This window comes from Electrona antarctica, assembly GCF_951216825.1.
Source record: "Electrona antarctica genome assembly, chromosome: 11".
Classification (NCBI taxonomy): Eukaryota; Metazoa; Chordata; class Actinopteri; order Myctophiformes; family Myctophidae; genus Electrona; species Electrona antarctica.
Genome location: NC_136792.1, coordinates 37,845,318 through 37,917,406, shown reverse-complemented (window position 1 = coordinate 37,917,406; position 72,089 = coordinate 37,845,318).

The following is a 72,089-nucleotide window of genomic DNA, read 5'->3' as shown; positions in this document are numbered from 1 at the left end:
GAATACACGCACGCACGCACGCACGCACGCACACACACACACACACACACACATATCATGTGGGTTTGAATGCATAATGAATACAAAAATATTTTTACCTGCTTGAGGAATTAATATCAAAGTTAAAGAGTCACATATTATGCAAAATAGGACCCTTACAGTCTTGTTAGTTTATCTTGTTAACTAGGCACCATTGGAGTGGTACAGACTCTGCCCCTGAGCTTGTAGATTTTCATCTAAGATATTTAACGTAGAGCAAAAACTGAAAAGCCACTAGTATAGAGCTCTCAGTATGAAGTGTAAGTGGTAAATGACTGCTTCCATAAGCACCCGTTCACCTTCCACTGTCCAGAACAGTAAGTGCAAAGTGTTTTACTTTTCTGAGGCCACGACCTATGAGACAGAGTATGTAATTAGAACATATCTGGGGTAATTAGAGTAGGCTAAAGAGGTACTGGGCTGATACATTAATTGAGGCTGAATCACAGACAGTGCAGAAACCGTGTCATCAAAGCTCAGGGAAGCACAAGATGATACTCAGTGCACACATCAGTGCTTTAGGCAGCAGCTGTAAGAGTTTTAATGAGGGTGTACGTGTAATTATATTCTCTCATGTGTCTAGCAGTTGAAGATGGATGGATGGATAGATGGATGTGTCTAATAATCACATGTTAATATGGGACACAAACTCTTCAATGTTGATAGAAGTTGAGGTATCCATCCAAATAATTCTCCCTGGCCCGTCTGTCTCATTAGAAGCACTGTCATGGAAAGGACATCCAAGTAAAGTCACTATGAATATGTAGCCCATCTACTGTAGAGAGCCTTATAGTCTTATGATTGTACCTAGTCAAGCAGGCAAATTGGATGTGGTTAGAAGATTGTTGTATGATGTTATCACAAGAATAAAGATTAATAGATTATTGCTACAGAATAAAACAAAAAATGTGGCAACCATGAACAATTCTGATTCTGAAGAGGCCCAAGGAGAACTAAGGATTGACACAAAATCAAATCCATCCATCCATCCATAGTCATAGTATACTGTATAGGCTACACTACAGTATGCTGTCAAAGAGGATACAGAAAACAACAGGTCCTTGAGTGCAGAGGCAAAGGACTGTACAAGATGAAGAATTTACCTTATGCATCTTGCCATTAAGTTAATGGCAGGGTGGTAACTAGCCACAATTGACAGCCCATTCATCCAAACGGAAAAGTCTGATTATGTTAAACAACATCCAACTCACCAACGAAAAGCTTGAATTATCCTCTTTCTATCTGCAGTGTTTGTTTCATAAAAATCCACCAAGACATGTTAAGAGCTACTTTCTGTCAAGAAATTAATTGCAGGTGATTATTTTGATTATCACTCAACTGCCCTGTACCACCTGTTTTGAATTTGCACATAATGCAGGACGCAGCAGGACGTGGCTTTACTGAAAGCGAGCGCTTCCGAACTCCAGCTCAAACTAATTTGGACCCTCAACTGTCTGCTAAAGCAGCTAACTCCACCACCTCTCCCCCCCTCATGCAAGTAATTGACAATATATGAAGTCACAATACCAATTGTGTCTGTCTTTCTTCTGTCTGTGAAATCTCGAATCTGCCCTGCCCTTTCTTTGTTCCACTTTTTCCACTTTTCATTCTTTAGCTGGCAGTGCATGGGAGACAGCCACAAAGTCACTGTGAAAACTCAGACACACCAATACACCACTGTTCTCATTATTTCTGAAAATGTCTTACGGTCTCTGACATTCATAGCCTAACTGCCCACGCCACCACTGTCACTCTGACTTAAAGCCCTGGTGCTCCTGAGGGTCATGCCATTATATTGGCTACATTATGGTTTAAGATGATTCATTATTGTCTTATACTCTCTCTCCCACACACACACACACACACACACACACACACACTCTCGCTTTCTCTCTCTGAATTGTCTGTAGGATGCACACTCCTATAATCTCTCCCCTAATCATCACTCCTCTCTTTTAATCCCAGAATTTTCTTTCTCTCTTCATCCCAGAGTTTCCTTCCAATACCAGTTCTCTCCTCTCCTCTCCTCTGCAAATGCTACTTTATCTTATGTTTCTATTACTCCTAGACTTCCCCTCCACTTTAACTTCTTGCCATTTCTCTCTCTCTCTTCAGTGCATCATCATTTTTCTTATCTCCAGCCTTGGGTTCATCCTTTCGCCTGCTTCTCTTTGGAGACTCATTTGAGGCTCGAAATTGGAGTCTTCTTTGAAGTCTGGGCAAGTATGGATAACAAACAAGAGACAGAGGAGAGATGACATGTAGTACCTCAAGCTGGATTAAAACTGGGGCAAGCTGGGAGAAGGGTAAGAGTACCTGTCAGTTAGCACATATTCAAAAATGTGTTTGCTAGACATAGATGTGGTGCAAACTTCACTTGGCCTACATTCAAATAAGTAAAACATTTCATTTTATGTAGGTAAGAGATATGCTTGACGCCCCTTGGAACACTTGAATTGCAGATGTTGCTGGATGACTGAATGATGGTCATGATGCTTGGCACTGTTATTTTCACATGCTGGTCTTGCTGTAGGACTACTGTCACTTTCAATCACAAAATTACCCCAAACCTGTTATCTAGTGGTTCTCAACCTTTTCAGGCTGTGAACACCCAAAACAATCATATTTGAACAGGGGACCCAACCGCCCTGATAAACAATTGGAATGTAGGAGTTGAGGCAGTACATTTTGTTTGACTTGGTTCTAGATATATATTGTGAAAATAGCAGCTCTACAAGCTCACAATGCCTTGCGTTGTGTCTCTTGTGAAACATGAGCTTGTAGATTGCCTATTTTCAATGTATTAATTGCTGGATGAATGGATGATGGATGACGCTTGGCACCATTCGTTTATCGTTTCACATGCTGCTGGTATTGCTATCAGACTACTGTCACTTTCGATCACTAAATTACCACAAACCTGTCTATCTACAGCAGTGGTTTATAGTTTGTTAATTACTTTTGATGCAGTAGGCATGGTCTTTTTCTTTTCGGCCTTTATTTTTTAGGTATTAAAAAGGTCTTAAAGTCCTTAAATTCGTTGTCATCTGCGGATCCCCCTGGGGGTCCCGACACACAGGTTGAGAACCACTGCCCACAATGTATTACATTGCCCATGTATACATTCCAGTCATATGCTAGATTTAATCTAGATTAAATACTCCATTATATCATATGGCTCTGAGTCTGCATCAATATATGACATGAGCCATGATGTCACAAGTTTTGCGGATTCACCGTTTTGCCTGAGACGGGAGGAAACAGCGTACTCAAGGATTTCCACTCTGGAAGGTGTTTTTACTTTGTTGCGTTTCCCTGGTAGGCCTCAGACGAGGCCTACAAGGCCACACTTCATTTCAGCGACTTATAAGGAATATCTATGTTCACAGTGAAAGGGAAGACTGCCCATAAGAACCACACGCCCCTGTCACTCGTTTTTTTAATACATTGCCCAGTCTGGTGTATTGTTATGTATGTCTTGTTTGTCATGTCTATAAAAAATCACACCCGTGTGAACTGAGTGGTGTAAATGAATGATTTCACTGTCTGACGTAATGAAATCATGTCTGACGTAATGAAATCACACCCGGGTGAACAGGGTGAACATAGCAACCATGCTCATTTTTTCTGCACAGACTAACAAAGCCAGTTGTAGGAGTGGTTTACACCACTCAATAATGAAATCACACCCGGGTGAACAGGGTGAACATAGCAACCATGCTCATTTTTTCTGCACAGACTAACAAAGCCAGTTGTAGGAGTGGTTTACACCACTCAACAAAGCCAGTTGTAGGAGTGGTTTACACCACTCAACAAAGGGAAACATGTACAGTATGGGGTGTGGGGGGGGACTCTAGCCTGGGCAGGGCAGCATTCCATTTCAGGTTTAACTTTCATCATGTTGTAGTTATGTTTCCGTTCTCACGCTTCTGAAGAAATGGTTCCTATCGTGGTTTTGTGACCATGTCATAGCAGCTGTATTTCTTATAGTCCCCTCTGAGTGCACGAACAGCACACCACAGACAATTTCCTGTTTCGATACATACTGTACATACAGAACATGTTCCAGTGAAATACACAACTAAAACATCTGTGGAGGTTTGTCATTCTTCTTCTTCTTCTTCTTCTTCTTCTTCAACAAAAATACTTAATACAACAAAAAGTAATAGTAAAAATCACACCCTTGTGAACTGAGTGGTGTAAGGTCTTATATAGCCTGTCTGACGTAATGAAATCATGTCTGACGTAATGAAATCACACCCGGGTGAACAGGGTGAACATAGCAACCATGCTAATTTTTCTGCACTAACAAAGCCAGTTGTAGGAGTGGTTTACACCACTCAAAAAGAACCACACGACCACTCTTTCTGTTTGGGAAACCCAGCCAATGGCTTTATTAGAGTGTAAACATGTACAGTAGGTAGTGGTATATACCACTACATACACCACTACCTCTTATACTCCCATTCTCTGTGTGACTCCCTCTACTCCCCCTCTCTCTAGCACACACATGTAAGTATTCCTCCTTCTATAAGCATCTATCTCTCCCTTTCTCTCTGCCTCCCTTTCTATCCGTCTCTGCTTGTTCTCTGGTACAAGCAGCTCTAGCATCCCATCTCTTGCCCCCAAGGCCCAAGCCCACTCATTTCACTGTCATTTGTTTTCCTAGAGGTGTGTGTATGTGTGCTTTGCAAGACAGAAAGAGAGAGAGAGAAGGAAATTGGCCTGGAGTGGCTGAATCTGATTTAATTTAGATGAAGTGTGTCATGCAGGATGTTGGTCAGGGGTCTGACTGAGACCATTTACTGTTAATATCATTGTCAGGCCACGTAGTGACACTGAAGCCTGGTGTTAATATTACAAGCTTTCTGAAATTGGAGAACCACTCCCCTACAACCACCAGCACATTACTTTTCCACTATTACTTTTGTTGAGAGGAAATGGACAAAATGTAAGGGCGGGAAGTGTTATATAATATAATATAAGTGACAAATAAAACTGGGTAGATTAGTAAAAACATGAAATGGACATGTGATTTCAATCCAAAATATTGATTCAGCTTCTCACCTCGGCTGTTGCTTCAGAGCACCTCTGGTCAAAAATGAAAATGTAATTCCCACCGCAATATCCATTTAAACACGGACAAACAGTCACTATTTTTTTAATGCAACTGTGCACACTTGCTCTTATTGATATAATTGTTTGTGTTCTAGATCTAGACAGTGTCATAGCATGTGCGAGAGTCTTTCATTGACAATTTTATGACACTATGGGCACGTTCGGAAATACCGCACCGGAGCGCAGTCGCCTATTAGTTTGCATTGCACAGTGCGGTCAGTGCGCTATTTCTGAACGCGCCCTATGTAAATAGAATAGTTTATTTTTTATTTTTTACATATACATTGAATTTGGCAAAATATACAAAACTGAAATAGATGATGTGTCAAAATGTGTAAAGGTAATTGGTAACAATTAACCTTTTGGTGTTGATAATATTGTTTCCATTAATGGGAAGGAAAGACATGAACACTTTATTCACTTTGCTTTTCCTTTTGGGGTATACAGACTAGAGCAAGTACTTACTGGTGGACGTGCTGTACCCCAAATGGAAAAGTATATGTTCAAACTATACCACAGCCAGTAAGCCCAGTACACTGCAGAGGTCTTAGCCGGGGAGCCACAGGCCCAAAAGATCAACAGTTAAGGATTAACCTGTGATGTCATGCCGTACTTTTTATTTGTGTTTTCTCTATTCACTTCATTAAGGTCCACAGAATGAGATCATGGAATCATGAAAACCCCCTAGTTTGATATGTCACAATTGTCACATGCTACTTAAAGCATGATGAAATTTGGGAAATGTTGCGTTATATTGGTTGTTTACACTTTACAGTATGGTGTGGTATACAAAAATGGCCAACTCCCCGGCTATCTGTCACTTACAACCCACCATGTTGGAAGAGAGACAGAAACAGAAACAGAAAGAGAGGATTGTAACAGTAACACCTCTTCTTCCGTGACAGTGATTGATGGTCCCCATGCAGGAGACTAGGGTTCACATCATGGTTCTGTGACTGACATGTCCTCTACTGCCATGTGAGCACCAACTACATGTCCTATATTGTATGTGTGAATAGAAGGAGATTCAGTTCATTGAGCATCATTAGCCCATACAAATTTAAATTACTTTCCAACATTGCAGTTACAAGGACATCGTTCATCATGAGTAGTGACGAATTTTCCCTGCTACAAGACAGATGAGGGTTGAATTATTAGAAAGAACATGTAATTAGCGTAGCAACGATTTACTGTTTATCTTAGTATGGATGGAGATGCACAGTAACACATGATTGATTAATATTCTGTATCTTACAACTTGTAATTGAACCATTTTCAGATGCTATCCCATTTACTTCTGTTCACTGTGCTTTTGGCAAGAGAAACTGTCCAAAAATGATATTGTGTGTGCTCAAAAGCAAGCAAAGTTGAACACGATTAAATGAGAGGCTAAAAGTGTGATAGGAAGCGAATTAACTTTCAGACTTTAATACTGCATTCATAATCATGATGTGGAATCAGAACATCTTTGTTTGCCAAGTACTCTACCTGTAGTGTCTGCTGAAACATATCTACAATTAAATAATGACATACTGTGTACGTATTGTACCTGTTGGTAGATGCTGTTTGAAACTGATGCAGTGTGCATGGGACATATTGTGCAAAACACTGCAATGTTCCACAATTGCGATGCAAGAGCGTGTGCTAGTCAACACCACCAACTTGGGACTCCTGAATCGCTGGCCTCCACACCCTCCTGTCTAACATCAACATCAGGGTCTTGAGCTCTGCAGTGTTGTTAGCTCCACTGTCGCATCGCAGTGTATCTTTCGACACATCTATGCATTCAATATTCTATAGTCTTCTATTGTGTATTTTACTCTGCTTGTAAAACACATTATCTACCTAATAGAAGGTGTTAACGCTGCTTAAGATAGTTGTAAAACACTCTTTACTCTACTTAAGACAGTAGTTGTAAAACACATTATCTATCTATAGTGTGTTCACTCTGCTGAAGGCAGCAGTTTTATAGTAATGGGATAGAGTAGACTCTCACTTATTCTCCTTGACTGGTCCTTTTTATTTCCAATTTTCCCTTTTCTGGTTGGAGAGGGAGAGAGAGAGAGAGAGAGAGAGAGAGAGAGAGAGAGAGAGAGAGAGAGAGGAGAGAGAGAGAGAGAGAGAGAGAGAGAGAGAGAGAGAGAGAGAGAGAGAGAGAGAGAGAGAGAGAGAGAGAGAGAGAGAGAGAGAGAGAGAGAGAGAGAGAGAGAGAGAGAGAGAGAGAACAATGTCAGGAATTTGGCCTCTGTGATGTTCTGATGCTACCTACAGCAAAAGCGTTCGCGGCCCACCCATCTGACCACTTAGCACTGCAGCCTTTCGGCTGCCATGTTAAGTGATCAGATGGGTGGGTGCATTTTCAGAAACATGTTTATTTTAATGATCAATCAATAGATTGTGTTCTTGCTTGGATCAATGGAACTATAACACATTATTCATATATTCAAGATATTTTTTATTTATGCAAATTGTAAACATGTCATACAAGTTTTCTCTCTACTATTTCTGATATATATCCAATTTTATATGTACGTTATATTATCATTAACATGTTTTGCCAATTATTTGCGAGCCCACTTTCAACACCCTCACAGGAATAGTGGAAAAACCCTCACAGTGGTCCCCGGCCCACAGGCTGCAAATCATTGTTCTTTGACAAAAGTTACTGACAGCCCAGTGGTCCACTGGCACTAGGAGAGATGCACGGCCAACTTATCAGTAACAAATTGGAATACATTAATCACATGAACTATAGCATCCCTATTCTCGGGCGCAAGCTCACATAAGATCTACAAGCTCACTGCCGTGTGATCCGATTGTTGTGGTCTGAATGCCATGGACAACTCTTTAAGTTCACACTTAGTTAAAACACATTTTAATGCCTTTACTTTAAATTAAAAGGGAAAAGGGGGGTGGAACAATGTTGGCAAGTCAAGGTGAATGGTGTCTCTGTCCCCACAAATGAGGGATGACACTGACTGCATGGATACTATGGGCCCTATTAAGCAAGTGGAATCTAATTACATATAATTTTACAGTTTTTAAGACGTGGGGGCGGGTGCAATGTCATATTACAATTATGGGCCAGGTAAGAAGCGCTTTCGACACCCCGTGGTGTGAGCAAAACGGCCTTGAATTAGTCATGGGAGTGTTTAAGGGAGTTTTGAGGCTTACCCAATGAACATGTCCGTACTATTCTCTTTACGACACCAGCTGATGATGCGCCCTTTTCGGCAAGTGGTATTACATTTCTGCAGACTGGCACCACCATGGCTATGACATGACTTTGTCACATTTGGGTTAATTATTCCTATTGCACTGCATGCTGTCACCTTTATGCCTCAAAATAACAGATCCGCAAGCTGTCACAGCCATGATGTGCATAGCTTGTAGGCCTATGTCTCTATTTTGTTAAGTAACTTGCAGTGTTCATTGGAAAGTCATTACAGCGGCGCAGCCATATGCTAAGGGAGGGAGATATACGCACATCATCACTTCATTTGTTTCTGTTCTAAGCATGAAAAACAGCTGTAAAAATCTTTATTCTAGTTCATTTGATTCATAAATGAATAACTAAGCCTTTGAAATGGCACATACCTATACCTTTCAGATCGGAATGGAACTGCGAGTAGATACGCAGCATTGGCTGGCAAATTGGCAATCCATGCGTAATGTTCCCAGAATCGTCTAACCCCCGAACATACAAGTTCGTTTGATATTGTTTAATTCGATAAAAATAGAACCATATACCATACAGCGAATGAAAGCAAGATTCCTAAGGAATGTGGGGATTTTTACATTTTAAAAAACGGCTGAGAAATGAGAGAACCATGAGTGTTTATAATATCAAATATTATAAGAATAATATGAAAGACAAACGGGCTGTGAAGAGCTCAGCTCACCATCCCGACAAGGAGGAAATATAGCCTATAGTGCATGCACGTATATGCACTGACTGTTGCACACACGCTCTTTATTTGTTTCTATTGAAAAACACCAGTAAAATAACGTTTATTTTATTTTATTTCATTCGAGTCACGACGAAGGAATGAGTTGAAATGCCATACGTGCGCCATGCGTATTGCTGCGGCCCCAATGTTATGGTCTTCGCTCGTAGCATTTTATTGAAGAAGAATTGAGTCGGGTGTGATACAGCTTATGAAAGCTAACTTCCCAGTGATTATGGAGATGTTTTAATTTTTTTTAAAGGTTGAGAAATGAGCGATATATGACCCTTTACAATCTAAACGTTTGAACAGAAAGCCGTCCCTCTGTTGCAACAGGAGACGAGCTGTTGCCATGTCTCATATAAACAAGTAAATAGGTCTATAAACATACTCCCTAAAGAATCGCATATAACAGGGGTCTGCAACCTATTTTAAATGAAGTGCCATGTTTTTATTTTCTAGATAGTGAGTCTGCCATATCAAGATTCATTTTAATGACACCACATTAAAATTTCCAGCATATTTTGATTGTCCACAAATAAATAATGAATAAAGTTCTTCCTTCTTTTTACATATTTTCTTGCACATTGTTATAATGATCATTATAAATATATATCCCCCTGCAGTCAGAGTTCATTGTTTTAATGAATGAATGTGATGCATTGTGAGCTGGTAGATCTGCTATTTTCAAAAGTAATCTTTGAAAAAAGTGACAATAAGAATATTTTTGAAAAATGTTATTGAAACATTTAAAAACACAAATCTGTCATGGGGGTCACTGGCTTAGTTGGGCAAATGCATTCATCTGGGGGTCCTTGACATGGGAATGTCGCTGTGTGAGGATCACTGGTTTAAACAACATTAGGAGAAAAGCCCAAATAAGCACTTTAGAAACAAGAAAAGCAACCACAACTACCAATATTTACAAGCAACTTTGCAGAAAAAGAAGCCGCTTATAATAAACAGCAGACATGGCAACACTCCAGCAGCACTCCAGAGCCGCTCATGAAGTGTAAAATCAAACAGTGCTTTTTGCTTTTAAGACGTGGTCAGACCCAGGCGGAATCGGTATGCGCTGAGTGTTTTTAGGTCAAGGGGCTTAATAGCAAATTAGCGCAAAGCGAAAATAATTAACATATGGACACTCCCCCAATGCTAAATTATGCAGGAACGTGGTATTCCATATGAGTGAGCGCTCACCACGGCTTCCATAATACGAAAAGGCGCAGAGCGAGGGCGAAATCTGTATTACCGCATGGGTTTTTCGTCTTGCTTAATAGGGCTCTATATGTCCTAATTGCTGAAAACATTTTCATTTCCTACAACTATTTTCAACACAGGTGGAGTACAGGCCTCGTATGAGTACACGGGTGCACTGACTATAATCTGAGGTGCATTGTTGTCAGTGTTGGAAAACCTTTCACACAACCAGGTATTTTAGGCAGGTGAGTAAGTGAGGCACACAATGATGACTATAGAACAATAAAAGCACACTGCAGCTTGCATAGTACAACAGAATATACTTTATTCGAAACAATGTTTCTGTCAAACCAAGGTGCATGCCTGAAGAAGGTCTTGTTTGATCCAAACATTGCATCGTATAAAATGTATTCTTCTGTACTGTGTATACGGGGGGGCAGTGTCAGTGTAAAACAACAGAGAAGCCAACACAAAAGAAGAGCTGAGCACACACACACACACACACACACACACACACACACACACGGAACCAAGTCCACAGAGGCTGGGGTGCGTGCGTGCGTGCGTGCGTGTGTGCGTGCGTGTGTGTGTGCGTGCATGCGTGCAACTTTGTCCGTGTGCCTTCGCTGCAGAGCTGTTACAGAGGACGAACAGATGAGAAAAAGAGAGCGAGAACAGACAGGAACAAAGGTTCTCTGAATGGAGTTGGATGTAGCCTCGATCCCAGCCTTACTCATCTGCAAAGAGTTGGATTGAATGGTGCTGCAGAATGACTGAAGGCCACACACACACACACACGCACCCGCACGCACGCACGCACGCACGCACGCACGCACGCGCGCACACACACACACACACACACACACACACTCACAAGGGATGTTGTTGCCAGTGTACAGTAGCAGTTTTTAGGCTTGAATGGAGCATTGGACACAGGGGGTTCAGAGGGAAAGTGATTTAGCAGTTGACTGGAGTCTCTCCATCTCATACCTGTTAATGGTCTCCCTGGCAACGATTGTGGTGGAGGGGTGAGAGAGTGCATGCAGAGAGGAGGGGCTGGCCTCTGCCAGACTTTGATCAAAATGATTTGGAAAGCACAGAAAACCTGGTGGTCACTGGTCAGTAAGCATAGCTTTGCAAGCTAGTAGTTGGCTAGCAGGCAATGTTGGGAGGCATACTATGGTCCGACGGAGCAGCTATAGCTATTCCCAAATCTGTTGTTAGCCTTCTGGCTTGCTAGTTTTGAGTTGTGACAGCATATCCAATTTAATATTAGTAAAATAGAGATATCTGAATCTTATGGCAGTCATACCTTTTACTACCACTGTCAAAGGTTATAGTTACCAAAACAGTTTAATGTTGTATAATTGTAGTATTGTAGTGAATGCACCGTAAACACTTATTGCATGAAGCAGACGATTTATCTCTTTTTCAAGATAATTGGCAGCAGAAGCTAGTGAATAGATGAGTGTAATTTCCATTTACCATAACAGAACACAATTGGCAATGGCATGAAATTCTCTAAATGAATGTACAACAGTTGCCGTAGTACTGAGCAACACAAAAGTGTTTTAGTCAAACTTTATCAACAAAACCAATCATACATACATGCAGTCGGTTCCGGAAATATGGTAGAGGGCCATGCCAAACAGTGAGGATGCGAAGCCCACAACCATTGGACAAACGGTGGCAATGAATCTTCGATACACATATGCGTCTCCTCATGCCGAACAAGTTTCGTGCTCTTACTTTTGACCTCTGACCTCTAGATCACCCGCCATTTTGAATTATATGAAAATCAATTAAAATGCATCTCCTCCCAGGATCTTTGATCAAAATGCACGAAAAGTTCTTCACATGAACTTTGGACCTATACGGACAAGGGAATCTATAGTACCTTTTTTAAGTGAAAAAATGAAGGTTTTATGAGCCAATGAACATTGCCGTTTTGTGAAAATTATTATTTTGTCCCTAATACATACATGCAGCGTCATATGCTTTTGCAACTTTACAGTATCGTATAGGATTGAACCAGTCGCCCTGTAGCCATACAAAGGCCTAGGGTTCCCAGATTGTTCCTCCATCTTGGGAGAGTATGTAGGCCTTTCACTGGACCTCCTAGCCACTAAGATGACCCCAGGCCCACCACTTAAAGACCACATGTTAGGGTGCCCAAATCTGAAGTTAGGTGGTCAAATGACCTGAAACTGAAGCAATTCAGTAAAGGTCAACGCTTCCTCATGGGGTCATTTTAGGGCCTAGGACCTCCAGTAAAGGGTAAAATACTCTTCTCGGTTGTGGGAACAACATATCCAACGATGAGGACCCCATGCCCAAAGATGTCCCCCTTGCAACTGTTTCAACTTTGGGTCAACCTACATGTAAAAGTGCCCAAAGTTGAAGGGCAGAGCTTCAACTTCAGCTACCCAGTACCCAAGGTTGAAGCCCTTCAACTTTGGGCAGATCTACAAGCTCGTAGTGCGGCACCGAGTGCCACGCTATGAGCTTGTAGCTATGTCTCATAGCTATAGCTATGAGACAGCTATAGCTCATTCAGAATACAACTTCTATAGTTCTTCTAGAGTTCTAACTACAATAGGTAAGTTTAACACATTTACACCAATTCTCTCATTCTCTGCATGGGCTTCCAGTGAGTCATAGAAATATTGCTGCTCATCTTTAAATCATTCAGTGGTTTAGGGCCAAAAACATCTCTGACTTTTATTTTAGAACTCTTGAGAAGTCTTGAGTCGTCTGGGACCACTTTACTATAATTGTAACCAGAATTAAAACAGAACTTGGCGAGGCAACATTCAGATATTATGCCACAGTAGTACCTTGAGGCATGCACCAACTTTGACTACATTTTTTTTTTTCATTTTGTTTCCCTCAGCTTTCAACTTTGACTACTTTTAAATCCAGGCTAAAACTTCCACTTTCCACTGCCTGTTTATTAGAAATGTCAGCCTTCCATTGTTCCATCCTTCTTAACGTTAACCTTTATTTCTCATTTACTCTTTATATTTCATAAATGTATTAATGTATGATGAATACATAGTACCACAATTATCATGTATTCCTTATTACTGCAACTATAACTACAATGACTTCCACAACAACTACTACCACTAGTAGTAACTAATTACACACAAGGAATGTCTTTCCTCTGCTTAATGTGGACGCAATGTATTCAGTGTAGGGATATACAGATGAGACATTTTTGCCGATATCAATATCCGATATAATTAATTGCTTTTATGGCCGATAACCGATATAACCAATGTCGATATGATCTCATTCTGTATTAAAAAATTATATTAATTTTGTCCATTGCATAGTCCCGTGGGAGGCAAATCTTAATGATTGGGCATGGGATACAAGCTAAGGCTTGATCACCCTTTAGCTGGCCACCTTTGATGAGGGTGTATAGTGTTTGAAGGCCGAAACACCCGCTGATTCAAAGGCACACTACTGAGGATGTGTCCCGAAATTGACATCATACCCTAGTTAAGAAATACACTTCCCAATGCCACTCTTAACATCAAGGCAAATCTCATGTGAGCCCACACCATCTATTGGCACAATGGACAGTCTTAACATCCCGTCCCGTGTTTTATGATTCTTTTGAAAAATAAAAATCAATGTATCTTTATTCCAAAACTAGGGATGCACCGTTATTGAAATGTTGGCCCATATCCCAACATAAACAGCTTGAATGTAGTATTTTTATTTAAAAATGTCCCAATCTTTTGAAAGCTTCCCCAGAAAACACTGATATAATTTGTAGCCTTCATCATAACAAAAGGCTTTTTCAGGCTTTTTATTTATTTTTCAGCATAAAATAAAATATCTGCTAAAACCGATATATTACCGATACCGATATTGCATTGTAAGGCCGATGACGGCCGATACCGATGTGATGACCGATTAATTGCCTATCCCTTTCAGCGCATATAGGTACAATTCCACCTCATGACCATTGTTGCATGTCAGTCCCCCTCCCTCTCACTTAAATCTTTTGTGTCACAGTCGTGTCAAATAGCATGATGCGACGTGACATGTGGCCTAGTCGACACTCAACTTGGGAGTCCTGAATCGCAGCCCTCCACACCCTCCCATCAGAGTCTTCTTGACCTCTGCAGTGTTGGTAGCTCCGTAGTCGCACTGCAGTGTGACTGTGTAGAATCTATACACCAAGTATTCCCCTCCTCCCTTTGCGCCTTGGGTTGGCTCCCACAGTGTCAGTTTGCTCACTACCACTTCCGGGTACCTGCGGCACGAGCCCTGCCAGCCTCATCCATCTCTCTCTGACCTTGTATGTGACCCGCGGAAGGCTCACACCGAAGTACTGACTCCATTATAGCTATGTCAGATTTCCACACTGTCCTCATCCAAGGCATTCCGTGCCACTGATTTCGAGTCTCAGAGCATGGGCCATCGCCACAATGATCAGGAAGGGGGCTAGGGTATCACAGCAAGGACTTCACTTGTGGGGCTGAACCTTGGCTCAAGTATTGCTATAGCTTGCATCTATCATCTGAACCATCCAAATAAATTATAATGTATAACAAAAGGAAATTCCTCTGCATCAAGTAATTATAACCCAGAAACATAAAAGGCTGCCATCACCCTGTCTAATTATTAAATAAATTAACAATGTTTACGTATGCATGTTATCCTTCCCTTCCTCTCTCTTGCTCTGTTTCTCTCACATACTCTGCCTTTCTCTCTTCACTGTGTCTCACTCGTCCTTCTTTTGCATTCTCTCTCTCTCTTGTTGGGGTGATTTGATAATGAAAAACATGTTATTTATAGATATTGTTTGTTCACTGCTGCCTGCACTAATCAACATAATTAGCATAATATCAGGTTCATGCTCACATGCTGCTAAACATCTGCATGGAAGTATGGATGTGTTGTCAGGGTGGCACCGAAAGCGCTCTTTGACTGTGTGTGTGTGTGTGTGTGTGTGTGTGTGTGTGTGTGTGTGTGTGTGTGTGTGTGTGTGTGTGTGTGTGTGTGTGTGTGTGTGTGTGTGTGTGTGTGTGTGTGTGTGTGTGTGTGTGTGTGTGTGTGTGTGTGTGTGTGTGTGTGTGTGTGTGTGTGTGTGTGTGTGTGTGTGTGGATATGATACTGCGAAAAGGGTTTTCTACACTGCACTTGAATGGGCTCTGTCCATTTCAACCGATGCGGATATCCCGACAGGGAACCTCTTCTTGGAGCTAATAGCCGGAGGGTGAGGTTCCAAACGGGGCTAGCATTATGCAAATCAACAATGCAGGCATGCTGACAGAGTGAAAGACAGACAGAAATAGAAACAAGAAGTGAATACTGTAGTGTGTGTGTGTGTGTGTGTGTGTGTGTGTGTGTGTGTGTGTGTGTGTGTGTGTGTGTGTGTGTGTGTGTGTGTGTGTGTGTGTGTGTGTGTGTGTGTGTTGTGTGTGTGTGTGTGTGTGTGTGTGTGTGTGCAATTTTCAATCTAAGCAAGTATACCTTATTGTGTGGCTCTCTTACTGTATCTTTGACTTTCATATCATTGCTGAACCCTTTCATGTCCTTTTCATGACATTTGAAACAAGGATGTGAAAATATTTTCTATTTTCACAATGTGTGAAACTGACACACTGTCATACGTTAGGCATTAAACTTGGTTCCTGTTTAAAAGACATACAAAGATTAAATATGGAGAATTGGAGATACAAAGTTTCTGCATGACAGCGACAATCCTACATATCCCACTTATAATTCTTGGAATCTCCTGTCTGTCTGCCTGAACACGTTTTCCTCCTCAGTGGGTTCAGCAAAATCTGAAGTTGTACACCGGCATTAGATGATTACCATGTGCAGACACTCACAAACGATATTTTTCACTTTTCCCAATTTTGTTTAATTATTTTATTTACTTTATTAGCAGTTTTTGGAAACTCTGGTTTCGCTGCACACGCACGGCCACATGCGCATGTATGTGCCAAGCATTCGCTGGGGGTCGAACTGCCTAAAAAAGAAAATGATAATAATAAGAATTCACCTGAATTATTGCTAAGAGTTGCCACTATTACTTTTTTAGGGATGTTCAGCAATACAAATGCAATGCATGTACACATTCTGCAAATACTTTGAGTGTGCACAACTGCACGTCCCCGGGTATGGACAAAAATGCAAAAATGTTCAATGACCATCTTGTTGCTGTATTCAGTCACATTATTGACAAGACCCATGGGGTGGGTGGGTGTGTGTGTGTGTGTGTGTGTGTGTGTGTGTGTGTGTGTGTGTGTGTGTGTGTGTGTGTGTGTGTGTGTGTGTGTGTGTGTGTGTGTGTGTGTGTGTGTGTGTGTGTGTGTGTGTGTGTGTGTGTGTGTGTGTGTGTCCATGAATCCGTTTATGTATTGGTTCTCTGATTCTATTTAACAATAAGCATACATTATCTGACCCCAAAGGTCATCCACAAGCTATATATTTAGTCGTGTGTGCACGTGTGTGCACGTGTGTTTTAGATTTAATTTGATGGTAGTGCCTAACAATACAGGGATGACCTTTCTTTTACGTTAGCCCCTAGTTGCCCCACAAACATGTCAAGGAGTCTGGAGGAAGGCAGGATGGAAAAAGGAAACAGTGGACCTACAGCAGCAAGCAGGATCTTGGGAACATTTTAAAACTGATTGATTGACTGAAAACAGCTCTCTCAGTTGTAGAATGGGTACAGTTCAAAAGAAAGCACAGGTCAGGACAAAGACTGCATGCTACTGCGAGGATATAACCAGGAAAAGCACTAAGACTTGTTTACATCAGGGTCCTCCATTTTCAATTCATCAGAACAATTAAAGACGTAACAATTATACACTTATATGCAAAAAAGGAAATCATCATATAGTTAAAGAAACTAAAAAGAACAAGTGAAGTGAAGCGAGATATGACATGAAGTCAAATAGATGCTACTTGATTGACAGTACTCTGACCAGAGTTTAATCAGACATTTTAATAGTACAGTGAGCAAAACCACAAATTCCCAATTAGCAGGAAGGATATGGTAACCTGCATCTTCCACAATGCAGTTCAATGCATTTCACATCTCCATTGTTTAAATCAGTGTGCCAGCTGACAGAAAGGCTGACCAGCCTGGTCAGCAAGGCTGCAGTAGTGAAGGCAGTGCATTGGCACAGCAGCTAAGTAATGACTGTGCTCAATACTACGACGAATGCCTCCATAACTGGTCTATTCTCCACGTATAGCCTACTGTAGCTCTCTTTCTCGTAAGGGCACAACACTCCAATCTTTTTCTGCAATTCTTCTGAAGCAGTATATTACAATTACAGAACTGCAAATCAGAAAGAAAATGTAGAAGATTGTAATCTGGGCAACTGGGGGGAATAGGCCTGACAGTTCATAAATCTTCAGTAGCTTCAGTGACTCAGGGGTAGAGTGACCAGATGGCAAACGCAAGGTTCCCAGTTCGAACCCTGGTGCTATATAAATGCACCATTTACCATTTAAATGCACCATTTCACCACCAGGCCGCTCCGTCCGACATCTGTCAAACTCTGCACACACACTCCTTGGATGCCAATGACGAACCTCTGCCATTTCTCAAAACTGCCTGTTATAGTGCCACCATGAGGCCGATTTTTGCAAAACACATTTTTTGTATTACTCATACATCCATATATCACGCAAAAATCACCCTAAAATGTAGACTCTCGTAGATGTATTTATTGATTCTGGCATTTTCAATCTACGAGAGTCTAAAGACTCATTGTCCATGGTGAGGAGCCCGAAACCTCACTGCCTCCGGAGTCCGGAGAGCTCTGAACATGTACAAATGCAATATCTAAGGTGCTTACCCTTGTTACATAAATTTAAGATAAGGGAAGGATCGAAGATCAATTTGTTGGAAAGATGGCGAGAAAGGCCATTTAATGGATACAAATAAATTATATCTATTCTGTAATGCTAATTAGAAAGGACTGTAAATATATATACCTTCAATAACCCAGCAGGGAGACCAAATACCGTGCTGTATTTACCTTAGAAATGAGTGGAGTGCCCTTTAAATCTTGAATGACAGCCACGGTACCATAAAAAATAGAAGGATACCTTAAAAACGAATTGGAGACAGACGAAATAAAGTTCTGAGAGGAAGTTTAAGGTTTTAACTGTAATTTTTAGTAGGTAATATAGTCAATTTACATAGAGAATGTGCTACATGGTTCAGATAATAATAATAATAGTACAATACATCACTATAATTTAGAGTATTCAATTGTTCCAATATGGATCCGAACTGAACCTGAACCCCTCTTCACAGTATGTCCCAGGCATTAATACTGTAGATCACGTCAGTTGTTGATAAACGTTCATTGGCTGAATAGCTAGTTCATTTCCGCAATATCCCACGGTGGCGCTGGTTGTCGAGCGCTCATTGGACCAGCACATGGATGATGAGACTGGTATCGTGACATCTTCCTTGGTTCCGTCATTGAGGGCCATAGACCGGGAAAGCACAGAGGCTGGCGTTGCTATGGCAACCTGAAGATAACATTCTTTACTCCTATCTACTTTCTCACTAGGCACCAAGGTCAAATACATGTCTCAAATCAAAATAGGCCTCTCAGTATGCGAGTTAACTTGCCTGGGGACAGACAGTATGGAGACCGAATAAGGAGTCAACAAGATATTAAATCTGAATGTGGCGTCAGGAAATCCATAATATAAATATGATAAAATAATATAAAGGATAAGATGAACAATCCTGTGTAAACAGGCAGTAGGCTATGAGTAAAATGATGATAAAAGGGCAAGATGACAAAATATGACCTATATGGAACACGGTCTGGGCCCAAAGTTCTATCTGAGTTGACCAACAGAATATGATGGAGTGGCCAACTTGACATGACGTGTAAACAACATGTCAGAATGTATCTAACAACCCTGCTGCCCCACCTGTCCGGTTTAGGTCTGCAATGCGTTTATAACCCATAGGTCTGTACTTTTCAATAAAAGTGTTTTAATCCACTCTGTCTCGGAATCTGTCCTCCATTGCAACTGCGCAACAGTGCCCCTGGCGGCCAGGGTTGCGCAGCCAGTTGCACTCATTTGGGGAGACGAGGACAGATGTTGGGAGTTGGGACCACATCTCGGAGCTACAGTATGAGCGGAGGGATAGGATGAAAAGCTAGCAGCACCATGTTTGATGTTTCTGGGATTTAAACTCAAGCCCACATGACTCAGAATAGAGTGACGGTGGAATAGAGTGAGGGGGCACGGTGGCACAGTCGGTAGTGCTGTCGCTTCACAGCTAGAAGGTCCTGGGTTCGATTCCCGCTGGGGATGCTGTGGGTGCTGATGGCGTGTCCCCCCCCCCCCACGTCATCAGTGCCCATACCCGAGGCGGGGTTGGCGAAAGGGCCTTTCTGTGTGGAGTTTGCATGTTCTCCCCGTGTCCCCTATAGGGTAGGTACCCTCACAAAAACATGCAGTAATCCTGGTCTCTAAACTGCCTCCCCCTGGCCAGCCGGGGTGCCTGGTGGAGGGGAAAGGAACTGATTGGAATAACGTGTTCCTTCCACGCGCTACGTCCAACCAGGGAAACTCCCCCTGTCAAGTGTAAAGGAACAACTTGGACACTCATGCATGAAGGAAGCATGAGTTCAAGTCCGTTGCTCTCCCCAGGTTGGCGGAGGGTGTGTAGAGCCCAGGATCACACTAGATAATTGACACAGGGGTGAAAAATGGGTTACAAAATCGTGGGATAAAAAAAAATATATATAGAGTGACGGTGGTCTGTTTTTGTAAACATTGAGGTCATTCTTGGCAACAACATAGTGAACCAACACCATGCAGGATGGATAGAAAGAACGTCGGGCTTGACATACCTTACAAGGACAAGGAAACACGGCTGTGCTTAGATACTTTGTTGAACGTTATGTCTGCGCCGTACTAGCCTAGATCCAAGCCATCCTACGCCTCTTTGCAAACTGGGTTCCTTGATGCCGTCTCCATGCTGGAAAGCTGAAAAATCTAATTCCGTTTTCTGGCTCATTCCCTCGACGTGACATCTCACCATTGTGAGATGTCAGTTTAAAAAAATAACGTATACTAGCACACAGGATAGTCGCTCAATGTAAACACACCAGACAATCCCAGAAGTATGGCGGCCGCTACCACACATATGTTGACGCCCCCTCAAGCATATTTTGGTACTCCCTATAGAGCGCCGCAGTCCCGCCCTCTACCATGGACCAGGAAATGATTCTCCGTTCATTTTCCTCATAGACATTTCAGAAAGTATTTATTTAAAGACGTTTACGCCGCGGACAAAGCCAACTCGAGTCGTGACAAATCATGACAACAAACACAATTTTTGGGGCCGAAAAAATAATTAGAAAGAAGGAAAAAAAAAGGCAGGTTACAACACTTTTTTGTTGTTTTTCTTCTATGTAATTATTTGTTTGGTCCAAAATATTGTGTGTGTTGTCATGATTTGTCACGACTCGAGTTGGCTTCGTACGACGCTTAAAAGGTCTTTAAATAAATACTTTACGAAATGTCTATGGGAAAAATGCATTGGGATTAATTTCCTGGTCCATGGTAAGGGGCGGGACTGCGACGCTCTATAGGCTTACTACTACTACTAGGCCTACTACTACTACTACTACTACTACTACTAATAATAATAATAATAATAATAATAATAATAATAATAATACATTTAAAAAAAAAAACTCCTAAACATTATTGTCCAAACATCACACACTTTCCTGACCTGATGGAGACCTGTGCTCCAAGGAGCACTTTTTCCTAGTTATCTCCTAGTTATCTCTGTTTCTTCAGTCTCATCTGATGCCCTTGCTTTTCCCATTCCCCCCCTCCCCTTTCCTCTCCTCCTGGCCTCAGTGCATGGGATCCTGGACTGGTGGGTGCTCGTCAGTCAGCTCTTTGCCATGCGCGCTCCCGAGCCAAACCGCCCTCCCCGCACCCCGCCCGCCCAGGCTGTGTGTGTGTATGAGGGAGCGCATGTGCTGTTAGCGTGAGTGTCAGTCAGGGGCGAGAGAGCGAGAGCGAGTCGAAAGAACGGGATACACGGCTCCAAATTAAAAAAAAGACACCAGCGGTTTTGTTTTGTGTTTTCAGTCGTAAGTAACAATTAAACACGTCTGATATTATGTCCACTGCGACCACAGCAGCAGCTTCGAAAGACTAGAAGAGAAAAGGTAAGAAGAGAGAGATTTCACTGACAGTTGTGTGCTTGTACAAGTGATGAATGACTGTAGGGGCGTGTATTTCCCTCATCAGCAGCGGAGCGGGCATCGCTCTCCAAAGTCCAAACGACCATGTGCATGTGGAGCACATGCAGCTAGTTGAAGGAAATAGTCGAAACTATTGGCTATAGGCTACCTAAAACGTTCCAGTGAAAGTATTACTGTCATTTTTTAAACGCGTATAATTTCACGTGTAGCCCATATATATTATGTAGGCTACACTTTTATAGCCTAAACATTATAACATATAGCCTATATTTTCTATATTTAGTATAATGTGCAGCACAAAACATAGCTAGGCCAATTGATAAACGCTATTAAAGTCTTTTACCCTTAAGTTAGATCAGACTCAGAGGCGTGAGAGAAATACTGAACTGAGGATGTTGCGGGAATGTGATAACTGGGAAGAACCGAAGCAGTCATTTACTTGTTTATTTAGCATTTTGCCATAGGATAGGAGACAAGTTTATCTGCTACACTTTTCTATGTTATTTTTAAACACTGAAAATAAAGCCTGTTACATTTAGGCACATTCATTTGACAGTTTTGGATGAAATACTGCCGCTCAACGAGCTTATTTCCAAGCGATTAAGGGATATCCTAGGCTAGGCCTACTACCCCAGCTGCATTTAATCAGTTTAATGACACTGCCTGGCTGCGTTCTGTCAAATTGCTGTCTCTCAAAATACTTTAATATATGGACAGTTCAGCTGCTTCAGCAATATGCCCGACGTGGTGGTAGATGTAGAATAGATAAACGGTTGCGTAACGTGTCCCTAAGTATTTCAGCACTATGGGTTCGTTATGTTTTCTTATAGTAGCCTACAGGGCAACCTGCACCGTGAGTGACGCATGACTAAAGGTCCCCCAATTATAAAAGCACATATTGAGCTACGTTGGACTATACGCATTTAAATAGGTTTAATTAGGCAGATAACTGGCACTGCACAAAATGCAGACTCGTCATTTCCCATATTAATTTTGCCCACGTCCTTTCCAATGATGGTAAGTTGGCAAACACTCATATTTTTAACAGCGCCTATTATTTCCTGTGAGTTTTTTTCTCTCCTTCTCGAGCGTGCATGACTGTTTCTTTATGAAACGGAGTACGGAGATATTGCATTTCTACTTTAGGCTAATGTGGTCATTGCGCCATCGGAGACGATTTTTGATGGCTTATGCTTCTATAATGGTGCATGGTAGCCTTAACGCAATTAAGGTAAGGTGGCTTTCATTGTTAATAATATAGCTTAGTTTTTCCACTCAGTTGTTTTAACCAAGTGTAGCCATGCAGGCGGCTGCCGTGGTGGCAGGGGGTGTGTGCAGTGATCCTTATCCTCCGGTACTATTGTACAGGGCGGGCAGCGGAACAGGGCTTCCCTCGATTTTCCTTTCATGCGCAGTTTTGCCGGGGCTTCCCTTCTTTTCTCTGCGCCATGTTACTTATACACCCCCCCACACCTCCCCCTGCTTCATCCCTCCCCCTCAGCTGTCTATCCCAACTAGGCTGTGCCTGTGCGCATATAGTTGAATTAACATCTAGCTCAAAACGGAGCTAAATTAACATCCTGATCCTGCTGTTTATTATCATTAGATAGGCATCCCAGTTCCCCATATAGTATTAGTAGCCTGAGTGTGATGTATAGCATTTTGTGATCTCTGCTTCGGTCACACAGACTGTAATGCCCATTCGCTTATGTTTAGTAGCCTATTATATTTCCTGATTATTCATCTCTCTCTCTCTCTCTCTCTCTCTCTCTCTCTCTCTCTCTCTCTCTCTCTTGAATTCAATTCAATTCAATTCAAAGGAGCTTTATTGGCATGAGAAAACATACGTTTACATTGCCAAAGCAAAAGTGGAACAAAACAATCTCTCTCTCTATCCCTCTCCCCCTTTCCCCTCCCTATAGCTCTTTCTGTTTATTTAGGTCCTCTCACCTCTTTCAGTCATAGCCTCCTCCCTCCCTCACTCTCACTCTCACTCTCACTCTCACACACACACACACACACACACACACACACACACACACACACACACACACACACACACACACACACACACACACACACACACACACACACACACACACACACACACACACACACACACAGTCAAAGAGCACATTCGGTGCCACCCTGACAACACATCCAGTAATCATGGAATAACACTGTGGTGTTAATCTTTGCTGTCCGCAATAACCACCCTGTTTAAAGCTGTCCTTCTGTCCTATACTTTCTCCCTCTCTTCCATCCATCTCCAAAGCCTCCTGGCCACTGCCCCTCCCCCATTCTCAGATTTCTTCATGTCTATCGCCTGTACTGTTAGCGTCCTGTTATCCCATTTTCTGCCCTTCATTGTCTCCACCAGGCCGAAGGCATGGGGAGAGAGTGTGTTTTGCACTCCGTCCGTGTGTGTGTGAGTCCGTGCGTGTGTCCATCCATCCGTCCGTCCGTCTGTTACCAGCTAATCTCCGGCATCGTTAACCCGGTCGATGCCAAAATCCTGCAAATCATTACACACTATCTCTATAGTCATATGTTCAAGTCGGATCTGTCCGATATTTCAGATTCCATCCTAATTGGCTAACATTGGCTTTCAAAGTTTGCAGGGTTGGCCCGTTTTGAACAAAAAGCCTCAAATCATGAACGGAACGTGCAATTTACGTGAAATCTTTCACAGACTTTCCTACTAGGCTGAGGAATATATCCCACCCTTTTCACATTAGCCTGTTATAGCGCCACCAACAGGTGGGTTTTTGCAAAACACGTTTTTGGAACAAAATGCCTCAAATCATCCAATTGCCATCCAAGGCGTAAGAAGAAATGTCACCCTTTTCACATTGGCCTATTATAGCGCCACCAGGAGGCCACAACCTGACCTGCCCTGGTGGAGACCTGTGCCCGAGGGGCACTTTTTCTAGTTTGACATGTTATTGCCTTTTGCGGGGCCCTTTGGCTGTATACTGTATGTTCTCATCCACAGTGCCACGCGGCGATAGTTCTGCATGTTAAGCTTTAGTTATGTAGGGATGGGATGATAATCGTTATTATCAATAAAACAAAACACTCACACTAATCTTATCGATGAGATTTAGATTTATCGTGAAATTGTCCTCTGTCATACACTATAATGAATTGGCTTTTGTTGAAGTGCAAATTCAGTACCACTGCATATTTGGTAACGCTTTTATTTCACTCTACACACCGCGTTGTGAGCTAGCTTGTACTGTAGATCGGCTATTTTTGGGGGCTTTTTGCCTTTAGAGTAAGTGGCTGCATTAGGAGGCTATATGTGATCGGACCGCTAGGCTGACCCGGGCCTATCGGCTATTTTTGGCGAACGTTCCCCCGTTCAAGTGTCAACAAAAGTGGCATTTTAAGTTTTAAGCATATTTTGATTATTGCTTTAATATTGTTAATCGTGAATTATGTTTGCCACAATAATTGTTTCATATCGTCCATGCATACTTTGTTACATGGGGATGTTTACTGGCGATGTTTTCTTTTTTTTTTCATGCAACACTCTGCTTCACACTTGCCCTGTCTAATACAAGGTCATATGGGAGTTGCCCGGAACAGCCGCGGTCCTATGTTGGCTGCCAAGCAACTTAGCTTGAGCAGCTCGGGGATTAGGCTATATAACGCATAATATGTTCCAATTTAGCCATTTGACTGCATGGTGCCCCAATAGGAACAGCTTACAAATTAGAATTTCCATTCCTATATCGTGCCAAACAATTGAATGAGTCGGTGGTTGCTAATGATTGCCTCTCCAGGGTTGTATCATCTCAGGTCACCAGGCCTTCGATCCACATGACGAAAAGCCTGTTTTTGAGGGGCACAGCTTTGAGGGTTTGTGCAAACACAAACATTGAATGAATGACAATAAATGGCCAGTTTTGAGTGTTTGTCCTAACACAAACATTGAATGCCATTGACAGTGAATGGCCAGTTTTTTGTATTTGTGCAAACGCTAGCATTGAATGCCATTGACAATGAATGGCCAGTTTTGAGTGTTTGTGGAAACACTAACATTGAATGCCATTGACAATGAATGGCCAGTAAAGTGTTGGATTTGATATGACGTCCAGGGACGTCCATGGCAGTATGTTGTGTTGGATTTGATATGACGTCCAGGGACGTCCATGGCAGTAAAGTGTTGGATTTGATATCACGGCCATGGCTGGCAGGCAATGTGACCGACAGGCAAGCAGACGGTACTGTAGTTGTTGACTGCAGTGTTGAACACCATTTACAATTTAGGCATTTAGCCTGGTCTTAATCCAGAGCGATTTACAGTAAGCAAGAACAAAACATGGGAATACTTCAAATACATAAAAAAATCAAAGTCATCAAGAATCATATGTAAGCTAATAACCTAACAGTGGAATATCCATAATGAAACTATGCGTATACACTATAGAGTGCTATGTCTACATAGAATGCTATCTAAGTTACATAAGTTGAGCCTTTGCATACGCCTGTAAGGTGTATATCAGTGACGAAATGGAAGAACAGTGTGTGGACCACAGTCACCACACAGAGACTTGGTCATATATGGGTACAAAAGGACTGCTGCAGTGTCTGGCCTGGTGTGAGTAAAATCATTCAGTACAATTTTCATTCAATCACTATGAGCAGGAAAGGCTGTACTCTTTCACAACATATCTGCCTAAGGCAGATAAGGCACAAAACAGAAAGTCAAGAAGTGGATTTAATGTCAAACAAAATAAATGGTCAAATGTAGATTATTATTGGATTGAATGAAAATACAACAGTGATTCATGAAATACTTGAGCTATAAAAGAAAATGTTTTCAAAATGTACTATGCCGTGTCCATGTAGAACGAGTTTGATTGGTAAAATATTTGAGCAATATTCTTTTCAAACTGTATTTATACACAGTGTCCACTGTCCAGTGTGTCCACATAGAGCTAGTCTGACTGAATAGATTGCTGTGAACTGACTTTTGTTCTGTGTGGGGTTTGTCACTAGACACATCCACAGAAGGGTGCCCTGGACGCGGGCATTACTGAGGTGTAATCCATGGAGCAGTGCCCTGTAGGCCAGGTGTAGCTAATCAGTGCTGCTGCGCTTAATGGTACACCTCACTGACCTCAGTAATGGCCGTGCCCAGGGCACCCCTCTGTGGATTTGTCTATAGCTCTGAGCAATGAGGCTGAAGGACTGGAAGATATTCTGTGGCAGAATTACTAGCCTCGGTCCCAGCCTTATAATACATCTTACTACTCATCTGCGACGAGAAAAGCCTGGGCACAATATAAGGCAGAGAGTGCATAGCCGGAAATGTCGGGCTGGGACATCTGTAGACGTATTTCCCCGGATACAATCTTTTTCGACCAATCACAACACTTGTTTCATACACGGAGAATGAAAGATTTGTAAAGCGTCAACGTCATTTCCTTGAGCGGTACTTCCGCCAAAATCCCGCTACTTCCGCCAAATTCCAGCAATGCACTCTACAGCGTAGGCAGTGCTTAATTTGTATTATTAGGTGCTGGAGCTCGCGTGCGTGCACGTGCATGCACGCATGTGCACTGTACCCATTCTACAAACTGTGAATAAAATTTCCAATCAATCAATCAATAACATTTGCAGCAGCAGGGACCCGCCGGCCGTATAAGAAAAGAACACACTACAGTAGGCATTTGCAGTTCAGTTGGCACAGCGGCTCAACTGAGAATACTACAGTATAACATTAGACACTGTATAAAATACAGTATAACAAGTTACGGTGGCCCATCAGAACAGTATGCTAAACACCTGCATGCGCGTTGTTGTTGTCGTCCTCTTCCAAGTTCCTCCTCCTCCGATGACAACTTGATAACGCTACTACTACTTAATTCTGTACTAGTCTTTTTTATTTTTGGCCCACCAAGGCAATCAGATATTCAATTCTGAGCCATGCTGTAAAGTGTAAACTAAGCCTGGTGCTTTGCGAGATTTCACAAAGATGGCAATATTAACCAGTCAGTTCTGTTCATAAGAACTCACCATTGTATTGAAAACAAAACACATGCTGTCCCCAAGGCTAAACTAGCCTAGCAGGTAAACTATTTCTTCATAAAAGTATATGTTCCATATTCCATATGCAATGAATGACAACAAAAGTGGAGACGAGAGTTGTTTTTAGTTACGCACTGTCAACTGTGAGGCTTGTCAACGCCGGGGTTCCATAGCCGGTCTATTTCCTCTCAAAGCGGGCACACATTTCAAAATAAGAGTGTTTTTTGGTTTGTACTGTTGCAATGTGATCATTCAAGCAATGTTTTATTTTGGAATTGTACTGGAAATAGAAGTAGCTGACGAGGAAGGAGCCTAGTTGACTTGAAAATGAAACTAAAATAATAATAAAGACGTAATGTGCATTTGGGGTGGCGGAGCGCCCCCTAAAGGTACCGGAGCTGCCTCTACAGGTAGGGGAGCTCAAGTGACAGGTACCGGAGCTGACCTCCACCAAGCTCCGGCTGAAATTAACCACTGAGCGTAGGTCTTACCCAGCGTGCAGATTTACTATTGGTGTTACGTCACAACACCCCCTCCCCCCTTCTCTCTCACCCACCTTGCACCAGACCCTCCTGACTTCACCCCTTCCACCCTTGTTTAGTCTTTCTCATGTTTTCTCCTGCCTTCATTTGTACACACTCCCATTCCATTTCTCGGAATTCTGCCTCCCTCACTGTCTTTCACTCCTCGTTCGTCCTCAGTCTCTCCCTTTCCCTCTTTCTCACCCTTATTCCTGTTTATCTCTGTCTCCCTCAGGGGTAGAGTGGCTGGATGGTAACCGTAAGGTTGCCAGTTCGAACCCGGGCTCCCCCAGAGTTACTGTCGAAGTGTCCTTGAGCAAGACACTGAACCCCAAATTGCTCCCGATGTGCTAGTTTGTGCCTTGCATGGTTTCCGCTGCCATCGGTGTGTGAATGTGTGTGTGAATGGGTGAATGTAATGCACAATCTCTGTAAAGCGCCTTGGATAAAGGCGCTATATAAATGCACCATTTACCATTTACCATTCTTTCTCTCTCTCTTCCACCCTTCCTTCTATCTCTCTTTCATTCTCTCAAGCTCTTACTGTATGCATGGCTCTGGACAGGGTTTCATCAATATTGATGAGGATTGTATAGTGTCATATTTGTGTGGCTGTAAAGGTCCTACTACAGCCTCAGAGTGTGTGTGTGTGTGTGTGTGTGTGTGTGTGTGTGTGTGTGTGTGTGTGTGTGTGTGTGTGTGTGTGTGTGTGTGTGTGTGTGTGTGTGTGTGTGTGTGTGTGTGTGTGTGTGTGTGTGTGTGTGTGTGTGTGTGTGCTTGTACAAGGCAAGTGTATTTTCCACAAACATCTATAAAAAGACTGTGACATGGTCTGGTGCAACATCAGGACTCCACTGGGAGATGGAATTAACAGTTAACACCACTATCATCCCAAAGGTACTTTATCGACTCTCTTTCTCCTCCCCTGTCCGCCCTTCTCTTTCTTCACGCATTCATCTCTTTAGTCTCACACCCATCTTCCCCATTATCACCCCCTCTCATCTCCTCTGTTCACTTTCACTTTCTCATTATAACTGTCCTCACCTTTCTTTCCTTTTTCATTTGCTTTTGTTCGCTCATCTATCTCGATTATTTCCTCTCCAATCGTCCCCTCTTGCTCCTGTCTCTTACCTTTACTCACTCACCATTTCTTTCTTATTCTCTCTCAACGTTCCCGTCTCTTATGTGTCAGCCTTCAGTCCTGCGCTGCTCTTATGCTCTCTCTTCTTTTTCAACCTCCATTTCTGAGGGCCGCTTTTCTGTGTGTACCCCATAGTGATGATTTAATTGGCTGAGCACGGAATGTGATGTATGAGGATGTATGAGGAAAAGAGCGCCCATCACTTCACACAAGTGTGATTTTATTTTCCTTCTTCGCTCTGTGCCCTGTCAATATTGTGGAAGTTAAACAACCATAACAGTGCCAATATATTAATGTCTATTCACTGATTCAGCCATAACATTGTACATAGACAGGGGTGCACATTTATTGATTCTGCAACCAGATAGCAGCAATAGTTTTGAAAAGACGTTAGCTAAGGATGCGCACGGTAGAAGGACGTCCTAGTCTCACAGGCCAATCTCCAACCTCTGTAATCTCTTTCTGAGAGACCATAAATACAAACTGTCGCAAGAAATGGAAAATCACACCCGTGTGAAGTGAGTGGTGCAACTCCGTATGGGGATCCCCGGGGGGTGGGGACTAGTTCCAGACCCACAGGAATGCACTACTGTACCTACTGTACTGTACTGTACTGTACTGGCACACGCAAAATCATCCTATATACAGTTAATATGTGCGTGTGTGTTTGTGTGTGTGTTGGGTTGCGCACAGGTGGTGAAAAACAACCATGCTGTTTTCGTGCTCAGACGCACCCACCCATCCAGACAGCCACACACATAGCTCCGTAAGGGAGTGGTTGCACCACTCAAAAACCTCAGTGATACATTTGCCACAGCAAAACTGAGGTTAGGAAGTATATATCGGGGTTTTGTCTGTGACAAATGTGTCTGGCGTTGGCAGGAACAATGAAAGTTCTTGTTCGTTTGGAGTATGCTCCAGCTTTTAAGTATCGGTGTGGTGGTGTATGCAATTTATTGTGCACATTGAAGATATGTTGCACTGATTTAACAAGACATGTATGATGGGCATGGGCCCAGAACTTGTTTGTGATTCTCATTATCAAACCTGTTCTTGCATTCTGTATACTGTAACACAGGGCTGTGCAGAGACCATTAGTTCAAAAGGGACACATCATGGAACAATATTTAAAAACCTGTTGAATTATACTCACATTTGATAACAGTTTTACACTCGGTTACATTGACACGTCTATTATCTCCATCTTTCTTTAACCACAAAGCTTAGTATAGATTGAGTATCTGTCCAAAAATCTGTCTTTCCTCCTCCACGACATCCTCCCTCTCTTTTTCTCTCCACTCAACATACTGCATTTATTAGCCCATGTCCTCTGTGTGTGCGTGTGCGTGCGCGTGTGATCGACAGACAGCATATCTGTCAAGTCATGCATCTCCTGTGTCTCTTGAGGGCCAGTGAGAGAGAGCATAAAGCAGGCAGCATACAGTACGTTTTGCATAAATCAAAGTATAACAAGGTCATAAGAAAACCATAGTGTGATTACGTTTTCCCTCACTGAAATTTGTTTCAGCACTTATTGCACATCCATGATTGTCTAGCTAGCCAAAAGCTAGACAATCATCATGTTTACATGTTTACAATTCATTCATAGATCACAATGAGCAATGTTGCAGTTCAGTGAAAAGGGCATTGACTGATTATGAGACTATTTAATAAACAGATAATGTCTTCGCTCTTTGGTATTGGCAAGCCAAAAAGTGGATTAGTGAAAACAGAGAAGAAAGTTGTCAGATGAAGTAATATGTTTTTTTTCCCTCTACTATGCACATCAGATGTTTAATTCAGTTCTCCATTCAACTATCACTTTTACTTCCTAATGTCAAACAGAATTCGAACTCCAACCCATCTCAATAAGGTTTTTCCATCTTAATGTGGAAACCCACCACACACAGAGTATGTTATTTCCGGGTGGTTTCCAGCTCGGCATGGGGGAATTGTCCCTTGTAACATGGTTGCAGCGAAGCTGTCAAATGCAGCACATAAAACAGGACTAAGGTTGTTATGTTGTTGTTGCATTTTATCACTGTGTGGCGCAACGCACAGCAGATTCCCAGAATCCACTGAGAATTCACCTTGTGATGATTCTGCATTTCCAGGAATATCTCTGTTGAGCAGCATCCAGCTACTAGTAACTAACCTGAATGAGGGTGGGCAATAGGTGTAGTCTCGCGTAGCCAGACAACTATTCCATTTTACAAAGACTACACCTCAAGTAACCTCCAAGTAATCTGTTTGTCATTTCCGTTCACAAAAATATATTTTTAAAAAGCTATTTTTTTTATTCCCCCCCGGTAGTGGGGAGGAGGCTTCACTTTTGTCTGGCAAGGCGAGACTAAATGGTGCATTTATATAGCACTTTAATCCAAGGAGCTTTACATAGATTGTGCATTACATTCACCCACACACACACATTCATACACAGAAGGCAGATGAAACCATGCAAGGGACCAACCTGCACATCAGGATAAATTAGGGGTTTAGAGTCTTGCTCAAGGTCACTTCGACACTAACTCTGGGGGAGCCCGGGATCGACTAGCGCCTATATAGAAATGCCCATATAGAAATTATATAAAATAATAGCACATTACAGAGCATACAATAATATTTTGTCTGTCTGCATGTCCATCCAGAGAATGTCTTCGCTCTTTGGTATCAGCATGCCAAAAAGATAGTCTGTCTGCTGTTTTATTTTATACACAAATCGGTTGTCTTAAAATTGTTATTGTTATTGAAATCAATATGTAGGATTACAGTTTCACCTAGGCTCACCTGGGCAGTCTATTTTCAACAGGGGCTCCCAACAGGATCTCTCAGGATCTCCCCCCTCTCTCTCTCTCTCTCTCTGTCTCTCTCCGCACGCACGCACGCACGCACGCACGCACGCACGCACGCACGCACGCACGCACACACACGCACGCACGCACGCACACACACACACCGGATACCCTGCTGTAAAGGTTTGTTCCCTCTGGCTCCCGCCTACACACTTTTCATTGGCTCCCACCCAGGAACTGTGCGACCAGCTGTCCCTCTATTTGCTGGTTGAACTGTTGTCCTGATGGGTAGGCCATGGTGTGTTCATTCTGTCAAGTGGAGGTCAACACACCCAACGTCGTACGTCCCTGTGGTTTCGTTCTCTGACTGTCACTCAATGTCTCTCTCACATGCACTCTGTCAATCTCTGTCTGCATTTCCCTCTTACATTTTGTGGGCACGGCAATAGAACAGGTTTAATCTCAGCCACTATTTAGGAGAAGATCCGTGTTAAAAGTCAAATTTGTACTACATGGCTGTCGCTCGCTGAAAATTACCAACTGAAAACTTTGATAATCAGCATAAGTCTGAATATGAAGTATAAGAAATATACTACCAATATGTGAAGTTTTAGGTACAGACATGATCTTAATGCATGTATCTCACCATCTCTGTCATGTCATTGGTCTGACCTCTCGTTAGTCAGACCATTACTAACACTATCCCAAACCCTAACCTAAACCTAACCTCACAGGGAGCGACAGGCGATTTTTAACCCGCAGCACGGGTGAGTCTTAACCGGCTACACAGGTTTGACTTAGGGGCAGTGCCCCTCTTTCCCTTCCTATAGTAAAATACAAGACATACAAAGACACAAAAGGAACAGTACAAAACATAAAATAAGGACAACACAGATTTAGCCTCCCACCCGCCCGCCCTGAGGGGAGAATTATAGAGAGAAGCAAAATTGAGTGTGTGTAACAGTTAATAATAATAATATTGGACATTAAAGATAAGGTAAGAAAAACATACAGATAAAATAATAAGTATTAAAAAAAAAATAAAGAGGTCAAACAATCTCAGTGAGAGTTAATATATGCGAGGAAAGGGTCCCAGGTTCTGTGGAAACCATTCAAGGAGCCTCTGAGTGCAATTTTTATTTTCTCTAAATGTAGAAATGATGACAGGTCTTTTAACCAGGATGTCGTGGGAGGGGGACTAGGGCTCTTCCATTGTAGCAATATGCGCCGTCTAGCTATGAGAGAAGCGAATGCAATGAAATCTTTCTGGTACTTATTGAGTCTGCCTACCGCAGGAGACACACCGAAAATAGCAATCAATGGGCAGGGAGGGACTGAATTTAAGAACCAAGAACCGTAGACAGGGTATCAAAAAAAGCTTTTGGCAGAGAAAAAAAGTGTGTGTGTGTGTGATCTGCAGGTGAATGACGACATCTAGTACAGGAGTCTGTTGTATCAGAGAACATTCTGCTCAGCTTGGCCCTAGTGTAGTGAATCCTGTGGACTACTTTAAATTGAATTAAGCACATACGGGCACATGCACATGAGGAGTTTATTCTGTCTAGTGCCTCGCTCCTCAATGCACATGAGGAGTTTATTCTGTCTAGTGCCTCGCTCCTCAATGCACATGAGGAGTTTATTCTGTCTAGTGCCTCGCTCCTCAATGCACATGAGGAGTTTATTCTGTCTAGTGCCTCGCTCCACAATGCACATGAGGAGTTTATTCTGTCTAGTGCCTCGCTCCACAATGCACATGAGGAGTTTATTCTGTCTGGTGCCTCGCTCCACAAATCCTCCCCCAGCTCAATCCCAAATTCTCATTCCCATGTATACTTCAGTCCAAAAAGTGAGGATGTTTGGGAAGAAACAAGAGAGCTATAGATTGAAGAAATGTTGTTCAAAGAGTCTGAAGGGGCCATTATAGTCTCTAAGATGTTTTTACTGGGTAAAGTAGGAAAGGATGTAAAGTGGGTGCTGGCAAAGTTACGTAGTTGAAAAAACCTAAACAGACTAAAATGTGTTATGTGATAGGTAGTAGCAATATAGCCTGGCTAATAAGCCAGACTAATATCACACAACACTGTCGCGGTATATCAGTCTGGGCTGGCTCCACTTGGATTTCATTTCCCGGGGAACATTTTCTCTTTGACGCAATTGGTCAGAGCTACTGTCAGTCAAAGGTCTCAAGCATTGAACGTCACTGTACCAAAGCCCGCCCATATTGCATACCGTGTCCCGATTGGTCCGACCTGTTCTCGATTGTAGGAAAGAGGCGTGCTACTGAGCCTCGCCAGACCGAAATCCGCTGGTAGGCAACTTTTTTTTGCCAACGGCTGATTCGGTCTGGTTTATTAACCAGGCTAGTAGCAATACCTCCCAAAGAGCTGAAAATTCCTTCACTGTATAGATCTCTGAGACCAAGCCCTTCTCCTTCCACAAACACAGAACAAATGGTTGTTACAAATGGGAATAAGAGCCGAGGGAGATTTCAAGTCGAAGTGTTGTCGGAATTGATTCCATATTTTTAAAGAGGAGAGGACTACAGGGTTATTGGTGTATTGTGAGTACTTTGTTGGTAGGGGGGCAAAAAGTAAAGCAGGGAGAGAGGATTTAACGCAGGAGTTCGCCTCCATACTACACCAGTAGCCTATAGACCTATAGTCTATTTTTGGTGGTCTCTCTCCCTCCCCCTCTTCTTGATACCATCAATTATCTTGTCTTTAGTCCATTCATTACATTCAGGCATGTCACTGTCTGCAAATCCATTCCTTGACACTCTTTTTCAATCAAAACACACGCATACTGTATGCACATGCATAAAGTACAGATAAACAAGCAGGCATGCATGCATGCACACATGGATGAACGCACACAGCTACATCTCCCAGTCCACAGACAATTTCACACATAGGCCTAGCATTCACGCACGCACGCACGCACGCAACGCACGCACGCACGCACGCACGCACGCACAGACAGACACACACGTACAAAATTATCATGTCTTTTATTTAATATTAACTGTGATTAATTCTGTGCAGCCTAATGCTCCTAAGGCTGCCACATTAGCATCAGTAGGGGAATAACTGAATTGAGGACCACAATTTCTAAACATAATTAGCTATAAATTTCCCTCATGTGAAAGTTGTTCTAGACGGCTGGCATGATATTCTACTGTTAAAAATATTTGTTCTTATTAAAACTGAGTAAATACTGATACAGAGTAGCATCTCATTCCCCCCTTACTTTCTATCCCCCAATACTCATACATGCACACACATGTACGCACACACATGCACACATACAAATTGTTTTTAATATATGATGTTGGAACAGATGAGCACACATGTTCAGAATGAGGTATTTTTCTTAGGTCATGGTTAAGTTCCAATAGCAGGAGCAGCCTAGCAGGACAGTTTACAGTGTTTGATTTGCCTATTATATGGACTGTCTGTGACCCGTTATACTGTATCATGTAAAAGGAGCTTATGTCATCACTCTTTAAAAAAATACTGTGTGCGTGCGTGCGTGCGTGCGTGCGTGCGTGCGTGCGTGCGTGCGTGAAATGAAGGAATGACATTGTCCTTGTTCGCATAAATTAGTGATAACGTAGCTGTCCATGTTAACTAAACATTCCACATCATGTCATTAAACTAGAGAAATACTTAACTGCATATCATTGCACATTTGTGTGTGTGTGTGTGTGTGTGTGTGTGTGTGTGTGTGTGTGTGTGTGTGTGTGTGTGTGTGTGTGTGTGTGTGTGTGTGTGTGTGTGTGTGTGTGTGTGTGTGTGTGTGTGCGCGCGTTGTCAGGATTAATGCCAGCATCTGGCATTTGAAGTAAGTCGATGATCTAAACACCATTCCTCATATGGATTCACACAGTAAACTTGTGTGACCTATGGTCACTACAATTACACTATGGCGCTTGTTGTCATTTCCCCAAAGGATTTTTCCTGGCTTAGAGATGCATTGTGGGACTTTCCCTTTCCATCGGCTTTGTTTGTTTTGGAATTCCACAGTACTACAGATCCAAAGATCACAACACATATTACATGAGATTAGACTAGACTAATTAACCGACATCTGTTTTATTGCGATGCTGTACCTTGTTGTGTCAATATTCTTACATATAATCACCGCAAGACAAGTACGGGGACACGTTTGGGATTTCTTGTACTCTCCAGTTTTTTCCATTACTATTCACTAGCAGACAGAGGATTAACTGTTGGAAGAGAGCGGTAATGCTCTCTGGGTAGGTCTTTACTGGGATTATTGGTATGATGGTGGTGGCATTCCTTCTGATTCACTGTTCCAATCACACTAAATGATGTCCTACATGCTATTATCACTGGTTATGCCTCTGGTTAGGTTATATAATGAATTATACTTCTGGTGAATACTAGAAATGAAAAATATAATATGGTAATCATCAACAAGTTTATTACAGACGTCCAAAAAACAGGGTTAGTGGGGTTCATGCAGATAGTGAGCATTTTGATGTTTGTTTCTTATTTAATTGACAAGAAGCAAAACTCATATGCGGTCATATGCTGATATTCTGTGGAAGTATACATCTAATTATTAGACGGCTTGGTTGAATACTTGATTCTGATTGGTCAATCGCTGAATTCAGCTGTGTGTTATTTCTTGATATTGACCACTCTGCTCTATAACAGACAGGCTGTCAAAACCTCAGAGCACCTGCTGTGCTGCTTGGACTTTAGCTGTATCCAACATGACAGCAAACACATGACAGCAAACACACCATGTCCTTTGCGAACTACATGTTACAAACAACATCGAAAAATGTATTAAGTCAAAAGTGCCATGTTTTTATTTTCTAGATAGAATGAAAATAACCTGGGCTAAGGCATGGACCAAGTCTGAATGACTGATCTAAAGGTCTTTTCCCCCCTTGTGCATGGGAATGCCGTTGTTTTGTTAGAGTTATACAGAGTCAAAGGCAGGGTCAGCCAGAGCTGGACACTGGGCCGCCACTCATTGTTAGTGCAGGATAACTGGCACACAGTTACAGCTACTATTCAGTGTTGCCATGTCCACGTAAGCGATAAGCGACTTTGGGCTTTTTTTTATAACGTTGCTTGTAAATATTGGTGGTTGTGCAGGTTTTTTGGGGGAGCTTGTTTAAAAATTGCATTTGAACTTGCTTCCTAAACGTTGTTCAATTTGGGACCCCCAAACAAGATTTGCCTATTTAAAATGTTTACAAATACATATTCCAAATATTTCTCTTTTTGATGTTTTGAAAATATCAGATCTACAAGCTCACAATGCAGTTAAAAAAAAATGTCCCCGCTATATGAACACCTAGAACGCCCGGGGGTATTTGTGACCATTAAATCAGGACGCCCAGTGATTTGTTTCTTCAGGGCCCATTTCAAGGTGTACAAGGCGCCATCTTGGATGTAGCTGAAGTAGCTAGATGTAGCCAAAACAACCCCGAGGCGAGCGACTACAATGGGAAGTATGATTACTTCTAACGCGACAAGCGTGATGAGCCGTCAAAAACATAATCTTTGGTTAGAATTGGACGGATTGATTTAGATCAAGAGTTATTCACGTTTTAAGATTTTCAATCTCATCGACTAAAATGGAGGGGGACCACTTTGGATGACGTCCCAACCGGAAATGACATGTTGCCCAACAGGCGCTCCCAGCCTGTGGAGCGGTGCGCTCGGTTATGATATCATTAATGTCTCCGTCCAGAGCGCTGATCGTAACTATTTGATAGGACGGACACCTCCGTTTATGCCGCTCAGGGTGTTAACTTAAAGGAGCATTCAGTGATTTGGGTGATTTGGAAAAAACCCCGATCTGCCCCGGTAGCAAGATGTGCACATGCACGCACTACAGTGGGGGGACGCGCAACAGGCCAACAGCACACACACCAAGGCCCGCCCCCGCTCGATCATGATTGGCGGAAGGCCAAGGAAGATTATCACAACAAAACAAAAAAAGAAACTATATTTGAATTAAGTCAAATCACTGAATATACCTTTAAGACATTTTGCTGAGGACCCCCTGTGTGTGTGATCAATCATGCAGCCTATAGTCGTTTCCCTTGAGTTTGTTTTCGTAGACCCGTCTGCCTTTTTCTCTCACAAGATCTGGCAACACTGCATCTATTATACTACACTGGATGCAGAGCTAACCTCAGCTCGCCATGTGCACAGTGCATGCACACATACTTCCCCACACTCACCGTCACCAACACACATTCTGATCTCACACACAGACATACACAGACATACAGTAGTACGCATGCACAACTCGAAATTATATGCAGTCATTGCAGTGAAGTATTTCTCTAAATTAATGACATAGATGGATAGAGGAATCTTTAGTTAACATGGGCAGGTTTTCAATAATTTATGCTAACAGGGACTATGCCATTCCTTCATTTCACGCATGCATGCACGCACGCACACCAAATATATACACAATCAATCCACGTACACAGCCACAGGGTGGGCTCCCTATTTGTCAGCGTGAGCAAGCATTTGTTCTGCCTCTCCATGTAGCTGACATTATTGTATTGAAAGCTACTCAAATCCCCTGCCCGCCGGCCTGCCTGCCTGTCTGTCTGTATAGTTAACCCTTTGTAGTTCAACCCACCCTTATATGGTTCCTATGTGGTTGCACCCAACTGTTGCATTAGTTTGGGTTAGGGTTAGGGAGGGTGACCCACTTTTAGTTTGGGTTAGGGTTAGGGAGGGTGACCCACTTTTAGTTTGGGTTAGGGTTAGGGAGGGTGACCCACTTTTGGTGTCCCAACTCCCTCATTGTGAAACACTGCTATACACTATAATTTATTTGTAAACCCTAGGATCCCTATTCTGGGGGCATTCTAACCCTAGGATCCCTATTCTGGGGGCATTCATTCAGAACAAGTGCTGTGAGGATCAGCTAACCTAGTATAGAACCATGGGGGATCCCAGTTAACTAATTATACAGGATTTAAGTAGATTTAACAAGTAAGACTCGTAAACGCGGGAAGCGAACGAAGCTGGTGTGGCAGTCTGACACACACACACACACACACACACACACACACACACACACACACACACACACACACACACACACACACACACACACACACACACACAGAGACCTCTGTATCGTTCCAATTTCAGTTGCCCTCTGGTGGCGGGCGGGTGGTGTTACAGCATGACACACAGACAGACAGACAGACAGTTTTGGCCAGCTCAAGGAACCCTCAGTGCTCTGTGGACGCCAGAACTGGAGTTGAAAACAAATAATGGTTTCCCTGGGTGATTTGTTCCACAATCTGTTGTTTTATCTTGTTTTGTCTTCTTTTTTGTTTGGTTTTACTTTGGAAAGGCGACTTTGTGTATAGTTTGGTTTCAGAGTACTTTTCCAATAGTCCCCCATTCATTTCAGAATGGCAGGAACTGGGCTTCATGAGTCATAGGGTTGAGAACCTGGCATAGGGCCCATTGGTGCCAGCATGCACCAGCATGCAAGTGCTTCCTTTGTGCGGTCTCCCTCTGAGCCAGTGGTCAACAATAGGCATCCCGCGGGCCAGAACTGTCCCCCCCCCCAGCTCCAACAATATCTGGCCCTACAGATTATTTGGAAAACATTTTTATTTTCCGGATGAAAGAAGCAACGACCGTCCATCACAACACACAGCGTTTTCCTGCATCACGTCTCGGGTCCCGGTGGATGTTCAAAATAAGGGTTTGACTGAAAAACACATGGCAGTTATGGAAGGATTAATTAATTAATTAATACCTTGCAATTAATAGTATGTTAAATACATTTATTTATTTACAATATCAATCAATTCAGGAGCCTGCTAATTGTCTGTCTACCGATGCTCCAGTAACGTTTGGCAGATGCTAACAGATACTGGGTGCACTGGCGGAACTACTTTGGGCCGGGCCGGGGGGAAGACCGCACGACCGGGCCTCGCCGAACCTGACTCCCAACAACACCCCCCCCCCCGGATCGCAAACAGTTGCTGAGATTGAGCAGGCGTGCACGAGAGAGGAGTTATGTGTGTGAGGAGCTGATCACAGTCACAGATAGAGGGAAAGTGTTATATTTGGCTTACTTTTGGCCACTTTTGGAGCGTGGCTGAGGATGTCTGTTGGAGAGAGTGTGAGTGAGACAGACTGTACAGTCTGTCCAGCGCAGTACATTCTCATCAGACATGATATTTTGCTAAAGTGTAGGCTATTATAGGCTATAGCTATAAGCTCTGTATCTGGGAGGATGCGGGATTCACGGGGGCCCGCTGGTTTTATCTGTCGTGACTCGTGAGTGACTGTAAAAAATCGTCCATCGATCATCTGACAGCCCGGGGCCCAGGAGGTCCGGGCCGGGGGGAGACCACACCCCCATCCCTCCCCGGTAGTTCCGCCCCTGACTGGGTGTATAGAGTAGATGTACTGTATGGTTGGTTTCTCAGTTCTTGTGACCCAGAGGAACTTGAAGTTGCTCAGTGCTCACTCTCTCTCTAACACAACACTGTGTTTCCCATTAAAACTCTATTTCTAAATTAGGGTTTTTTTTCTCTTCTACCGTGGCAACAGTGACAGGGCATTACGGCAGACAGCTTAGGAGCGGAGCAGAGAGAAAACGAGCTAGTAGGTACAGTAGGAGAGATAACTGAGGACAAAAGCATCGATTAGCGCTGGCAAGGTGTTGAGCTGAGCCATGTTGAGACAGTCAGGTCTATAGTATTTAACTGCCTTAGACTTTGGATCAGCCTGTAATCCCCAATGACTGGAGACAGCCTGACCAAGAGAACGACGGGGTGAGAGACAGACAGTGAGCGTTGATGAGGCCTTAGAGTATATATGAATAGAGACGGCACCGGATATCTTCTCCCATCCACTTGCATTAAGTTGCTCAAAAGCGCATGAGGCGATTTCACTCAGGAACAGAGTGCATTCTGGGATGGATTTGCCCCAAACTCATGAACGCGCTGGCCGTTGACTATCAATGCACGCGTTCACGTATGAAACAGCGGCGTTCATGTATGAAACAGCGTGCACGTGTCATCATGTGCACGTGCACAATGATAGTCAACGGACCAGCGCGTTCATGAGTTTGGCCCAGCGCTGCAATACCAAATTCGGCCACTATGTCCATTTCGCCTCAGGGTTTCCTCCGGGTGCCGTCTCTATTCATATACTCTAAGAGTCAGACAGACAGAAATTATGGAAGAGAGACAGACAGACAAACAATCAATACTTTGGAAGAGACAATACAGTATGTACCAATCAAGGAGGGACAGGGTTTCCTAATTGAGAGCAATGTTATGTAAAGCCTCCGATTCACAACAAGAGTTTTGACAAGATTTTGGAAAGATATTTAAAAGACTTTAATACGAGAGGGTGTCAAACTTTTTAAAAGTATTTTCCAAATCCAGTCAAATTCTTGCAGTGCATGAGAGGCATTAGTCTCTTAATGAGCTGTGATTTCCCCAAGAAAACAAACTGCTTGGTTGTGTGTCTTAACGCTGTAATCATAGTTTTCTTTTCTTTTTTAAATGCTCATTAGGGTATTATGATCACATCTCAGTGACTTCAACACAGCCTTGCGTTGCCTACTATGGGATCTGAACTCAATCCGTGTTGTTATTATTTATGAATCATCATCATCATTATTATTATCAGACATCTATGTTACAGCAAATTGTAATTGGTTCCTGCCTGTGCTTGGAAACCATGGTACTATAGCCTTAGTACTAATGGTTGTATTGGTATGCGTTATGCGTAGTAATGTTGTAGTGTACCCGCCTTTCATAATGAAAGAAAATACCTTAGCATGGGGAAATTCCAAATAGGCTACATAATATATTATATTGGAAATTGCATATTGAGAAAGAAAAAAAACAAGCTGAATTTATGTCATTGGTCCACACAGCGTAATTTAGAGGTTGGCATATTATATTATATTGGAAATTGCTTATTGAGAAAGAAAAAAAACAAGCATAATTTATGTCATTGGTCGACACAGCATAATTTAGATGTTGGCATAGATAGACGGCCTATATAGAAGGCCATGGAAGCCTCGGTTAGCAGATTGACATGCTCACACGTGAAGACGTCACAATGCTACACATTGTGAGCTTGGGGTATTTTCACACTTTTTGAAATAGGGCTTAAGTGGTTATCTCTGCTAAATATTGTTTTCGCCCATGTCCGTTTGTTTGTCTATCCGTCTGTCTGTGCTAATCTCAGGCACCAACATTTTTCAAATTGGTCCCATAATAGCCTATATAACAGGTCGCATCACGTTTTGGCCTATAACCATAGGTTATTATACCGGTAGTTTCTTAACCCTATAGGTCATACAATAAAAAAATCTGTATCAGTTTTCATATTCCATTCTGAACAGCTATGATCGACTTCTAATGTTTACGGACCCTGGGTAGCAAACCTGGACTTCATGGCGGAGCCTAAGAGCTAGTTCATAATGTATTATACCTGGACTTCATGGCGGAGCCTAAGAGCTAGTTCATAATGTATTATACCTGGACTTCATGACGGAGCTTAAGAGCTAGTTCATAATGTATTATACCTGGACTTCATGGCGGAGCCTAAGAGCTAGTTCATAATGTATTATACCTGGACTTCATGACGGAGCTTAAGAGCTAGTTCATAATGTATTATACCTGGACTTCATGGCGGAGCCTAAGAGCTAGTTCATAATGTATTATACCTGGACTTCATGGCGGAGCCTAAGAGCTAGTTCATAATGTATTATACCTGGACTTCATGGTGGAGCCTAAGAGCTAGTTCATAATGTATTTTTGTAAATGTGGGACCTGCATAGGGAATGGGGATCCCTTCTTAGAAATGTAGTGGGTTTTAAAAACTACAATATTTGTCTTTGAAATGTAGTCTAGTGGAGTGAAAGTCATAAGCTTTCCAAAACATTTATAAAAAAATAAAAATAACCACTGTTACTATAATTTGTAAAACTATAGCTTGGATTTGGTGGGTCTGTTCCATCATACGTAGCTATTTCAAACTGCTCAGACATAAACATTATTTCTCATCAAATAAACCACTTATTTCTGAATTATTGATAATCCCTTTGAAGCAGCAGCAGCAACGGCAGCATGCAGCATTACACCATATAATCCTAGAGTGCTATTTTCTCCATTTGTAACTAAGTCACATAGAGTACAAATGTAAACAAATGGAGTTAAATTAGCGCTCTGAATTTGTAAGGCCCAGCAGAGCTGTGCTTCTGTAAACTGCATGTCTTTCCATATAGGGAGATCTGACTGTTTCAAGCCGGACACTGGACAGTGGTTCTCAAATGGGGGTACGTGTACCCCTAGGGGTATGCAGAGGTAGGTCTACTACGGGGTACGTGGGGGTACACCAAGTGGTCCAGGTGCATGCCACATATAGGCTTTGGCCTGACAGCGCGTCACGTGTTTGAGTCCCGTTCATGACAACCTTTGCTGCATGTCTCTCCCCTTCTCTCTCTCCCTCTTTCCTGTCCATCTTCACTTGATACTATATCAATACAAGCAGAAAAGCCAAAAAACAAATCTTTAAAAAAAAAGGTAGGCTATCGTAAAAGTAGCAAAAATAGCAGATCTACAGAGCTTGTAGATTTTAGTTCAAGTTTCAGTCTGAAACAGAAGTCTGTATATTTCGGAACCACTCAGATCATCGCATCCCTTCAGGCTATGGACGTTAGTGGCTCTGCTGCACACAGGTGCAGTGATCACTGATGATTGTGATTCTGTTTGTTTCATAGTGAGAGAGACGGCCAGCAAAGCATGCTTGCTACTATGTGGCTTATTTCTAACCTATACTGTTTTCAGATACATATTTTAGCCTGCTGATTAAGTTTAAAATGATTGATACACTGTCTGGATGTCATCTTGAATGAGATTAAAAGCAGTAGTTCTCCAGCTGTTTGGAGGAACATGCAGCTGTGGGAATCAAACAGGTGAATAAAATCAAGATTCATTTATATTCATACGAATAGCGGTGCGTCATCATGCAGCACATTTTCGTTCACAGGAAGTAATTAACTTCTTGGACGCCAGAGGGCGGTAGATGCTTTAGGTAGCAGGTGCCAGACGAATTTGCAACATGAGCGAAGAAGGGGCGGTCTTTGGCCTTGGTGGAATTGAAATTAATCGAGCCCCCTGGCTCTGCGGAGACCCAACGAGGCCTCCCCAGTGTTTTCATTAGCGGGAGTTTGGATTAATGTTTTATTACGCGCCGATCATGCCTATTTCATCTCATTTTGAGACATAATGTCAATAAAGACGCATGGATTTGGGCTGTTTTTACGTGGACGCTAGCGGTGGCTAGCAACGAAGCTAAAAAACTTTTTTAAACGCTGGATTAACGCCAATTAATCAAATCTCGTTCTCTCGGGCGTGGCAACCTGGACTTTTGATATAACAAAATACTATTGGCATCTATTAGGTATATACCCATGATGACCACGGATATGCTCTAAAAGTGTGAAAAACATATTTTTCATTTCACTAGGTCTTTAATGTTTTATGTAAAGCATGTTGAATTCTTCCTTCTTGTTGAAATGTTCCATATAGGCTAGATTTCCTCGTCTTCCAAGGGTTGTACTGGGCTTAACTTTCCTCACATACACAGCCAGTGGTGTGCACAGACATTTAGAGGGGCAGGTGCTCAAGTGAAAAAAGGGCACCTTGTGCAGCGCGTGAAACCGGCCGGTTGTCTTAATAGTGTGATATTTATAGATTTTGGGGCCTAAATAATATATTAGAAGCTTTTTATCAAGAATTGATCAATGTCACCATGGTCCACATACTGTACAAAAAAATAAAAATAATTAATAATTGTATTTTTTTTTTTTTTTTTTTTTTTTTAAGGGCACATTGCCAAAAGGGCAGGGGGTGCTCTAGCACCCCCTAGTGTCTATCTGTGCACGCCACTGTACACAGCGATGGACTGGTAGCAATGTTACACAATCAAATCCTCAGTGTTAATCCATCCATTTTTAACGCCATCATTTTGTGACATTTGCACAATGTCAGAGTTAAATGAACACTGAGGATTTGACTGTGTAGTTAGTTGATAGTATGGCACGACTCACAGACAGCCTATAGAGCGCCATTGTCCCGCTCCTGACGAGCGGCCCGGAAGAGAATTTCCCATTCATTTTTCCCATAGACGTTTCAGAAAGTAATTATTTAAAGACCTTTACAATTTACAATTTAGGCATTTAGCAGACGCTCTTAATCCAGAGCGACTTACATTAAGCAAGAACAAAAAAGCATGGGAATACATCACATAAAAAAAGCATTTATCATGAAACATGCATAAACTAAGAACGTAACAGTGGAATATCTATATAATGAAACTATACATATAAACTATACATATATACTATACTCAGAGGCGTCTGGGAGAAATGCGAGGCCCTGTGCGATATGTTTTGGGGGAACAATGTGCGCGCGCGTTAGCGCGCGCGAATTCTTTGAATTAATTAATTAATTAATACATACTTTTGCAGACAGTTTGTGATCGATCAAAATTCAAAATTCAATTAGAAAATTGTGAAATCATGACACTGACTGACTGGACTGACAGAGAGACTGAAAGAGAGAGTGAGAGAGAGAGAGAGAGAGATAGAGAGAGAGAGAGAGGTCGTCGGTCCATGCGTGACTAATTATTTGAAATAAAACCTTTTTTGTCCACACACAGTCCTACAGCTACATGACATGACGGCATACCTTTTCACTTCACTCGAGTGGCAAGTCGTTTTGTTTGTGAGCGGGAGCGGTTGTGCACTCAACTAGCCTGGCTACATGTGTTCAACTTGTTTTTGTTTCGTTTCCATTGTGTGTATAAATCGACTGCGTTGCGCGGCCGATCTACAAGCTCACAACGCGTCGCGCTGCAACGCATTGTGAGCTTGTATATCTGCTCTAATTCTGCAGCGCAAGCTAGCACGGCACTGCGCAGCGCAAAGGGGGACAACAGGGGGCCCCACGACCGGACGGCCGGGCGTTGCTTAACGGGAGGATGAATAAGTGACGCCGGTTAGGAGGAGGAGGCGACGCGCGGCCGTCGGAGGCCCCCCTGGGGAGGGGGGGGGGGGGCTCCAAACCGACCGCAGCTTAAATAGGTGAAAAATCAACTGCGACGGAACGGGCTGCGATGCGATTATTGTTTCTTAAAAAAAATAAAAACACTGCCTAGCGCGAGGCCTCGCATGCGCGAGGCCCTACCCTTAAAGCGGCCCTGACTATACTATGCTATACATATGTACTATGACGTGCTATGACTACATACAATGCAATTATAGTGCTGTCTACATAACATGCTATAAGTCTGTATCAAATGCTATCTAAGTCTACCAAAATGCTATCTAAGGGGGTAGGGTAAGTGCTATGGGCCATGATGGAGTCTGAAAAGGTGGGTTTTCAGACTACGGCGGAAGATTGGGAGTGATGCTTCAGTTCTGACTTCAACGGGGAGTGCATTCCACAGTTTTGGAGCCAGAAGGGAGAAGAGTTTGGGACGTGTGGAGCGTTTAAGCCTCGGACAAAGCCAACTTGGCTCCCGACAAATCATGACAATATAAACACATTTCTTTCTGAATAGGAAATTATCTTCCGGGCCGCTCGTCGTTCTGAAAGGGGGCGGGACCGCGACGCTCTATACAGACAGTGGCAGCAGGAGATGATGTGACAGACAGGATGAGGTGCCTGAAGTAAGATGCTCATGGGAGACAGAGGCTGGACCTGTGGCCCATGGCTGTCAGTCAAGTTGACATTTGTTACATACATGACAGAAACAGGTGAATACTATAAGGGGAGAGAAAGAGCATGAGAGAGGGAGAGAGAAGTTGCCAGAGCGATGAAAAATCTAGGGACAAACAAGACAGTGAATGTAGCATTCAGCCAGCCGTAGGCACAGAATAAGTAACCAATCCAGCCTTTTTGTCAGCCTCCTGCTTCAAGCTGCCTAGATACATTAGGTGGTCCGCCGGGAGCAGTCATGGGGGGAACCCTGAATTATTCATGGTGTACATAGCAGGACTGGGGCCCTGGAAAATGGCAGAAATACCATGCAGGGTACAATACTTTTACTGTGTATCGGTGACGCCCACCAATGCCTACAATTGATACCCCTTGCAGTCCATAACATAAGCTATATTTACTTTGGTTATGCTTTTATCTTTTCTTGAATCCACTCATTCGGCCACATTGTGTCATCATGCGTGTGGCATGTTTTCCCAATGCAATCTGAATCTTACGGAAGTAGTACTGTGCATGCGGACAGGGGTTGACTGGGAACAGACTGTCTAAAAAAGCAATTTAAGTGGTTGTTTCACCCCGCTCCAAAAACTTTTCTGTGTGCAAAAAAAGGGTTTTCTACACCGCACTTGAATGGGCTCTGTCCATTTCAACCGATGCAGATATCCCGACAGGGAACCTCTTCTTGGAGCTAATAGCGGAGGGTGAGGTTCCAAACGGGGCTAGCATTATGCAAATCAACAATGTAGGCATGCTGACAGAGCGAAAGGCAGACAGAAATAGAAACAAGGAGTGAATACTGTAGTGTAGTGAATACAGTGTCGTGTGTGTGTGTGTGTGTGTGTGTGTGTGTGTGTGTGTGTGTGTGTGTGTGTGTGTGTGTGTGTGTGTGTGTGTGTGTGTGTGTGTGTGTGTGTGTGTGTGTGTGTGTGTGTGTGTGTGTGTGTGTGTGTGCGTGCGCGCGCGCGCGCTTCCGTGTGTGTGAGACAGAGTGCCATCTAAGTTGTACTATTGCTATCAGAACCCTCATTTATCCTTTCCTCGTGTTCTCTCGGGGCTTTTTCCCCCACTTGTCCCATCCATCCCTCCCTCCCTTCCAGGCCATCACACTAGGCTCTGGGGGCTTCTATTAGAGTGGTGGAGTCTGGCACAGACTGGCACTCTCTCTCCCTCTCACTCTCTCACTCTCTCTCTCTCTCTCTCTCTCTCTCTCTCTCTCTCTCTCTCTCTCTCTCTGTCTCTCTGTGCCTCCTCATTTCAGTTTCACTCTCAGTTCATCTGTCCTTCACAGTCAACTCAACTGCTCAAGTGTACATTCAAGCAGAAATGTGTTGCTGACTTTCTATCGCTGACTTTCTATTGCTGACTTTCTTACGCACGCACGCACGCACGCACGCACGCACGCACGCAAGCACGCACGCACTCACGCACGCACGCACGCACGCACGCACGCACGCACGCACGCACGCACGCACGCACGCACGCACGCACATCACGTGTTAAGGATGCTGGTCAAGTTGATAGAATGAACTTCTCTCACACACACACGGTTGGAACAATGGTTCCAAGGCCGCCATTTGGAAGTGACAGAGATATACTGTAGAGTCGGCTGTCACGGTTGGAGCTGAAGAAGATGGATCACATATAAGAAAGGAATGGATTCACCTCCTGAAGGGAATATTAAACAAGGTGGTAGTGGTGAGATGGAAAGAAGGGAGATGCAGTGTGCACCCGATGTAGTATGAATCCACCCATCGAATGCACAGGAATTACTCTAAATGTCTCCCATCGTATGGGCCCAGACTGCATAATTTAGAGTAATTCCTGTGCATTCGATGGGTGGATTCATACTACATCGGGTGCAGTGTGACACCATGCACACTCAGCACTATAACCAGAAATACGCCCTGAGGGCGATAAGCGACCTCACGCTGAAAACAGAGCTTCTTAATACGGCACAGTTGAGAAGCAGGATTTAAACTATTAATCTGGTGTCAGTGAGGTTAGATGTAGAGTTGCTGGCCGGCTCCATATATGCAGATCTAGTATGTCAAATGTCATGTATGGGTATCCAGGGTTTGATGAGGTCAGTCTCGTGGTCTTCATACTGTATATGGAGATCCAGGTGATGATAGTCAGCTCCATATATGGAGATCTATGTGTTGTACCAACTTGGTTCATTTGCAAATGTGACTCGTGTCGCGGCAACCACACTGGTTATCATGAGACTGTCACAATATGGCCATATTGACATTCCCATATATGGGCTTAATATTGATGACATCAGGGATATCCATATATGGGCATAACAGGGATTGTATTAGGGAATTGTCAGACACAGCCAGGGACACAGCCAGCCAGGGACACACATAGCTGTCTATAGGAGTGGTTGCACCACTCAAAAACACAGTCAGTGGCAAAGATAAATTGCTGTCTGCCTTCGTTCAAAATGTACGTGTACAAAATTTGTGTGTGTGTGTGTCTTACTCTGATCGCAGTACCACATAGACACGTGGCATTAGTAAATGTTTCCATGATCATACCTGGAAAACCACAAGCACACAGATGATATACATAAATACATAATCTGTGCTTGGCCTTTGATCTAAACCTGGAAAATTGGAAATTAGCCACAACCAAGCAATTTTCTACTTGATTAACCGCCACTCAGATTTGCATAAAACTGTTCCATAATGTATTGTGAGAAGGTGCTGTACATGGCGCCTATTAACATACCTATTAACTTTTTAATAGGAAAGGAACAGGGTGAAAGTGCTTTATATGGCTGGGTGGTCTTGATAACAGGGCTGCATTGTTTTCTACAGACAGAAACTATAGTGAGGAGCATGGTTTGACCTAAGCCTGACCATGTCAGAGTTGCGGTATAACAGGTTTAAAGATTAGGGGGAGTTAGGGGTGTGATGCAGAGCCAATGCGTTGAGAGCTCCAGGAGGGCTGTAACGATGCAATTCTGGGAAAAGTGTGGTTGCCTCGAACGCCTTCAGAAATATAGACCCCACCCACTAATGTTGCTAGCCAATTACAATGTCAAGTCACCCCTGTGATCATAAGTAATTCTGAGGGGATTTATCCCCCAGAAATAATTTTTCGCATTTGCGGCTCCCCCTATGGATGAAAATGGAATTGCTTTTGGCTCTGTGTTGATGCCATCACCCTCGACATGTGACGTTCTGTTCATGATTTGTGGCATTTTTTGTAAAACAGCCGAACGATACGGACTATAACATTTTTGCCTGGTGGCGCTATAAGAGGCCAAGGTGAAAACCTTGGGGCAGAGGTCCAGCTGTGGCATTCAGGGAGTGTGTGTGCAGAGTATGGCTGCGATCAAGCCAACGGTGCCGGAGATTAGCTGTCCACAGACGGACGGACGGACACACACACACGGATGGACGGACGGACGGACGGACAGCGGAGCACCTTCAGAAAACAGCTAATCTTGATGTGGTGCTCCACAGAATGTTTTATGTGCCCTTTCATGTCATCTGCAGTCTGGTATTGAGTAGTGGAGCATTGGCTCACTCACTATAAATGGCTGTTGTGTTGAGGAATGGCTCATTAGAGAAATTGCTCATGGTACTGTATGTACAGTATTGTGTACTGTACAGTATGTGTATTTTAACATAGTTTTTGTTTTTAAGTAATAACTAGAGGGATGATTTTGTACTGTTGTGTTGATTTAATGCAGGGACTAGAGCAGAAGCTTAAACGTGTTTACTGTTGTGTTTGTCCTGTCCTGTATACTGCATCCGTGGTTGCTGCTGTGCTGCATGACAAGTTGACAACCAGATCAATACATTATATACAAACTTGCCTACTTAATGACAAAATATCTTAATCTATCAATACTGCAATTTTTGCAGTATGTTAACCCATTTAGACCTGGAACATCTATTCATTGTTAACACCATGGAAGCCCAGGGCGGAGTTCTCCGTCCAAGTTCAAGGTCATGGTCAAGTGCCCAACACGGAGATTGATAAACAGGACGGAGATTAATGATAACAAAACCGTTCGCATCGCTCTAGAGCCTTGGAGCGCTTGTTGCCCGATCCGATGACGTGTCAAAAAGTGACACGTCATCGAAAATCTCCCCTGCCTGTTTAGCTGACGAAAACGAAAATCTTAAAATGATCATAACTCCCGATAATATCCTGTGTTAGACGGCGCTCAGCGGTCCAGTCGCTAGTCGCGATAGATTTATTATTACCTCCCGTTGTTGTCGATCGACTCTAGAGTGGTGTGGCTATTGTTAGCTGCTACAGACATGCACACCAGCTTCCGGTGCGCCGGTAAAAGTGGTCCGTGCGCTACAAATGATGGGCACCCTGGATGAAATGGATTAAATAGTTCCCGGGCCTCTAAGGTGTTAATATACCTTCCAGTCTGGGATCCCCATTGTGTAACATTCTCTCTCTCTCTCTCTCTCTCTCCTCTCTCTCTCTCTCTCTCCTCTCTCTCCTCTCTCTCTCTCTCTCTCTCTCTCTCTATGAAAACTATAGCCTGTGTTGGAATGAGTTTCCCAGGCAATTGTTCAGTACAGTATTTTTTGTCACATCCTCTAACAGCATTTAGGTGACCAATGATTACATCAGCATTACTATCTGTTCAAATATCAACAATGTCCTTTTGATCTCAGGAGCTTTATAATATAAAATAAAACTTTATTTCCCCCATATAACTGTGCATAATACAATTTTGAATTATTAATAAAGCGATTAAAAATGGTATTTCACCTTTTAAATTCTCTTTAAAACATTTCCCAGAGGAGAATGGTTTCTTTCATTATCTTTGAAAATGTGTCAATGTGACACTCATCGTCAGTTTATAGGCTATTTAAATGTCATGTTGCCTGTCCAATAGTTGATTGCTATAAACCTTTTACTGGAGGATCAATCACGACTTTTCTTTTATAGTTTTTTTCCTAATGTGCTGAAGCGCTCGATAGTGTGCATGCATATTATATCATTGCTGTCTGGTGGAAACCTAGCACAGTACGTACAAAAATAGCAGATCTAAGTAAGGTATTCATTGAGTTGAGTTGGTTTATTTATTTATCTCAGTCATGTTTAAACAATACAGTTGAACATTCAGAATGAGGGTTACAAAGTTACAGTTTGACTGAAAGGGTTTGGGCTGAAGCCGAAGCTTATTATGCCCACCTCATTCATGAAAATAAAAAATAAAAAATGCATGTTGTGATGTATCTTGTGTGCATGCTTACTGTATTTGTGTGTATGGTTCCATGCGTACATGTGTCGGTTTTCTGTGCGGTTCTATAGTAAATACCTGTTTTCTGCATAATATGGCACCCCACGTTTCTACTGTAACTTGTTAACTAGGCTGCAGTGAGAACTACTGTACTTTATTTTGAACTACTGTAGGTATCCAAACTGGTCAAGTGAATCCAACAAAGGAACTGCCAGGATTACAGATTCAGCTAGTTCTATAGAGTGGCAAAAGGGTGTCATCCTATACAGTAGAGTAGGATATAGCACCTTCACAATCCAACGGATTACACAATTGCAGTTACCTTGGATTGATGCCTTTGGCAGATACATGGGGACATGCCAGTACAGTATGTTCTCCATGTCCTAAATAAGACAAAAACTATTGGTAACTTACGAGTGTTGCACGTTGCTCATTGCTGCAAAATAAATCCTGTCCTACCTGTACTTTTTCCTTTTTTACTACTTTTTTACTACGAATTTGTGCCTGTCGTAGACATGCGCAGAGCAAGTTCAGTCAGGGAACCTCAGTGCAGTTGCTGCCGGCCGTTAGCATCACGCTCTCATTCACATGATTCACTCAACCAATCACACACTCACTCCATCTTCATACCGGCTACTTTAACCGGAGGTTTGCATTCCTCCTCCTGCTTCCTTTCTTGCTGCTGCTGTATCAGCGCGCTGCTGTATACCAACCTGCTGCTCACCCACCTCCACCCCAGCTACCACCTGTCGTTTTGGATCTACTGTTTAGGTATGGGGGATTCAGAGTCCCTATGGTCGGGACTGATGCGCTTGATCTGAGTACCTAAAAAGCAGATCCAATACATCACCAAACCATAATAAATATAATGCTCATCTTATATTTAGTAAATATATATTCCATCCATTCTTGAGTTGTCCTGACTGAATTTTTGTAATCTTATCTAACATTTTCTTACTTTTTATTCATTATAATTATAGCCTATATTTTCTGTTGTTGTGTTGTGTTAGCACAGTCTTTGCAGAACATTTGCAACCTAACACAACATCACCTTCTCCATACTTTCAAGGCCATTCATAAACTCGCGACCCCCTTATCTGTCTGACCTTGTTCATGTCGACATTCCCACCCGGTCTCTTAGGTCTGCCTCCTCCATCAAACTGAAAGTCCTCCCTGCCCATCTGTCCACCATGGGGTCAAGAGCTTTCAGTCGCTCTGCCCCTCACCTCTGGAACTCCCTCCCCCCTGATATAAGAAACATGGACTCAATCACCTCATTTCAAACCCACCTGTTTAGGCAGACTTATGGATGATCTGTGTTTTATTGTCTGCTTTTGCTTTTAACTGTGTTTTGTATCAACTGTTTATAACTTGTTGTACCGCGACCTTGAGTGCGCCTTATAAATAAAATGTATTATTATTATTATTATAAATGAAAATAAATTAAAACAATTTTGAGTGTCCAACAAATAGAGTTTCAAACACTAAAGGAGAGAGAAGAGAGAAAGCAACTACCGCCACCGGTATACACATTTTCACAAATGTATCTGTGCATAAGCAGTGCATATTTACCTTTTGGCTATAATAGACCTTGAAACATTTAGGCTAGCTAGACAATTTCATATTCTGTGAGTTTAATATTTTTCTTTAGAAAACCTTTATCAACCTACCCTAAATGTATTCCTAATGAAATGTCCCTGTCTGTTCCAGGCCCAGCAGATTCATCAGCTGTACCAACCATTGACCCCGTCCAATGACCTGGCCTAAACTGAAGAAGGAGGTGAGTGGCGTCATCTCTGAAATGACATCAAATCACAACACAAAGCCATAACGCTTCATACAGTATATCACATCTCTAACTCACTATCTGACATACAGTACTGTACACTTTGTTGGTCAAAGGTCAGGAACACTGTGGTCATCTGGGAATACATATCTGTACTGTATGTTTCCCTCCCACGTACCCTTCAGCCCCCCCTGGTATAAATACCTTCCAGCATGCCTATAAATCTTATCTATCTCATACTAGTATTAAGTCAGGTGGCAGCTCGCTGCAGCTGGTGGTTCCATGCGCCAGATAAGGTGCCCTGTTTCATTTGAGCACCTGCCCCTCTGTGCACGAAACTGTATATTTAAAGAGGACGAGAAGTGAAGACCGTACGGTGGACTCCATGTTGCTCCCTGGAAGGAAAGAAACATGCGCAGTTGAGACCAGGAAGTTGTACATGACAAATCATAGATATGGCACAAATGGCCCAGCAGATGGCGTGATGCCACTGAAAGGAGAGATGCTTGTATATCATGTCACGTCATTGCATTTTACCTTTTATATTAACGTTTTAACAGCAAGTGGATAAGTAAGTCCCAGCATGGATCATCACACAGACAGTAATGTTGGTCGGACGTGACATATGTACAAGCATCTCTCCTTTTCAGTGGCATCATAATTAATCATAATTAATGGTTGCCCTGGGATCTCTTCTACTGTGGTATTTCGTGCATTTGACTGGTACTGGCCTCACGCAAGCCTATGTGTCGGGAGGGAAAGTGTTAAGTTGATAGTATAACATAGGTTTGGTGAGATGGTGACTGGTTCCATTACCCAAACTGACAGGCTAATTCAGAGCGGGAAAAGTAAATACTGTATAGGTAATATCAAACCTTTTAGTCAATGAGCAGTGCTTTGCTCAAGGACACTTCAGAAGGATGCATGACTGTGAATGAACTTGCATCGGCTCTGGGAAGGAATTCAGTCCTTTGACTCTTTGGTTAGACAGGAGTCTTTATAACCAATATGCTACACTGCTACCCATGACTCCTTGGTTAGACAGGAGTCTTTATAACCAATATGCTACACTGCTACCCATGACTCCTTGGTTAGACAGGAGTCTTTATAACCAATATGCTACACTGCTACCCATGACTCTTTGGTTAGACAGGAGTCTTTCTAACTAATAAGCTACACTGCTACCCATGACTCTTTGGTTAGACAGGAGTCTTTCTAACCAATAGGCTACACTGCTACCCATGACTATTTGGTTAGACAGGAGTCTTTATAACCAATATGCTACACTGCTACCCATGACTCTTTGGTTAGACAGGAGTCTTTATAACCAATAGGCTACACTGCTACCCATGACTCTTTGGTTAGACAGGAGTCTTTATAACCAATATGCTACACTGCTACCCATGACTCTTTGGTTAGACAGGAGTCTTTATAACCAATAGGCTACACTGCTACCCATGACTCTTTGGTTAGACAGGAGTCTTTCTAACTAATAGGCTACACTGCTACCCATGACTCTTTGGTTAGACAGGAGTCTTTCTAACTAATAGGCTACACTGCTACCCATGACTCTTTGGTTAGACAGGAGTCTTTCTAACCAATAGGCTACACTGCTACCCATGACTCTTTGGTTAGACAGGAGTCTTTCTAACCAATAGGCTACACTGCTACCCATGACACTTTGGTTAGACAGGAGTCTTTATAACCAATAGGCTACACTGCTACCCATGACTCTTTGGTTAGTCAGGAGTCTTTCTAACTAATAGGCTACACTGCTACCCATGACACTTTGGTTAGACAGGAGTCTTTATAACCAATAGGCTACACTGCTACCCATGACGCTTTGGTTAGTCAGGAGTCTTTCTAACCAATAGGCTACACTGCTACCCATGGGAATATGTTCTCTCTCATTAGCCACTTGTAGAGATAGCCTTGAGCAAGGTTACTTCCTCTAGAGCAGCTGCTCGGATGAAACGGTTCCATGTTGTTGTTTGCCTGTGCAGCTCCCAGGTGTGAGGAGGTACAGTAAATGCAACCTCAGCAGACTATATAAACGTATATAAGTATGTCCCAAGACCATTATGGTGAATTTCCTGAATACACAGGGATACACAGCTTGTTCAATGTAGTGACTTGAGCTTAAGTCTGTACCGTGTAAAATGTCATCACTTCTCTATTAGGAAAGTTGACATCAACATAATTTTGTGGATATAAGAAAGGTGCCGAATAGATGCACAGCTTTTTGTTTGTTGCGAGTAAAAACAAACCTAGACCTGGCTGGATTCAACTGTAGACGCAAGCATTGCGACACTGCGGCTTGCTTCATACATTTTTATTTTTGCCATCATTTCAGTCAAAGGCCTTTGTAAAAAATAATAATTAAAAAACTTGTTTTGAATAATTGTTTAATCCTTTCACCTACAACATTAGTCATTGCTTTCCATCTTTGCTAACTTCATCCACCCACATGATCCGCTTGCCCTCGTCCCTCTGCATCGCTTTGCATCATCCCTACTTCTCCCCCTGATGCTAATTAACTCTATTCAAGTGCAGATTTGGACCTCGTTCACTTTGCCTTGCAGAAAAAAACTGTAATGTCGACTGTTTTTGCCCGGCCTTATTTAATGCCCCCATCTCTGCCAGGGCCAATCCCTTCACCGTGGAGAGGTTGAACACGATTCATGGCTCAATCTCAGACGGTGGCTGAACGCCAGCGAGACAGTAGATGATTTTTATTTAGCGAGTGGGAAAGTAATGTGAAGAAAATCAATTCGAGATTTAGAGTTTTAACTGTTGTTGTTGTCGTCAGCAAGTGGGAAAGACGAGGGGCAGAAGGAGGGGATCATCAGTTACAGAAAAATCTTTTGAATAAGTTCCGTGTGTGTGTGTGTGTGTGTGTGCGTGTGAGTGTGTGTGAGTGTGAGTGTGAGTGTGTGTGTGTGCGTGTGTGCGTGTGCGTGCATTTGCACGCAGAATTTGTGTACGCCGTGCACAACAAAGTATAATCAAACCGTCTCTGTGCCCCTTATTCCAATTTCCTTCTCTGCTCTCATTCTTCATTTCATGTTGCGTTCAATGGCCATCAATCCATCCCGGTACCCACCCATTTATTCGTCCTATCAGTCATCTGTTTGTCAATCTCTCTCCATTTGTTGATGCTGTAATTGCGCTGACTGTGCCCAAAGCTTGTTGGCCAGCGGAGCACTGCCTTATCAGCACTGGACCATGTATAGAGACTATATACACAGTGGGATGGAGAGAGGAGGCCCTGAGGGAGAGAGAGCAAGGGAGGAATGGAGAGAGTGAGTTCCATGAGGGAGAGGGAGGGAGGGAGGGGTGGAGAAGAGAGGGGACCATGACGGAGTGTGAGGGATGGGTGGAGAAGAGAGGGGGCCATGAGGAAGAGCAAGGGAGAGATGGAGAAACGAGGAAAATCAGGACAAGACGGTGTGAGGATATAAGAGAGAGGAGCAAAAGGAAAGATGATGGAGGAAGGGCACAGGGGAGAGAAGAGAGAGGGGTGAAAGGAGGAAGAGGGCAGGATGAGAGAGGGCAGATGGATACATGAAGCGGACAAATGTGGGGGCCCGGGGGGTGGAATGAGTGATTAGTTAGAGTAAATGTGTCAGGCCATGCATGAACATGGACGTGTAACCTTTTTTAACCTTTTATATGTAGCTGGCGTGCTCATGTAATTTTCAGATACAGTACAACAATACGCAACGCTGTGCATGTGATGGAGAGTAGAAAGGAAGATGATAGGAAAGTATAAAAGAAATGTGTGGATGAGCGTTCGTGCATGTGAGTGTGTGTGCGTGCATGTGTGCATGTGAACGTGTATGTGAGTGTACGTGTGGCATGTCTGAGTGTGTTCTCACCTCCATGCGGTGAGGTGGTGTAGCCTCCAGCAGGGCTCATTAGCTTCTGTTTGACTATTCTCACAGCCCAGGATCACCACCTCTAATCTACTTCATTCCCACTGCCACTTCCCACTAGGACACAGTCGCGCACACACACGCACGCACGCACGCGCACACCCACACACACACACACACACACACACACACACACACACACACACATACGCATGAGTCGATAAAGGACCATGTTAATCGTTTCATCGTTCATTATTATGCGACAAATTAGCGTCTGTCATTCCATACATAGGATTTTAAATTGTATTGACACATGATATGCTAGAGGTCGCCTATCTCTGGGATCAGCTATTTGTCTTTGGACATGAAGTCTTATTATCATGATGTTAGATTATCATTTTAATTAACACAATCTTGTCTTATAAAAATCACACTGCAATCGTTTTCCTAAACATTGCACTCACAGTACCAAACTGAAATATTTGAGCATTTGCGAATGATGGTGCATTTATTGAATGATGAGATGAGGAGGATGCGAAGGCTACAGTAATGAAATTAAGCATGTTGAATTACATTCAACATGATTGACAGTAGATAGTAAAAAGTATGCACTGTCCACTTCATGGGACAAGCTTCAAATGCGTCGCTCTGCGCCACATTTCGATCATGTAGAATAGATCTGATTCTGATACTTTAGTGTAACACTGTAGTATGATCAAGTAGGGCAGGTTTCTGCCCTACAGCGACATTGTACACTGTCCCCTCATAATAAGAACTACATACGTAGGTCAGTGCTGGAATCTAACCCAATCCAATCTGACTGTCAAACACCAAAGGCAGTGAGATGTGAGGCAAGCAAATGAACATTAGATGAGGATTTGCAGTATGAACGTTCACACAATTTGATAAGCAATGAGTAGGCTTATTATTGGTTTGTGTAGATAGCAGTTTGTGTTTCCTGTGATCTGTGTGTACGAGTGTGGGTGTATTCAGTGTGTATTCAGTGTGTGTGGTGTGTATTCAGTGTGTGTGTGTGTGTGTGTGTGTGTGTGTGTGCGTGTGCGTGTGCGTGCGTGCGTGTGTACGTGCGCGTGTGTGCGTTGTATCTCAACGTGTATACCATGTTGAGATACAACATCCTGCAGACCACGGCACCAGTTGAGACGCCACCTGGATTGTAACCTTATTGACCCAGCAAGCAGGCAGGCAAGCAGGCAGGCAGGCAGGCAGGCAGGCAGGCAGGCATGCAGGCAGGCAGGCAGGCAGGCAGGCAGGCAGGCAGGCAGGCAGGCACGCACGCACGCACGCACGCATGTCGCACGCATGTCGCACGCAGATGGTGTGGAGAAGTGAGGAAGAAAGGTGGTCTGAGGTAGAGTTGCGTGGGAGGTTAGGAGAGAGGAAGTGTAAAGGGTTGGTTCGTGGGAACAGATTCACAATCTGTTTTGACAGGTGTTGTCCCATGGAGAAGAACGGAAAACTCCTGTGACTGTTATTTGCTTTATTTATGTTGTTGTTGCCAACAACATAAATAGTTGTTGCCAACTCCCCACCGTGTATACCTGTATAGTTCCTATGACTGCCAACGCCTACTGCAGGGCTATTCAATTACACATTGGGGCCAAAATGGAATACCGGGAAGTGTAGATGGTACACATTAAAAAATCTGGTTCATTTAACTTATAATTATAAGTCTCTTACACACTTGAATAACGTCTTTGTGACAGGTGCGTTGGTGGAACAAAAAAAACACACCACCAATGTTTTCACTTGCTCAATAAAGAAAAATGTGCATCTGTTCAATGTTTTCTTTATTGAAATATGCCTGCCCTACTGGTCTCCGCAGTCTCCCCATGCAGACTGTCCAACCAGTAGGCTGCCTCATTTCTCCTCCGATACACATGCAGTGACCAGCTGCTTCTCTACAGCTGACATCGAGCGAGGAGTTTCACCGGGGAGGCTTAATGCCTGCGGAGGACCATGCTATTCCTCCCAATTCAATTTAAAGGCCTTTATTGGCACGAGAAAACGTGGAACAATACGATCAAAACAAAATGTATTTACAATTGAAAGTCAGAATTTCCAATAAATGTGCCGAGGTCGATCTAGGCAGTGCAGGAATACACACAATGATTAGTAGTCTTTAAGGTGGCTGTGTTCCATTTGATATCACAGTCATCACACACACACACACACACACACACACACACACACACACACACACACACACACACACACACACACACACACACACACACACACACACACACACGTACACGTACACGCAGGCTTGCACGTGCAGATATATTGAGTCATAGTTTCGTTGTTGTTTTTCGTCTATATTTAGTAAATTATTCAGCATTTTTGTTTTGGCCTATAAAGTACCTTGCAACAGTTAATCTGTCAAAAGCACTTAATACATTAATCCAAACTCACATGATTTAGATTAGAACACCATTTCTCAGATTTTAATCTGACTTGCCTGACTAAAGTTCAACCAGGGTCCAAACAGGGCCAGCCACTTCAATGTTCCCTGTCCATCAATAATGCAATGTAGCCTAAAATAAGAGAAAACTGTAAGCTCGCCATTCACATCCTCCCTGAGTATACAAAAATCACGTCACTGCACATTAAATGTCAACAGATCAATAGATCAATTTTTTGATACATTTCAGAAACACGCCAGTCACCGCCGGAGATGTGGCTTATTGTCTAATAACTGAATCTCACACTTTGTCGACTGTCGAGGCTGCTGACATTCAACTTGCATTCATTTATCTTCCTTCCATTTGTCTATTCAGAAATGTCTTTGAACAGATACACGGTGGAGGCTGTGTGAGTAGTCGCTTCATGCAGCACTGACTAAACCAATAGATTCACAACCTTTATGAAATGAAAACACATAAAAGGCAAGAAAATGGATTTAGACGGTGAAGTCTTTGACAGCAAGATTGGGGCAACAGAGTGATAAAGGGTAAGTAGAGATGGAACACAGGGAGAAGAGAAAGGTATAGAGGCCGTGAAACAAGAAGAATAGACCACCAGGCAGAGTGAAGGAAGTAAAAGGCACAAAGACAGGTCATTAATATGAGTGATGTATCTATACCTCAGGTAGAAAGGGCATCTTCTCTCTATAACCTCTTTGGCAAACACTGCTGTCCATCTGACACTGTGCCCAGCACTTCCAGGGTATGATACAATAATACATGTCTCCATCCTTCTGTATAGTCTAGATCTGTCCATCTGTCCATGTTAATATATGTCAGTGGTGGAAAAAGTACTCACATTTTGTGACCTTGTAGATCGGCTATATATTGAATATAGGGCTGGTGGTTAATGTAGTAGCTAGGTTTTTGAGTGGTGTAAACCACTCCTACAACTGGCTTTGTTAGTCTGTCTGTCTGTCTGTCTGTGCAGAAAAAATGAGCATGGTTGCTACGGTCACCCAGTTCACCCGGGTGTGATTTCATTACGTCAGACATTACGTCAGACCACAGCTGATCAGGCTATATAAGACCTTACACCACTCAGTTCACACGGGTGTGATTTTTTAATTACAATCGACATCTATAAAGTAATTAGTAACTAAAGGTTTCAAATAAATATAGTGGAGTAAACGTACAATATTTGCCTCTGAGATGTAGTGGAGTAGAAGTAAAATATTTGAAATTGGAAAAACTTGAGTAATGTACTTGTAAATACCTCAAAATTGTACTTAAGTACAGTACTTAACAGGTGAAATGCCTAAGACGTATGGCCGAGTTGGGACATGTACCTTTGTCCAGGTAGCCATAGACCTTAAGACGGCTTTTGATTAATTCGCGTTAATCCAAAAATCAAAAAGATAAAAAACACCTTTTAGCATTTTTAGCTAACCAGCGCTAGCGTCCACGTAAAAACGTGAACACTAACCCTTCATTTTGTAAGCATCTATAGGATGGACAGCTCATACTGTAGGTTTGTGTAGAATAACTAGCAGAACAAACTAAAGAGCAATTCTAATTCAATTAGTAGCCTCTTGTCTCTGTGTGTGCAGCTGTGCATGTGGTTGACAGCTAATGATGGTAGAACACAGTATGGCCAGAGGAGATTTGCTCTGCTCCCATTTCACCATTTCTCGTATCAAATCTTAGTTGTAATCTTGACCCATCAACAGATTTGAGTGGTTTGAGTTGAGTTTGAGTTTTTAGCAGCCATTACGTGATTTCGGGTGTGACATCAGTAACATTATGAAGTACATCTTGATGATGTCATAAAGATGTACTTCATAATGTTACAGATTTTTTCAGACCTCCAGTTCTAGGCAACACAGAATGGGGGGACTTTTTATTATTTCCACACAACAACTATAAGGTGTATTTATCATGACATAGTAAAATGTTGAAAATGAGTGGTATTCCCCTTTAAGGATCTTCTCCATCGTGCCTTTGTGGATAGAGTCAAATGCCTTTTTGAAGTCGACGAAGCAGAGTACAGCAGTCAAGTTATCCTTTAGTGCCAATCATTCTCCTTAGTGCCAAGCTCTGTGCTAAAGCACTGTTGGCATCAATCATGTGCTGGCACTTCAGAACTGACAGTAAGGGTGATGATATTACACATGCATGTCACAGGATATGTCCACATTGTCAGCCACATATATATCACCCCAGATTTGGAGGAGGATAGTTAATTAAGGAGTTTGTCAGTATAATTTATGATTAGATCCTCATTCCCCTTCTCTCTCTCTCTCTCTCTCTCTCTCTCTCTCTCTCTCTCTCTCTTGCCTTTGCATAAGCATCATTAATGCACCAGCAGCAAAGAGCAGTGTTCTCTGCATGGATGATGTCACCCATCCCACCCAATTATGCTGGCTGGCATCACTCATTGCACTGAACCCATTTAGGCGTGACGTCGGAATTTAAAAAATGTCTTCTAAATCCTGACATCCTGAAATACCTATGCTTCTGTATCAGTGGTGCTCAATATTTCAGAACTCCATAATTATAGTATATAGGAATAAAGGACACAGAGAGACAGATACAGAAATGTCCATATATGGGCATGAAAGGGACACAGACAGATGGGTGGAACGGGTACTCTGACACGGGTACAACAGGTATTGCATAGCCGTGTGGGGCATGGATCTCCAACTTCCATTGTTACTGACTCAGTGCACTACAGCCGGGCACCGGTCTAGTTATCTGTAAGCAGTCCTATCCCTGGTATACTGTACCTTCTAAAGCTGGCATTAGGATTGCAGTGACAGCAAAATGTGCAATCTGTTCTGACTGTGGGCCTTCACCAGGTGGCCGCTGCACTGCTAATTATATACAGTTGGAGGCCATCGATATTGTCCTTTTCTTTTTGCTGAGGTTTGCGTGATCTGCGCAAATGGACAGTTAACCCATTTTGGGCGGGAACCCCTTTTGGTGTTTTAAACATTGTTATAATTTAGCTATTCTGAAATAAATATTTTCACGATTTTTCAAAAATAGCAGACCTACAAGCTCGTGAAAAATCGTGAAAATATTTATTTCAGAAAACTGGAGGATTTAGAAGGATTTTTTTAAATTTTGAGGTCAGGCCTAAATGGGTCAAATGATAAGGGACAATATCGGTGGCACCCAACTGTAGACACCAGGCCAGTGGTCTGTCCAAATGGCCATCGTGGGACATAGTATAGGCGATAAGAATTATTTTATGTATTTTATTATTGGGTTTGGGGACTGGACGGATGGATATGAGCTTCTAGCTAAATCCGTCATGTTTACATAAAATCATGTACGTTCATGTATTGAATCTTCATTAATGTATTGTGCATTGTCCCTTCCAAATAAAATTACACTTGTTTCATAAATATCAATAATTTAGCTGGGGACCCCCTGGAACCCACCATAGGACCTATATTGAGAACCACTCGTTTTGTGATGAAGAAATGATTCAATGCAACATCCTACTTCCTCAGGGCTCTTTTAACAGTGTGGCCAAGGAGCCAGTTTGATACGCAGACCACAGAATGCCAATATAGGACTTGATGGCCAATCATAGCTTTGCCTAATTAGTTTCCGAGCCACCATCTGGGCACGCCACTGGGCAAAGTGGTTTATTCTGTAGCTAGTACGAGGTGCCTCTTTTGCCATTTCATAGCACTAAAGGGCATTTTTTTCAAGCTGCTGCTAGCCATATAATTTATGTCCTACGCGGGACCTTCCTAGGGAGACACTTGAGGCATCCGTAGTTCCGTACTAGATGCCTGAACCACCTAAGATGGCTCATTTCTAAGTGAACTCCTCGAGTCTGTCTTTAGTGACTGAACTTCTCACCCTATCTCTAAGAGAGATGCCGTCTGAGAAAACTGATTTCAGCCGTGTGTATCTGCAACCTTATTCTTTCGGCATTACCCACACTTCATGCTCATTATGTGAGACTAGTAACGAGGATTGCTCGGAACTGTAATGGTCCACTTGGTTCCTAACTATCAAATGCAGTTAAAAGCAGTGTCCCCTGTATGAGAGACCAAATTTGTACCATATCATCTCTCATTGTGCTTATGAGCATCAGGCAATACTAATACCAGACAGTGGCCTTGTTGTTATAGTGTCCACCCTGAAACTGGGAGGGCGGGGTTCAAGCCCCGGCCGGGTCATAACGACTGGGGATACGAAGACGTAAAAATGGAACCCAAAGCCTCCCTGCTTGGCACTCAGCATCAAGGGTTGGATTGAGGGGTCAAATCTACTAATCAAATGATTCCCGAGCGATGGGTCAAATGCGGAGAATTTCACTGCGGTAACGTGTGTGACAAATTGTACGACTTTGACTTAATTGTCACCTACTATGTGTCTTTTTTTTTCAACTTATTGTTTTTTATTGTCATTGCCGGGGTAGACAATACATTTTATACATATGCATCATATATCATCATTCAGTTCTTCAATACAAAATTGTCTCCCCAAGAAGACAGCAGCAACATAAGTAACACATTTGAAAAATAATAATCATAAATAATAACAACCTACTATGTGTCTTATCCAACACCAGGGTCTACAATACATTTATCAATGGAAGTATGGAGTAATAGAAGTAGGGAGACCACCTCCAACCACTGAGATGTTCTGTATCATACACAGAGTTCAAGATTCCTTTTATTTTTATGTATTATTGTTACATCTTATACAAGTACATAAGAGTGAAATTCTTGCTCAACATTGCGAAAACAAAAAAATAAAAATAATAATAATGAAGAAATAAATACAAAACAGCAGCAATAGTAACAAAGTTTGAAATGCCTTCTGAATGGTTCCTTAGTACTAAATGTTTGTATAAATATCTATTTGCTTTTATGTCTATGCACATTTACATTGTGTGCTTGTTTGTGCTGTCTAGCCATCGGCTGCATATATTCAAGTGTCATGTGCCAGTGTTCGCGGACCCCACGGTTATCCACTGTTGTCTGCGGAGTCGGTGGATTTGGTTACATTCTTATTAACCCAAAATCCGCCATTAGTGTTGATCTACGTCAATTAAAAGCTATTAATTAATGCTACGCTTAACGCCATTGCCGTAGATTAATGGCAATTGCGCTTTTATAGCGCTTTCGATTGATCAAGTCATAATGCTACTACTACTCACGTTAGTTATGGGGTTGCTAGCTGTTGTCATAGTAACACATAACACATCTTGGATCGTCGTCACCATAAACACCCATTCTATCTCTTTCTTTCAATCGCCCTTATCTCCTATTCCTTGTCCCAGATGGCATTTTTGGTCAAAACAAGGTTTATTCCACGGCAGGGAAGCATTCCACTGTTAGGTCCGTTTGATAGCCCTGATGAAGGCTTAACCGCCGAAATGTTGGATTCATTTTTGTCTTACCTGCTGTCCTAATAAAATATTGGCACTCTGGCTATTGGCGTGTGCGGCCACCTTCTTGTTTTTTCAAGATTTCCGTTTGATACACAGGATGTGACTACGCAGGGGGCGCTGAAAGTGTTAATAGCAGATTGGTAGTTGGTAGATTAAATAATACATAATTAATGAGGAGAATATTAACTTGTGTGTCTCTTATTCCCATTCTGTGAATTTGAGGGTCCACTAGCCTTTTGCTTGTCTGCTTTCATGTGCATCTACTACATCACCATGCTTAATGCACACAGGGTTATTGATTGTTTAGGGTTAGGGTTCACCGCCGATTGCATTGGTCAGGAAATGTTAATTATTGTGCTGTGTTCTTCTACACATAGACTTCAGCTGTTACACACATGCACAAGTTTATGTAATGAATTAGTTTGGAGTAGAAAGCAGCCGCCATCAGAGCTTAAACAATATGTCCAGTTTGTGGATAAAATGCTTAAGACACAAACAGTGTAATGGGAAAAGTGCAAGAGTTAAATTAACAGTCCAAATGTCTCTCCAGGTCCGCTCATACATTCAGTCTATTGTTTCCCTAATTGTCCTTGCTTTCATTGTTTCTTCTTGAGCTCCACTGTCAGAATACCTACTTTGGGCCAATGAATATCAATTCATCCATCAATCCATCCAACATTAGCCACTTCCTCCTGTGGGATCTCGGGGCGTTCCCATGTGGAGATATGTAATCCCCCCCATCTGGCCTGGTCTGCCATGGGGTCTCTTCCCAGTGAACATGGACCTTCCTAGGGAGACACTTGAGGCATCCGTACTAGATGGCTCATTTCTAAGTGAATGAGCAGCGGCTCTACTCCTCGAGTCTGTCTCTAGTGACTGAACTTCTCACCCCAATCTCTAAGAGAGATGCCGTCTGAGAAAACTGATTTCAGCCGTGTGTATCCGCAAACTTATTCTTTCGGCATTACCCACACTTCATGCTCATTATGTGAGACTAGTAATGAGGATTGCTTGGAACTGTAATGGTCCACTTGGTTCCTAACTATCAAATGCAGTTCAAATAATTTGGTTCAATTTGAACTGTATAGGGTCCATTTTGTTCTTAACTAGCAATCATTTAGCCGCAATAGCCAGGGAACCATTGGAATCCCCTCAAGGACCCCTGGAGAAGCCCAAAGCGCATGTTGAGAGCCAGTGCTTTAAGCCAACCTTCTCAACAGTAGTAATGTGTTTTTAATGAGCTCAGGTATACCAGGGTGAAAGGACAGAATCCTCATTAATGTTTTGGACTCAACACCCTTGATCTGTCTAATACAGGCACGCAAGCACACCACACATTCCTGCATGCACGCACGCACGCACCACAGTACGCAGGATCCATATCTAATTTGGACTTTTGTTAGTGCAGACCTTATTCTTATTACTGCCTATTATGCTGCTCTGGTGGGGACTGATGGGCCCTGTCTGCATGCCAAGTGGAGGGAGAGAGAGACAATGGCATACAGACACCCATAAAAACTGACAATGATATGTGAATTTCTGCACCATAGTTTTGTACCTATTACACTTGCAAAGTTGCAGTGTTTCACAGCTCTGCTTATCTTTAACTATACATTTCTTCTTCCTCTTCTTCATCATCTTCTTCTTCTTCATCATCTTCTCTGCTCTCTTGCTTAGGCAATGTAAACCTATCTTTCCCATGTCAATAAAGCCTGTTTGAATTGAATTGAGATAGAAGGAAAGATTAGATTATTGCCAATTTAAGAGAGAGAAAGTGATGGTAAGAAGAGAGGTTGGAGAATGAAAGACACATTGAGTAAAACAAGAAACAAAGTGAGAGAGAGGTGGAAGGGGCTGTCGATAGCAGAGCAGCAATCACTGTTCAGTGAATAGTGACTATTGGTGAAAGGCTTCATTTGTTCTCCATTGCGTGCTGGTGTGGTGTACTGAAAAAAGACAACACAACACAACGTTGCGCCATACATTGTCATTGTCAAAGTGTAAATCAGCAAAAGTCTAAAGAGTAAAACATCTGGCCAAGTAATACGTATTAAAGTATGAATCAAGCTTGATGTTTCAATAGCCACTGTTTTCGGAAAAGGTTAGCTTTGGTTAAATGCACGTCGCACACACGCACGCACGCACGCACGCACGCACACATACACACAGGCACGGAAGCTCACGCACATGCCTAAATGCTCAAATGCATTGAGCTCATTTCCATTTAAATGCAATTGCAAGGTGTTGGTGGTTGTTAGTGGGAGTGGAGATGAAAGTTATGTTGGAGGTTCAATCAATAGCAGATAAAATGCTCTGGGTGCTGCAGGCCAACATGGCAACCTGCTTTCATATCACTGTTGTACAGCTGCCTTCTTAGTTAGTGCTGTGTATCTCACTCTCTTTCTGTGCTGTGAGGAGTGTGTGTGTGTGTGTGTGTGTGTGTGTGTGTGTGTGTGTGTGTGTGTGTGTGTGTGTGTGTGTGTGTGTGTGTGTGTGTGTGTGTGTGTGTGTGCGTGTGCGTGTGCGCGTGCGCGTACGGCACTGTATCTGTGTGCCTGCCTTTGCTTTCATTGAAATATTGCCTTACCTGCCTCACTGTTTTTTATTTATGTTGAGCACAAGACACTGTGAGAACATGTGTTCTCTCACGTGCGTGCATGTTAGTGTAATGGAACTGGAATTGCACCGTTGCCGACTCCACAGTAATTTGATGCTGCCAGGAGACATGCACACACACAGACATGCACGCACGCAAACGCACACAATAACATCAGAATTACAAAGCCATGCTTGATTGGCTAGATGTATCACATAACACGGAGAATGCACATCCACAACACCTACAAGGGTGTGGTATATGATGAATGCAGATGTGGGCAACAGCACACACTCTTTTGAGATGTAGCTACTTTTAATATGCTGCAGCAAGTCTTTTATGCTTTTTCTGACACCTCCCAGCCTTCCTCCCATGTCTCCTCTTCCTCTGTGTTCTTCCCATGGTATGACCCTCTCTTCATGCTGCATATGCCATGTTGTCAGTTGTATTGCCTCCCCTCCTCTCTGTGGATCTCCACATTCTTTCCCCATTTCTCTCTCTCTCTCTCTCTCTCTCTCTCTCTCTCTCTCTCTCTCACTCACACTCACACTCTCTCTCTCTCCATCTCTCACCTCCTTCAGTCACTTCACTTGTATTTGCTCTCTCTCCCTTTATATCTCTCTCTCTCTCTCTCTCTCTCTCTCTCTCTCTCTCTCTCTCTCTCTCTCTCTCTCTCTCTCTCTCTCACACACACTCTCTCTCCGTCTCTCACCTCCTTCAGTCACTTCACTTGTATTTGCTATCTCTCTCTCTCTCTCTCTCTCTCTCTCTCTCTCTCTCTCTCTCTCTCTCTCTCTCTCACACTCACTCTCTCTCTCTCTCTCTCTCTCTCTCTCTCTCTCTCTCTCTCTCTCTCCGTCTCTCACCTACTTCAGTCACTTCACTTGTATTTTCTCTCTCTCTCTCTCTCTCTCCTTCCCACCTGTGTCTCAGAGTTCCGTAGGTGCATGGAGCCCGCCTGCAGAACTGTTTTATATTGATATATGTCTACTCTCTTCCCGCAGTGACATTTAAATAAATTATAATCTTCCGTACTCAGACAACAGTTCTGGCTGACTTTATGTGATTTTCAGACATGACCTTGATTACATATTCTCCATATTCCATCTCGATTGGCTAAGATTGCCTTCCAAAGTTTGCAGGATTGGTCCGTTTTGAACAAAATGCCTCAAATCATGAACGCAGTGTCCAATTGCTGTGAAATGATGCACGTGCACATTTCCACTACATTGAGGAACAATTAATGCCACCCTCTTAACTTGCCCTTAACTTGTGCTACCAGGAGAGACATTTTTGCAAAACAACACATTTACATTTATAATTTTATATTAGTCATTTTGTCCAAACATCACAAACGTTCCTGACCTGGTGGAGCACATATTCTAATTTACATACTGTTTCATCTGTAGGAGGAAATGTTTCCCTGAGCCTGAGGCTCGGCTGAGTTTCCTTGAGCCTGAGGCTCGGCTGTGTTTCCCTGAGCCTGAGGCTCGGCTGTGCTTTTTCCTCCTATTTGACCTTTAGTTCTCTTTTCCCTTGATCATCACCTTATCTCTCTGCCACAGCTCCTCGAACGCTCACTTGCTCTCATTATCTTGTATAGAGTCACACATGAGCACACCCGCACGCAGGCGTGTATGCATGCATGCACGCATGTACACTTCTTTCTTAATTCCACACTGATTAATGATCCAATCTATCCAGATTGTTGTGTTGTGACAAAAGCCCCAGTTCCCAAACATCTGGCAAGTCACAAGCAATGGACAATATGTCACACAGACAGATGAGATGTTCAGGCAATCAGAAGGACAGACAAACAAAGGAAACAGTCAGATAAGCATTCAAGTGAGAAGACAAGTTACTTACGGTAGGAAGGCATGCACACAGCGAACGTGTATGCCTGGGGTGCCCACACCTTTTTGACTTGAATTGAGCTACTTGACTTGAGAGCTACTTTCAAAATGACCAGCTCAACCTACCAAAAAAGAAAAAAATTAAACCATTGCTGAAAATAGTTTAAATATATACCTGAGGGGGCTTTGGAAGACAAATGCACTTCAAATGGAATGGAAAAGTGTGAGAAATGGAATTTCTGTCATTTTTGTATTTAATTTGTAATGCTACCAACATTTTTGTGCACAGTTACACTCTTGAAAATAAAATATTGCATTGTGGGTTTGAGCTGACAGGCCCTTTTGATGTCAATCAATTAAGTCACCTTAATTAAAGTGACAGATGACAAAAGTATTTGGCTTTTTTAATTTGTATATTTAAATTAAATATTCTTTAGGGGCATGTCATGTGATCTACCTGCACAGCCTCTACAGTACCTTTTGTGCACCCCTGGCCCTGGTGTATGCCGCTGTGATTGGCTGAGCGTGCAGAGGCAGTGCTCGAATTGGTTCACGTGATAACCTGTTCCATCCACCATGGCGTGCCAACTCGGATGACAATGGTCAACGCACGAGGCCATTGGCTACTCGCCATATGCGACCCAGGAATCTCCTTCGCGTTTGACACCCCCTTCCCCCCCCCTTCGCGACTTTCCATACTTGCAGGACTCTGGGGGGACGAGGATTTACTATTCTGTCCATGCATTTTTCCCATAGATATTTCCAAAATATATTTATACCAATTATCAAAGGCCTGGTGCAATGAAAAATACGGGCATTTTATTTTGAAGTTTCACTCTGAAACAGAAAGCTGTATGTTTTTTAACCAATCAATCAGAACGTCGCATCCCTACAGGCTATAGGGCGTAGCTTCGTTACGTGTGCGACGCATGCGCGCACATGCAGATTGTTTGTTTTCAAAGTGACAGAGACACGGGCAGCAAAGCCTGTGGCTTATTTCTAACCTATAATGTTGTTTTGCCTGATGATTAAGTTTAAATCCAATAATACACTGTCTGGATGTCAGTAGTTCTGTAATCAGAAGCATCTGTGTTTGGAAGACGCAGCAGGATGCAGCAATGGGAATAAAACAGGTGAATTGAACTCAAGATTCATTTGACACTCAACACGTCATCACGCATCATGTTTTCGTTCAAAGAAAGTAATTCAAATTAGATTTTTGTGGATTTTCCCATTGTTTTGGCATCCATTGTTAGGTATGACCATGATGACCATGGATAGGTATGACCATGATGACCATGGATAGGTATGACCATGATGACCATGGATATGTTCTAAAAGGTAGTTAGGTATGACCATGATGACCATGGATATGTTCTAAAAGGTAGTTATGTATGACCATGATGACCATGGATATGTTCTAAAAGGTAGTTAGGTATGACCATGATGACCATGGATATGTTCTAAAAGGTAGTTAGGTATGACCATGATGACCATGGATATGTTCTAAAAGTGTGAAAAATATATTTTTCATTTCACCAGGTCTTTAAGACTAGAATCAAGCCATCCATGGTCCTGGTGAACAGTGTTGTACCGGAACGCGTTCTTTGAACGATAGTTCACGAACGCGTTCCTATTTCGGCTGAACGTGAACTGAACGTACTGTATTTCTGCCTGATGAACGTCATTGTGAACGCGTTCATTTCTGGCGTGTGTGAACGTCACTTTCTCACGTTCAACTTTGTTCAAAAGTGAGTGAGCCTTCCAGGCGAAACCCCCGCTAAAACACACCCTAACCAGTCCTTAATATCTAGCGGAAAACCCACCAATAAGCCCTTATCCAACACAAATTAACTAATCTTTCTCAAGCCGCACAATTTCACTGGAGTGTGCAGCGTGCACATGCACGCAGACACATACAGTCCTACATGTCCCGACCCAAACACTGAGGAGGTAAAGTAAACTTGTTTATAATGTGCCAAGAAAAATAGATTCCAATTGCTTGTTATTTTTGCATCGATGAGGTATGTCGTATGTCTGTGTCCAACTGTCCATACATGATCGCCTCGTTCGGCCAACAAAATATAT